Raw genomic sequence first — 68518 nt, 5'->3', positions numbered from 1 at the left:
TAGTTCCTGCAATTCATCAAAACCTGACCTCCATGAAGTGTTGCTCAGTCAATGCTGCTCTTTAGGTTTTTCTCCTGTAGCTCTAGCTCCAGTCCTTTGAAACTTGAGAAACACTGCTTTGTCTCCTGTTCACTGTGAATTAGAAGTGTGTTGCAGGAAGTCTAAGCAGCGTAGCATTTCATTTGAACTGCCAGCTGTCGTGCATTGACCATGCATTGTTCTCCCCTTCCAGAGTGTTTGTCAACCGTAGCTTGGCCATGGAGAAGATCAAGTGTTTTGGTTTTGATATGGATTACACTCTGGCAGGTAAGTGCACTTTAGCCTTGTGGCATCGGCCTTAAAAACACATGAAGGTCAAACTGTAGTGCTGGAGCCTGTACCATCTGCATGTAGACTTTGTACTTAATGAATCTTGCCTGTATTATATTCTGATTTGCTCAGCGCTTCTCTTCCTGTGTGCACTGACTGACAGCGAGCTGCTGTAACAGCGTTTCCCCTCGGGGATCAATGAAGTATTTCTGATTCTGAATGTCTCACTGATGCAGTTCAGTGAAGAAAGTGGCATCTGATGAAGAAATGGCTTCAGCTTTTCAGTCCCGCTTGATTCTGTTTTGTCGCTCACAAGTCCTCTCATACTCACCACGTGTTTGTTCCTCTTTTTTCATTTGCTCAGTCCCTCCTGGAATTTGTGAATTAAAGCAAATTCATTCAATCTGGCAAAATTGTTGTGTTAAAAAAAAAAAAGCTAAAAGGAATAGTGCTTGCCAATTTGACCAACATCCAATGTTTTCTGCATAAAAATAATCCAATTCAGAACCACTTTTATGAGGACCCGAGCCTCAGTCTCAGACCAGCTCCTCGTGAGCAGGACTTTGTTTCCCTGAAAGTTTCCGTCGCAGGCTCTGTGCTTCTCAGCTCTTGCCCCCCGGCCATGATTCGCTCCGACCCAGCTTCTCCAACGCTAAACGATTTACAGCACTGTAGGAAGCAGTAAGGTTTCCTTATAGCAGGGGTCTCAAACTGCCGGCCAGGGGGGGGCAGATCCAGCCCCCCCCATGTTAAGAATTTTTCATTACATGTTGCCTGTTTTTTGTTTTGTTTAAAGTAAAGTTAGCTAATGCTAATAATATAAGACAAGCCAATAAACATAAAAAATACAATAAAATATAATGTTAATCTAAGAAAAATGAGGCAAGACATTTTCCTGCTAAAAATAGCAGTTATATATATTTATATTTCTTCCTAGAAATTCCCTTGATTTGAAAATTGTTAGTCTTTGTGATCAGAGATTTTTTTCTCATTAATTCTGCAGGATTGAGTGTAAAAATTGTGGATTCTGGGGCGGTCAAGACAGTCACTCCACACCATGATGAGAGGGTTAGAGTACAGTAAATGGACTGGTTTAGTCTTTCACTGGTGGCAGGCGCCAACTGCTCCTCAGTTGAAAGAAACTAATCATCACAGCAGTTTCCTCGGGAGCAATGCGGGGTTCAGCGTCTTGCCCAAGGACACTTCGACATGTGGGGGAAGCCGGTATCGAACCGCCGGCCTTCCAATTGGTGGACGACCCGCTCAGCCACTAAGCCACAGTCCCATCCACGGCTGATGCTAATATGTGCCTGCTTTTTAATGCCTCGTAAACTGAGGACTAGTTTTCTGTGGTTCCGTGCTCGGGGACAGCTGTGACATGTGATGCATGAGTGTCAGCTGCATTTATGAGCAAGTCATTTTTCCAATCTCCACAATGTATTTGAATGCATCCCTGTCTGGAACTGCATTTCCAGGCAGACCTGAAGGTTTTGAATATTTAATATTGTTTTAGGACAAATGTGTTTGGGTAGCTGCCCGAGGAAATGTTGTGTATGAAGACATTGCTGCATGGTGCAGATAATATCATTTCAGGTAAACGCTCTGTGTTTTTTGGTGCACCGCCTTGATCGGGGTGATATGTGTGTTGTGCTCACGAGCCTGTCTGTCTGTCTGTCTGTCTGTCTAGTGTATAAGTCTCCTGAGTATGAGTCGCTGGGCTTCGACTTGACAGTGGAGCGCCTGGTGTCCATCGGATATCCACAAGAGCTGCTCAACTTTGTCTACGACCCGTCCTTCCCCACCAGGCTGGTTCACAAAACCCTGCGTTTTTGAAATCTGTTTGAATGCTGACTTGACATTTGAATACCAGTGCAACAAATTCTCACTCTCCAGTTGTATTTCCTGTCTTCGCTCACCTGTCTCCATTGTTCTCAGAGGTCTGGTGTTTGACACAATGTATGGCAACCTGCTCAAAGTGGATGCCTACGGGAACATCCTGGTGTGTGTGCACGGATTCAACTTCTTGAGGGGGTGAGGTCCACTGCTCCCACTGAGCTGTCAACATAATGCACCACATCTCTAAAACCAGTTATCCACAGTTAGATCCTTCCTCCATCCCACCTACAACAGTATTCTTTAAGAGGCTGTGAGGATGTACTTTGAGCTAAATGCTCACAATGACAATGCTAACATGCTGATGTTAAGCAAGTATAACATTTATACCATGTTCACCATAATGTTAGCATGCTAACATTAGCTAAATAGCAGCAAACACAAAGTAGAGATATTTGACAGAATGAGTGAAGCTCTCCGCCTGCTGGTGGTGCTGGAGGGTTCGTCCTCTGGGCACCACAGATGTCTGTACAAAGTTAATGGCCATCCATCTAGTAGCTGGTGAGAAATTCTAGTCTGAACCAAAGTTGTGGACCGACTGACAGACCAACATTGCCATCCCTAGAGCCGTGCCACTAGCATGGCTACAGTGCCGTGATAAACTGTAGGGAAAGTCTGGCTTAAAAGCAGCCATTAAAACATCTGGGCTACATACATTAGAATCAAGAGCATTTGGTAGACTGAATTTAAACTTAGCACCACCGTAGAGCAGTGTCTTCATGAGCAGGCCCCGTGTTGTTAGAATCTCAGGTTCTAATAGCACATGCATGTAGCAAGATGGACATTTCTGACCACTGCAGAGAGCTAATAGAAATGCAAATAATTAACTATGTATACTGTGGTATAACTGGTGTCTGCTGGTTCGACCTCCTTCATCACTTGTTAACCACCTGTGTGTGTGTGTGTGTGTGTGTGTGTGTGTGTGTGTGTGTGTCCCCTCCCTCCGCGTAGACCTGACATCAGAGAGCTGTACCCCAACAAATTTATTCAACGTGGAGACACAGACCGCTTCTACATCCTCAACACACTCTTCAACCTGCCAGGTAAGAAAACAAATAAAAACTAGTCTGCAGCTCTTACTCATCTTAGAATTACAAACTGAGGCTGAGTATTAAAGCATGATATAAACCTACATTTAAGATTTTAAGGTATTCAAGGTGAATCAGCCAAACATGATTAGCCAGTTTTAGCATCAGGCTTCAGGTATCATTTTTAATCAGGCTTGTGATCATATGTTTGAATTATCAGTGCATCATTTAGTCTAGAAAATAATAGTTTGAAAATAAAAAAAGATAATTTCCCATGTTACCAGAGAGAATGTTTAAAAGCTTTATTACAGTAACCGAGCAAAATCCTTGACAGAATTTGAATCTTTGTCTGTGGCGGTGACGGGTTGGTCGAACTTTCCACCCCGCAGTCAAACACTTACTTTGCTTCGCCCTTGCCTCTCAAACAGAGGCCTGTGCACCAGCGCACGTGCAGCGTCGTCCGGTTCCGGTTCCTGCAACAGCAACATTTAAATATCACCAATGCAACGAATATTAAAAATGTATTTATTCTTTATCGATTCCCTTATTGATTGCTGATTAATTTTCTGTGTGGGGGAAACAAGTAGGCCTGCACTGGTTTTCAGCATCATTGCTTAACAAATGACACATTACTCACTGTTGCTTTAAGTCACTGCATCTCCCGACAGAACACCACGGTTGAATTTCAGTGTTGCGTAACGTGACGAGTTGCCGTCAGCTGTTCCCCCGAAGAATTGGTGGCCAATTTCTCATGTTGATATTCAGGTCTATAGCCAGTCTCACTGATTCTAGTCTTATTTCTTCTTCCTCAGAAACTTACCTCTTTGCTTGCCTGGTTGATTTCTTCAGTAACTGCTCCAGATATTCAAGGTACTGCATACGCACTGTTACATACAGAACCCTGGCTGGTGGAACTGTATGTGACTTTCGGAATCAGAGCCTGTTTAGTGACAATAATCAGATGTTCAGAGTTTCAGTGGAATTTCAGTATCCCCTGATGCTCTAAATGCTTCTCTGTCTTGACAACATCGCGGTTCTGGGGGAGACACTGAGTCCTCAGAGTTCCATGTTATACACATGCCAATGTTAACGTGATTTTAACTGTCTGTAGTTGTGAGACTGGTTTCAAAGAAGGCGACCTTTTCATGTCCTACAAGAGCATGTTCCAGGACGTCCGAGACGGTGTGGACTGGGTTCATTTCAAGGTAGAATCCTTTCCTTTTCCACATTCAAGCTGTTTCCAGGCAGCTGTAGGCCATCTTCTCAGTCCACTGTTTTACGTATTTTCACAGGGGTCCTTAAAAGAAAAAACGGTTGAAAACCTGGAGAAGTATGTGGTAAAGGATGTAAGTAAACCAGCACAATAAGGTCTGCTTATACCTATACACCAACTATATACCAACCTGGGCTTTTACGTTATAGTTGGGGTTACCGACACTGTATTACCCTGTAGTGGTAAAACAACTCATTTTAGCTGCTGTTGAGTTTTTCTGCGTTGTTGATGTTTGTTCTGTCTTTCCTCCACCAAGCCCAAGCTTCCTCTCCTCCTCAGTCGCATGAATGAAGTAGCCAAAGTATTTCTGGCCACCAACAGTGATTACAAATACACAGAGGTGAGATGAACGTTTACAGACAAACCAGAATCTACTGTTTTATGTTTTTATTGTTTATGTAGAATTTCCTGATTAATTTTCACAGTTGCATGAATGGTGGTGCTTTAAGTTGCCTGATGAAGTAATAATGCCAGGCGACGTTAATGATGGAGGATAGTTTCCCCTTTTCTGTGTTGTTCTGGACCAGGATGTTAAATACTCTCCTGTCTTCTTACAGAAAATTATGACCTACCTGTTTGACTTTCCTCACGGCCCTAAGGTAACACTGTGGTTTAATAACGTTTGTCTTGTCAGGAATCTCAGTAGAAATTTCTGGAACAGATATGGTATGATGATAGTGTTCAAGTAACAACAGATCTCGTTTATCACGAGTGAGATGAGGTGTTAGCAGACATGGTACTGTACAAATTTACTTCAATCATAAATGGTGTTTGTGTGTGCGTGTTTATTGCAGCCGGGTACGCCCCACCGGCCCTGGCAGTCCTACTTTGACCTGATCCTGGTGGACGCCCGTAAGCCCATGTTCTTTGGAGAGGGCACGGTGCTGCGGCAGGTCGACACTGTGAGTGTGCTTTAGAAGCCTACATGGACAAAATACCATACTCTGCTTATATTTGAGTGCAGTTATTTAAAATACAATTTCTAGTTTAGAAAGAGCTGCGTCAACCACATTTTTGCTGTATACAGATAAATAAATATTGTATATGAGTGTGTGACTCCGTCTTGGTTTCTTTCAGACCACAGGTCGGCTGAAGATCGGCACGTACACTGGACCTCTCCAGCATGGTATTGTTTACTCTGGAGGTAAATAAGGAACCTTCTTAACACAGCTTGTCCAATTTTTTTCTGAATTAATTTGCTTTAAGAATTGAAATATTCACACAAACAACCACCTAAGTGTGTCTGGGAGTGATATTTGCTAATTTCTCACTTCACAGCAGAGTAGCAGACTGGGATTTAACTGATTCATTACATCACATGGTTTTAAGCCCAACTCAAGCGGCTGTACACAGACTATACTAGATCGAAATCAAAATGAACACTTTGTGATGCTGATAAAAAGAGAGAGAGTGTTCTATCGTAGAAAAGGTTTCAGTCGTAGTCATCTGGACACTGTTTTCAGAATCAAGACGTTTCGGCTCCCATCCAGAAGTCATTCTCAATTGTGAAAATGGTCTGAGAACTCAGAAATTTAAGCTACTCTGTGTTGCTTAAGCCCCGCCCTCAGGGAGGAGTCTTCCTGAGTATCTGCTGATTACCCTGCCTAGTTTCACCTGAAACTGACCTAATTGTTTCCATGATGGCCCAGTAATCAGTAATCAGACCTGTTGTTTTCTGGCTGCACCTCCCTCATCACTGTTAAGTGCCTGATTAGCATATGATTGGCTTGACCATGGTGTTAATACACTGTGGTAAACAGTTGGCAAGTTGAATCTCAGACCACCATTTCTGTTTAAAGAGGGGTTTTCTTTTTTCACAAAAATGGCTTCTTTGACTCCTCTTTCAAACCAACTCTTCTCTCTACTTAGAATCTTCACCTCGCTGTCTTCAAATGTGTGGTTTGTAGCTTTTAGATGCAAATGCGCGGCGCTCTGTAATCCTGAGTTAGCGTGTCGTCTGTGCTGATAAAGTCTTTTGTGAAGTGGCTGTTTAGTCTCACCTATGTACCGTTCTTTGCAGTTTTCCCTCACTGCATTGATAGTAATAGATTTGTGACTGAGCTTGAAGAAAAAAAGGAAACATTCCATTGTGCAACACAGGAATAAAAGACATGATGTGCTGACTCATAAAAACACTGAAGTCTGGATAGCATTAGAACCACCAGCCTGTAATGTAACACCCGGTGTACTCATGTGGTTAGGGTTCCAAAGAATTTCCTGCAGGCTGTACATAGAGAACACTACGGTCACATCTCGGCAGTTGTCACGCAGAGCTCCGAGGCCTTCTGCACGGAGCTCCTCCTTAGCTTTTTTTAGTCATAGCAGGTGGTGATGCCCATGTTTACTATCCAGGTCTTTGACCCAAACACATCCCTGCTGCTGGGAACGTCTCACTCGTCTCTCCCTTTTCACCAGACACCTGGTGTTTAGAATAGCCAGTGTAACAGAAACCTGGCAGAGGTTTAATCTCAGCTATAATTGCAACTTAGTATAAAACCATCATGGATTATGTATCATAGGTTTTGATAGTGTGGATAAAAGTCCCCAAAATGACATTATGATGTTGAAAATGCCATATTTGTACTCCCAGGTTCTTCAGACATGGTGTGTGACTTGCTGGGTGCTAAAGGAAAGGACATCATCTACATTGGAGACCACATTTTCGGTGACATTCTCAAATCCAAGAAGCGTCAGGGCTGGAGGACTTTCCTGGTGATACCTGAGCTGGCCCAGGAGTTGCATGTCTGGACTGACAAGAGCTGTGAGACTGGACGCATGCACACTCATACATCCATACAGCTTCATAACGCCACTGTTTGAATTCAGTAAAACAGTGTTATCCAGCAGTAACAGAAGTCAGCTGTAGTTCACTGTTACCTAATAAACAATCTATAAATACTCCTACAGTACCACGCATGACAGAACATGTGACTGGGCTTGAGTTTTATGTTGGTTTCCAGTGGTCTATATTTCACAAGGTGTAACCAAATGTGACCATCAAATAATTAACTGCAGCTCAGATCACTTGGAAAAGATGCAAGTGTTGTCATATTGTGGGACTGCCTGGTTAAAGATTTAAACCACTATAAATGTGACGTGATGTACTAATGCTAGCTGTTGTTTTTCAGCCATATTTGAGGAACTTCAGTCTCTGGACTGCTTCCTCGCAGAGCTTTACAAGTGAGTTCCTCTTTGTTAAGGTAGCTGTGTGTTGTGCCTTGCAATGTATTTATTCATTTTAAAGTTCTTACTGCACCTTTTAGAGATTCTGGTGGGGAAACATTAAATTAAATGTAAGTACAAATGTAAAAATCTTTCCAGTTGTATCTCCTCTATTTAATTAGCCTGAAAGGTGATGCTCTGCCAGTTTATTTGATTTTGTCAACAATCTGCTACGTCATCCAGGGCGGTGGGATGGCCTGTGCGCACTGTGTTTTCCAGTAGTTATTAATGACATGGGTAGAAATAATGTCTGAGTATTTAATTCACATACCTGTATGTACAGTACATGCATTTTCATATCCATGCTTTTCTAACATGGCTACAGAAAATCCGTGTTTTTAATTGGCTAGCAGGTGTCTGTTGAATATGTCAGGACACCTCAAATGTAGTTCTGCTCAACCTCAAACTTTATTGAACTGCACTGATTTCTGCTTTACCAGTGTTCCTGCTTTAATCACATTAAACTCTAATTTTTGTCATTCTGATTGAAATGCATATTCTGGTTAGAGAGTGTTTCACTGGTTTATTTAAAGGCGATGTGCTGCAGCTCATCCCTTCTTGGCCGATTCATAGTCTGGCCCCTCCTGCCTTGCAGGGCTTGTGTGGCCTCCGGCTGATGTGGAAACCTTATCTTAAATAGAGCCGGGCTCACAGATCACAGTACACTGTTTTGTCCTCAGGCATCTGGACAGCAGCAGCAATGAGAGGCCTGACATCAGCTCACTGCAGAGACGGATTAAGGTACAACGTCCTCCGACACATTTCTTCCTCCTGTCTTTCCCTTAAAAAGAGCTGCACTAAACATAGAAGTCAAGCAGTATAAGATTTTGAAAGAATAATTGTGTAAAATTTAAAGTTGCTGATGTTGCCAATATTTCGATTCCGACTACTCTTCAACATTTATGGTGAGCGTTGTGACAAATGCCTACTGAAGAACTCTCAATGTCCCCGCTGGTGTCTCACGTTGTTTACATGGACACATTCACAACCCAGTCAGTAAATATTACTGAGCCTGGTCTCAGCTCTGTTGAGTTCCATCAACTGATAGTTGTAGTGTCGTAGGTGCAGGAGCGGAGAGCACTATCAAGGGTGTGACATGAAGAAGACAACACTGGCTGTATGGTCATCATTCCAGCCATTCTCATAATCACAATGAGTCCAGGGAGTCTCTGAGCATTTGAGGCTGTAGCAGAGTTTTGTGTTCCTGTGTCAGCAACATCAGGGCAGGTTCCAGCTCTTTAATGAGCTCGGAGCCAGTGCTACTTGTCACGGTCTTCTGAAACAGCATATGGTCCACTGATGACACTAAAACTGTGACTCCAATTCAATACAATACAAGTTATCCCTGTAAGGGCGGTTGCACCACTTGAAAATAAAAGATGATCCTTGCATAGAAATATTAAATATTAAACATAAAAAGACAAATCAGGTCTGCTAAATTCTTCAGGGTTGAAGAATAATATCATTAAATGAAATGTTGCCATGCATGTCTGTGTCCTTTCCAGAAAGTGACCCATGACATGGACATGTGCTACGGCATGATGGGAAGTCTGTTTCGCAGCGGATCCCGACAGACACTGTTTGCCTCCCAAGTGATGCGCTACGCTGACCTGTACGCCGCCTCCTTCATCAACCTGCTCTACTACCCCTTCAGCTATCTGTTCAGAGCGGCACACGTCCTGGTAAGATTCACTCAGGCCAACGTTTGTACAGCCTGTCCTCTGCGCTTCATATGTTTTTGATTGATGGCATTACATTAAAAATTCTCCCTCCCAGATGCCCCATGAGTCGACGGTGGAGCACACCCACGTCAGCATCATCGACACGGAGTCGCCGCTGGCCACACGAAACCGCCACGACGTCGACCTCAAGGAGATGGAGTGCAAACGGCACCAGCTGACCCGATCCATCAGCGAGATCCAGCCCCCCCACTTCTTCCCTCAGGCTCCACAGGAGATCACCCACTGCCACGACGAGGATGATGACGAGGAGGAGGAGTAGATGGAGGAAGAAGAGCAGAGGGGTCTGCCGATGAGCCTTGCTCTCACATCCAGTACATCCTCTTTTCATGTTTTAGTTGATCTTTTCTTTGATTAATAACTTCAGGGCTGTAACAGCTGAGTCTCTTTTTACACTGAGAAGAACAGGTACACTCTACCACTCTTGGACCTGGTCTTGTATGTGATATTGACTGTACATCCAAGTGGTCTTGCTACATCCCTGGTAACTGTACCTGTCCACAGGTCAAAGAGAATTCTAAAGTGAGTTTAGATTCATGTCTGTGTGCAGTATAAGATTCACAGGGAAGTGAAGATGTGGCTACAAAGTGAAGAGAAGAACTGCCTTACTCTGGAGTGGCAGCTGTTCGTTGTTGGGTCCGTTTGGATGGGGATCATTCGGGTTATCAGGAGCCAGAGTCCAGTATGCATTTATTCATTTGTACTGTAAACAGTTCACTGCCATGCTTCTTACTCCTGCACCATACGTCTCAATTGAAGTCGTGCATAACACTGAGGTGAAGGTTAACCTAGCTTAAAGGAACAATCCACCCTAAAACTGTTGAGGCAGCCGCATTAGTCACATTCTTTGCAGTTTTGGGACCATATTGTTTTTGAGGTGTCATTTGTTTCCACTTCCAAAGAATACTGGCCAAATGTAGAGATGGGATATTTGGAGGTATTTCAGCACAGTTGGCATTCAAGCTAGTTATACATTTGAGCTACAGTAAATGGCTGGTGGTGTGAGATGCGTGTTTCTTCACCTACAGTAGCATCAACAGGGCAGAATGCAGTGCAGCATCAAGGCAAGGTGTTCGGATCACCTGTGTTGTCATCGACTTTACTCACTGTTGCAAAGCAACAAGCTTTCATCCCTTCTTTTGGGTGTGATTCTGGGAAATGTAGGAACTAAATAACAGCACATCTGAGGGTGGATTTCTACTGGAAGAAAATTGAACTGTAGTTGGTGTATTGAACACAGTCATAAGACATTTCAGTCCAGAAGCAGAGCGTTTGTAATGCCTGCTGTGGTCAACAGGAAATGGCTTACACCATATCACATGCTAACAGCTCATGATAGCAGCTTAGAGAAACTTCACCTGCTTGTTTACCCAGTAATTCCCCTCACTGTGTTGTAAAATAGGACCAGTTCCCATATCCCACAGCATCAAAATGACTCCGGGCCCAAGGTTTTCACCCTGAGATCCTCGCTGTTATATAGTCTGGCTGCATTATGTGTTTTTTAAATGATATTACACCCTGCACAATGTTCACAAAGGACTGTGAAACGGTTACTGCCTTGGTCATCGCACTTTGAGTTGATACAGTGAGTGTGAATGAGAATAACTGGTGAAAGTACATTTTGAACATGAATGGTGAATTGTTTTCGTCTGAAGAATGACGGGTTAGAGGTGTGGAAGCCCATTTCAGCCAGCAAAAAACCAAACAAAATAATTTTGACATTTTGGACTATCTCATAAGTTTTAATTTAAAAGTTTGACTAGTATCTCCTAATTTCTATTTATAATTGTGGTAACACTTTTTATGAAGACCTCATCTATAGTGCGTTATGGGGGCATTCATGGTGAATTCTAACGCATTCATAATACTTTATGGTGCACTACATCACCAGTCATAAAACATAGATATGACTTATAATGAATTATAAGTTGAAGTGTCTCATGGATGCTTTTGTTTTGCCTACTATCTAAAGTTGTCATACTGTCTTATCATTTTGATTTACCATGAGTGTTAGTATTTTTGTCATTTGGAAGGCTTGGTGTGTGTAATGGTCTTCTATAGTGAACGTGCTGTTACCTGCCTGTAGTTTAAACCTGACTGGACTGTCACCAGTTGTGTGTGCTGTAAACATGCAAGAAGTGGACAGTGCTGGGCCTGTTTCTGTATGCACTGCCACCACAGATACTGTCAACATGACGATGCAATAGTGTATTTTAGTATATTTTAGTGCTGATACGGTTATTTTTCTTAGATTATTATCATGTTTTTATGTTACTGCCTTGATTTTAAAGGACCTGTGATTTAACAGGAGGACCTGTTTGCCAAAAAAAGTCAGATCTGATGAAGTGATCACACAGTATTGATCCTTAGATTAGGATGAAAAGCTCTGATTCGCAGTAGGCCAATCCAGCCTTTTTTCACTGAATGTGTGATTCTGCCATTTTGTGTGTTATAGCCTCACACAAGACGTTACTGATTAAATTTGCTGACGCTGCCTCATCCTGTTTGGACTGAAGAGACATATTTTTACTTCCCTCGCTGTGGGTCAAAGCTTGTTTAAATGTCCTGCTGTGAGATCAGTGCTCAACTGGACAGTGTGACCTTTTTCAGCCCTGTTGCATCTTGGGATATTATCTTATTATTACTTAAGTATGGGAGCAATAGTAAAATGTGTTACTCTGCTGCAGTTGAAACACAACGGTTTCAGAGTGGGCCATGTTTCAGTCTGGATGCCCCCAAAGTAAACCGTACGAATGATTAAAATGTTTCACACATTCATATTCAAGTCATTTCAGAGCTGTCGAGCATGCCTGTTTTAATGACGATTGCCATCAGCTTTGAAAGCTATCTTAGACTTTGATAATCAGACATACTCAAGTGTACAGTGAACCAAATGAATGTTTATTTTTATCAGCAATAGTTAATGCATGTGTTGAAGTTGCCTTTTTTGCTGTTTTATTTGAAATGTTGCCTGTTTGGAAGAATGTTGAAAAGCAACAACACTGCATTTGACATGGTTTGAGTCATGACTGATGTTTGTAATAAATTTTCTGATCTGATATTGTACTTGTATTTTTGTCAACGTTAGTTACCCTTAAAATTCTAATATTCTGTCAACCATTTACATCTGTGGGTAATTACTATTGACGTGCTTCAATGCTAACTGGATTTTCTTCTAGCCCAAAGCTGCCACTAACTGTTGATAACGATAGGCCTGCTGTTAGTTCATGTGCTTTGTCACCCACTTACCCAGCTTCTCACCACCATTATTGTGCTCAGTCACATCAGACTGAAAAGCTGTATGCCATCAGATATCCTGTTTTTTCTCATCCATCAAACCAAACACTGCTCAGGTGTTCCCAGGACTTGAGTCTCTTCTCCAAAGACCTGACCAAAGGCTTTCTTGTCTGTTCATTTTTTGTGAATATTTTATTGAATGTATCCTCACTTACATAGCAGACACTGAGGCATTCACAGGCCACATGAGATCTATAATCCCTCCGGCGTGTTCTGGGTCTACCCCGGGGTCTCCTACCAGTTGGACATATCCAGAAAACCTCCAGAAGGCATCCTGATCAGATGCCGAATCACCTCGACTGGCTCCTTTTGACGCTAAGGAGCAGTGGTTCTATGCTGAGCTCCCTCCGGATGTCTGTGCTCCTTACCCTATCTCTAAGGGTGAGCCACCCTACGAAGGAAACTAATTCCAGCCACTTGTATCCTCAATCTCATTCTTTCGGTCACTATCCAAAGCTCATGACCACCATAGGTATGGGTTGGAACGTAGATTGACTGACTTTGAAAGCTTTGCCTTCCAGCTCAGCTCTCTTCGCCAACGGTCCAGTACAACACCCGCATTACTGCTGACACCGCCCCAATCTGCCTGTCGATCTCACACTCCCTTTTACCCTAACTCGTGAAAAGACCCCGAGATACTTGAATGCCCCTTCACTCGGGGCTGTAACTCACTCCCACCCCTGGGCTAACCAAGCCCGTAAGGCCTCCTTCTTCAGCTTGATGGCCTCCCTAACCACTGGTGTCCACCAGCGGGTTCTTAGGTTACCGCCACGACAGGCATCAACGACCTTCTGACCACAACTCCTAGCAGCCGGAGGAGGCTTTGAACATGGTCCACTCTAATTCCATGTCCCCAATCTTCCCCGGGATGCACAAGAAATTCTTCCAGGTGTTGGAGTTGTAGACCTTGCGGACAGGGGCCTCCACCAGATTTTCCCAGTTCACCCTAGCTGCACTTTTGGGTTTGCCAGGTCTGTCCAGCAGCTTCCCCCTACATCTGATCCAACACACCACCAGGTGGTGGTCAGTTGACAGCTCTGTTCCTCTCTTCATCCAAGTGTCCAAGACATACGACCTCAGATCTGATGATAACCTATGTGTTCTGGTACCAAGTGCACTTATGAACCACCCTATGCACGAACATGGTGTTTGTTATGGCCAGTCCATGATTAGCACAGAAGTACAACAACAAAGCACCACTCAGGTTCAGATCAGGCAGGCCGTTCCTCCCAGTCACCGCCTTCCAGGTTTCTTCACCGTTGCCCACATGAGTGTTGAAGTCCCCCAGCAGAACCCCAGGCGGTATCCCTTCCAGGACGCCACGCAGCGACTCCAAGAAGGCCACACAAATGCCTGGCGCCTCTCACCCTGGGCAACTCCAGAAAAGGAGAGAGTCCAGACCCTCTCCAGGAGTTTGGTTCCAGACACATAGCTATGCGGAGAGGTGAGCCCAACTTGGTACCGCTCCACCTCACGCACCAGGTCCGCTTCTTTCCCTGCCAGAGAGGTGACATTCAATGTCCCTAGAACCAGTCTGCGATGCCAGGGGTCAGTACACCTAGGTCCCCGCCTTTGCCTGCTGCCCAGCTTACACTGCACCCGACCCCAAGACCCGGCCACCATACACTCGCCAGCTCCGTTAAAGAAAAATCTATGCACATGCAAGCATATGTGGTATATACACATATTTAAAGCAAGTAAATATAATTAAAAACAAAATACATTTAAGAGGAGGAAAAAGAAGAGTGGAAAGTTAAGCAGCAAGTTGAAAAGCAGCAAAATGATCATCTGATATAAAGCAGCAACCACTTTCATATACACACATATGCTTGACATGAGTTTACAGCCTCTCCCTGTTAAATCAGTGGTGATAAGCAGCACAGAGTGCCTGTTTCAAAAGCAAACCAAGTAATTAGCATTTAATCAGCTTTCTTAGGGAATGTCACCATATCTCCTCCTGGATGTAGGAGAGCCGTCCTAACCTGGGAGGAGTTCACAGCACTTCGACAATGAGGCGAGAACCACGTGCACACACGCGATTACAATAGTGGTGTTTGACATATCATATCCATGCTGCCAAGCTGAGTGCTGATTTGAAATACGGACTATGTTGTTGATGTTACTCATTAACAACAAGCTCCCAGCAGAGGGAGCTGAATGCTTGTACAAACTAAACTGCTGTGATACATAGATTTTAAGGGCACGGTGCCTTCATGGAACCTTTGACCACAAGGGTGGTTGCACACTTTGTCTGTCTCCTTTGGTATAATGCACATTAATGTATAAAATTGTTTTGTTTCTGCTTCAGAAGTATTCATTTAGTGTCCTTCACTCCTTTCTCACTTCTTCTGTTGGTATCTCCATGCAGATACTTTTGGTTTTGTTTGTCCAGGATTTGAGATATGTCTGAAATTTCTGTTTACCCCCACTACAATGGAGGTGCATAGATTTTCCTTTGTGCTACCCAAAGCAGTGAAAAATGGCAACAGTAAACAAAACTCAACAGTAATGGGTCTCTCCTGAAACAGTGTCCTGGTAGCTCCGGATCATCCACAGAGGGTCACTGTGGACAGTTTTGATTGGGACTATTTGCTCAGTGGAAAAAGACAAATTAAAGGCAAAACCTGAATGTGTGTGGAAACATAATAATGCAGATGCTTTTATACAGGACCAGGGCTGGATTGAGGACTATGAAAATGATGTGAATCATGTTATGGAATTCAGTCACCAGATCTCAACCCACCTGAACTATGAGAAATTTTGGAGTGACATGTTTGACACACATCATCAGCAAAACACCAAATGAGGGAATTTCTTTTGAAAGAATGAGTTCCACACAGTTGGAGAATCTATGACAAGGAGCACTGAAGCTGTTCTGGAACAACACCTTACTAACACACTTTATGGTGGCTTTTCCCTTCATTTGTTTTCAGTTGGAGATTTAAGTGAAGGTCCCTCAGTGGATGCTGGGATAAGCATCAGTAAATGTATGAACTTACATAGGAAACGCTGTTTCAGAGTTTGCTCTTAGAAAAATGCTTGTGGTTTCTGTATAAATGACAACTTGCATGTTTTGGAAATAATTATTAGCCTGACCGGTCAGCACAAACAGTGTTTAGTCTTGAGGTGAAAAGATTTCTGAGGCAGACGTGTCCTCGATGAGCCGCTGTCCCCGGACCTGTACCCTCGCAGACCTCGAGGCTCTGATAAGACGACGCGCTGTCGCAGGGGAAAAACATTATTTAGACTCAAGGTTTAAGAAAGGAGCTGAAAATGGCCTGGCAGCACGTGGGACAAGGCCAGCTCTGTGCCTGAGGCGTTGGGGGGTTAGATATGGGCTGAAGGCAAATACTGAACAAAAACTCCTCCTGAGGCCTTCATTTGACAAGCAGACAGCTCAGTTATACAGGTCAGAGGTTCGCTGAAGTTTGACTGTGGAGTTTAAAGGCTTTAGAAGAGTTTTTGTTAGTTAATCCTTTATTTCAACAGGTAGTCTCACTGAGATCAAGATCTGCTTTTTAACATTCACATACCAAAATAATAAGAATAAATAATGTAATGTAGACCATCACACATTCTCACATAAGATATAATGCGTGAGGAATTTTTCAGCTGTGATGCACTGAGCCGAGGCAAAAGGTTTGAAGGTGGAGGGAGAGGCATGCAGTATCAGCACAGCAGTAACTTACAGCACATAGCACCTTTCAGACGACTTAAAGTCGTTCACAAAAGACATAAAACCAAGAGATGTACATGTAGTTCAGTATCACATCATCAAACATCATTAAGATTAAAAGAGCAATTTAACAGATGAAATTAAAAGAACCAATGCAGTGAAAAAAAGAAAATGTCTTTCTAAATTGTCAAGCACAGACATCATGCAGACCGTACTGGACGTCTGCCTAGCACAAGAGACATTTGCTTCTACACAAAGATCCAATTTAGATTTTAGAAGCTTAGAAGCCAACGTGGAGGAGAAGTCCTCACGTGGCGGGAGTCTTTTCTCAGCTGCTGTTCCCAAGGAAAGAAGCTTTCAACCTCATATTCCCAAATGTTTGTAACATTTGACCATTTGAAAACTCTGAAGGGTTCGATGTGGACAGCAGGCACGATATTCTTCAGAGACACTGAAAATAGAGTACAAATCATATAGTTTACGTAAGAACCATTTCCATATTGTTTGTGTTTTTGTACCTTCCAAGCCACAGTTAATAGTTTAACAGTAATACACTATGAAGTATATGGTACGCTGTCGGGTCAATTGGATCAACCACGGTTAAAAAAACGTCTCGAATCACAGAAATGTTTTACTGCTGCTTCCAGTGTTTCTCAGATCTGCAGTCACTCTCAAAAACACAGCAACCTTAGAGATGAATATCTACTACTTATGATTCTATAACTATCTACACACATGGATTCTGCTGACTAGCCTGGTTGTCACTGAAGGCCAGTATGTACAACTCGTGCAGCTGCATTAGGTAACGAGACTCAGCAGCGGGGCTTCAGGGCCGCCGTCAGGGCCGCCGTCAGGGCAGCTGCTGGGCCTTCAGGCTGCTGATAACTTTGTCCCTTTGCTCCTCATCATGAGTCGGAGCAGGTAATGGTTAGAATTTCTCAGTTTATGGAGAAATATTCTTTTAATGTAGACTTTCCATTTCCTGTTCACTGGCTCGTTTCATTTTTAGGTGGCACGCTGCTGACGCCTCTTTGTTTCATGTCACGACAGTTGTCTTCAAATTAAAGCTGTCACAAAATGGAAACTACATGTTAAAGCAGCAATCTTTTTTAATGCATCATTTAAATGCACATTAAACTAGACTCGAAGAAGCGTACGCGCTGTCCCCTGGGCCGACCCGCGAAGCCAAGAGCACCCGATGGGGCTTAAGCAGTTTGTTTGCTCTCCTGCAGTGCACGCTGCCAAGATCTGCTCCATCCTTGAACCACAAGGGATCTGGACTCTGTGTCCTTGCCAAAACTTTTCCCAATTCATAATTTTTCATCTTATTCAACCGTGTAAAATGTCTTCTTGTTTAATTACTGTCCTCTCAAACCCTGAATGGCAAAAATGACTACACACACAATGAAATCCCAAACCACACTTTTCAATGCATGAATCCACCTTAAAGGTCCAGTGTGGAGGATTTAGTGGTTTGTCAAACACACACACACACACAGGCACTGTGTGTGTGTGTGTGTTTGATACAGAGCAGCACATCACTTCCAAAACGGGAAATGATGACAGTCCCACCTGTACCGGCCAGCAGCGTGTTACAAAGTATAGTTATGGCAGATTATCCGTGTGAGCAAACGCTGGACCCCCGACTGAGACGGTGTTGGTCATCACAGGCAGGACCCCCCCTCCTGAGGTCCTCTTCTGCTCCGTCACTTCAGCAAGTGTCTCAGCTGGTCCTGCAGGTTTTTGGAGTGCTCCACACTGGATGGAAAGGAGCAAACACAGGAGAGTCAGTGCACGTCGTCACTGCTGTTCCTGCTGAAGCATCAACAGTGTAGTGCTTAGACTCACTTCTTCTGGATGGCCTCCTGCCTTAGTGACAGACAGACAGACAGACAGACATACTCTTTCAATATTCACTTCCAGTTTGAACAGAAATGAATGAGTTTCGCATATTTGTACTCAAACAGCTGAATGATACTCACTGGTACTGTAAATGTGTGGTGATAATGGACATTTTTCTCAGACTCTGGAAGACAGACGATAATGATGTTGAACTGAGCCATCTTATGGATCATAAAAGCAACAGCAGACACCTTGACCTGTTATTACTTCATTTAGTTGTCACAAGCACAACAGAGAACCCCCGGTGGAATGGAATCTGGGAAACGGACTCTCAGACGTGGTACTGTGTGTGGTACTGTTGTATAATCAGACTGCATATTTTCATACTTACATCCTCAGAGTGCAGGATGGCATCCTCCTGAATGACCATGTTTCTTGCTGCTTGGCCAAGAAGCTGGAAGAGACAACAACTGATTATTTCCTCTACCATTCCATCTGCAGCTCATTTCCTCAGTTAGTCAAGTAAAATGTCAAACATTTAAACGTCCTAAAGCCCAAGGAGCTGTCTTCAAATTGCTTGCTTTTGTCAGACAAATGGTTCCAAACTATATAAAAATGTTCAGTTTCGTTTCACGTAAGACAAAGAACAGCAGAGAGGGAACGGTGAACAACGACTCAACGTCAGTGCAACAGTTGAGGGACCGGGAAGCAGACACAATGGCGGCCCTCGGCAGCGGAAGTTGGTCTTCTTCGTGGCGTTTTGGCGTAAGCATCTACACTGCGCATGTGCAGAGGATGGAAAAGACGAAACAACTTTATTGACTGATTTTCCTCAAGCCGGGCCATGTGTCATGGAGAACATGTGTTCTGGTTTCCCTCTGAGGTCCCCCGGCTGCTCTGCCGCCACTCTGGTTTACGGAGTTTAATAAACAGGATCAAAATGACCCAGTCAAGTTGTGTGTTGGTACAGGGGGCGGTGAGGCCCGGGTCCGGGCCCCGCCCCGCCCCCCATGCTTGCCTCATTAACTCATCAGTCGGTGCCCCGTATCGCTACTTTAACGAAACCCGGGGAACAGAGTCCTAACGGCGTTTCACAGTAAGGCCGTGTCCCAGCAGCACGGCAGGCAGAGCTGGGCTCGTTAGCATGCTCATTAGCATGTTAGCATGCTCATTAGCATGTTAGCATGCTCATTAGCATGTTAGCATGCTCATTAGCATGTTAGCATGCTCACCATGGCAAATGGAAAAACGTTGTTCCAGAACTGAATTGAACTGAACTAGTTAGCTTGCATTAGCGGTATCAAGTTACTAAATAAACCATTTAGCGGAGTTTCCCAAATGAAAGCCCTTCTGGTGGAGGCACGGCAGGTGGCGCTGCGTGCTAGCCAGCGGAGGCTGTTGGTGTTAGCAGCAGCGACCCTTTCTGCATTAAATCACCGGTGCGGTTTTACCTCCTGACTGCGGGATCCCTTCAGCACTTGGCGGGTCAGTGCGATCACATCCCCGCTACAGGAGCCCACCTTATCGGATAATAACCCTTTGACGGACTGGCCAAACCGCGGCTGGGACTCTGAAGCCATTTCCTGAGTCTGCTAGCGACGGTGCCTGGGCAGGGCCAAACCAGACGGCACCGCGCTGATGATCGCATTCCGTCTCACATGATTCACAGGCTGCAAAGCTAAAAGCACTTACATCGACTTTGCTCTGTATTCCATTAGCACAAGCATTTGATCTATAACAAGGCCTCTCTGCACCGTCAGAGTTCGGATGAAGACTCTTCGGAGTCCATTAGTCTGTGTACTGGACCCCCTCTTCACCTGCCTCAGCAGAGCTTTAGACCAGGTCCTCCAAAAGGCGGCACTCTTCACTGGCTCCCCATCAAATTCAGAATCCGATTCCAGGTTACTGTGATCACTTCGACATGGTGACTGGAGCAGGTCTCTGAGGGCCTCTGATCAGGGTGTGCTGGTTGCTCCTCGGTCCAGGATTTGGAGTTTGGACTAGTTTTTCTGTTCATCTGTCTGTCTGTATGAAGGATGCGTGTCATTTCTTGTGTGAAGCGCTTTGTGACGTCTCCGCTATATAAATAAAGTTTATTGGCCTGTTGTTTGCTTGCAGACTTGGATCAAATGTTTTGAACATATGCTGCAATTTCAAGAGAATTTGAGAACAACAAAGAAAAGAACAGGGAGAACTTATACCAGCTGATTCTTTACTTAAGTAAAAGTAGAAATACCGCAGTGTAAAAGTCCTGAATTCTGCTTTTCACGTGACGCTGTGCTATTAGATATATTATTATATATAATTATTGTGCTGGATTTTAAGCAACTGCGGCTGGAGTTTTACAGTGTTGGGCAGTTCAATGCTCAGTATGGCAGTGTGTCCTCATTTACAGAGTGATCACATGTTTTCTGTGTAAAATGCTCATTTGCACAGTCAGCACTTCTCCAGCTGTCAGAAACAGTTGGAGTGGAAATATTAAGTACAAATGCCACAGGACGCCACTGCAGGACCGCGGTTCACTTCAGTGCCTCTGGAATGTGGCTCTGTTTCGTCATGGTTTTCTGTGTGTCATCTTATCTGGTTGAAATTGGCCCAGCCTTAAATATTCAGAGTCAAGGATTTGGCATTGAAGGAGCTGCATAAAAGCGCGGCCCGCAGCAGCTCCGGGCCTTCCTGCAGAGGCCTCCGCTGAACCTGACCCCCCTGTCAGGGCGCTCTGCTCCGGACATGGCTTGGTTTCTGTGCCTGTGTGTGCTTTTGGCCGTGGGGCTGGCTTTGTTGGCGCGGCAGCTGAAGCTCAGGATGTCTGCGCCTGATGCCCAGGAGCTGGCCCGCCTCCCGGCTCTCCCGGCTCTCCCCCTGATCGGCAGTCTGCTGAGCCTGCGGAGCCCACACCCTCCTCACGTGCTGTTTAAGGGGCTGCAGGAGAAATACGGACAGACGTACTCGCTGATGATGGGCTCCCACTGTGTCATCATCGTCAACCAGCACACACACGCCAAAGAAGTCCTGCTGAAGAAGGGAAAGATATTTGCAGGAAGACCCAGAACTGTGGGTATACCTCTTCTTCATTGTCTTCTTCTTCTCAGCAGCAGCGGGGCTCATTTGTGTTTCTTCCTTTTCCATCCCTGTCCCATGTGTGATGAAGGTAACCACAGATGTTCTGACCAGAGATGGGAAAGACATTGCATTTGGAGACTTCAGCGCCACCTGGAGGTTCCACAGGAAAATAGTGCATGGAGCTCTGTGCATGTTTGGAGAGGGCTCTGCCTCCATCGAGAAGATCAGTGAGTACAGTCCACTCTACACTCCTCCAGCATGGCTCCTCTCACCTAACGCAGCCCTATGAACTGTGTTCTCTTTAGGTCGCAGCCCTAAAGAGCTTATTAATGAAGAATATTGGAAGTTCTGTGTAAAACGTATGTAAAAGTGATCAGTTAAAGGGTCAGTTCACCAAATTACAAAAACCGGTGTTCTGTCTTCCCTCTCGAGGTATCTCTCCATGCAGACAGTTTTGGTTTGATTTCTGAGGTATCTGTTTCCGACATTTCTGCCTCCAAACCAATGCAAGGGAGGTGTTTGGAAGTTAAAGAAAGTCAGCAGAAACAGTGGCCAATCCACAGACTCGCTGCACACAGTTTACAGTTGAACTACTTTCTACCAAACGCCCATGAAGACCATCTCCAGTTGATTGTAATTTGGGTGTGCCGACCCTTTAACATCGTCTGCATTTTAAAATTGTACATAGACGTCGTAATATGTGCTAATATGTGCAGTATTCTACACATAGTCTGCCTTTCGGAGTAATCTAAACAAGAGCAAATCAGAAACAATAAAGCTTAAAGTGGAAATAAACCCAGTGAATTTGACTGCCCTTTAATTATCTTCATGTAACCAACCCTTAAACAATCTGAGATCAGTGTGTAACATGCTTTATAGCTCTCTGTCTTCTATCTGGTGAGAAACATCTAGTATGAAAGTGTAAAAGTAAAATGTGCCTGTGAAGCAGACTGAAATGTTTCATGCATTCGGGGCGCATCAGTGGAATATCTGAGCCTCCTCAGCCGACAGCGACTCAGTTTAGGGCTGCAGCAGAAGATTCAAACAGGGAAAATGCCCATCACAAAGCCGACATATTGAACTGGCTTCTTTTGGCCCAGTACCAATCCTAAACCCAAAGGGATTCGGCTTGATGTCACAGAGGTCTAATGAATAATCGATTATCTTGTCGTCATAACAGATTCATCGACGAATGGTCATTTTGTTATAGGGTGTTTGGGTTGGATGCAGGACAGGGGACAGGACAGGGACGTGGGAGGACAAAGATGACATGTATGAATGGAGGTGTAGTGTAGGATTACGGAGAGCTTCCTTTTGTTTATAGATCACATGCCAGTGTTATTACAATACGTGCACATGGAAGAGTGTTTCATCGTGTTAATGAAAGTCCCTGCAGCCTGCATTTACTCAAGTAAAGCTTGAGATACTTGGACTTTGGGCCCCGGGAGCTCACCTGGTGGACCTGAGTCCTCGCCACAGCGGCCCGGGTTCGAGTCCAGCCCGGGCTCCCGCTGCGTGTGGTCCCCTCTCTCTCCCCTGCCTCTCTCTACTGTACTGCCAAAATAGATACTGTATTTTCTATTACTTCATGCTTCTACTCCACGACATTTCAGAGACACACAGTGAACGTTTCGCTCTACTACAGCACATTTATTTGACAGCTATAGTTACTTTGAGGATCAAGGTTTTACATGCAAACTATATGATCAGTTAATAAAATATGATGCATTGTTATACTGTACATTAAACTGCCCAACAGTATATAAAGTAGTCAAAATTACTTCAGCCAGTTACAACATAAAATGCTGCATATGCAGTAATGCATCTGTAATCATTCAGTCATATGATATCACACTGACAGGTGTCACTCTGCATTATTACTACTTTTACTTGCTACTTGAAGTACATGTTGCTGCGAATACTTACTTTTATTAAGTAAGATTTCGAATGTAGGACTTTTACTTGCTACGTTTATTTAAGTTAAAGATCTGCACGAAAATTAGAACTGAAATGTACATTGCTCAGTTTTATGTGCTGCTCCCTGTGGATTTGCTCTTCAGGACTCTCACAGGTGAGGTTGGAGTGTTACAGCTTAAAACACAAGTCTGGCAATATATCTATATTTTTCTTATTTTCAGCAGTTCCCATGAAAAGACCCACACCAACAACGTGTTAGTCTGTCGCTCAAGACTTTGACTTCCCCATCCTGTCTGCGGCTCTCCGCTCCGAGCCCATTGGCTCCTACTGCAGACGTACACCTTTAAAAACACCTCACAGATATATAGTTTCATTTTTAAACATTTCCTAAAACTGCTGGGCTCTGTAGTTTTTAGAAAATGCTACTAAAACAGCAGTGCGTCTGTTGGGGACTATTTCCAGCGGCGGATGAATCCACATGTGGTGCAACAGAGCGGCTCACTGATGTGTTTTAACAGTTTCTGGACAACAGTGGAGGAAGGAGATCCAGCAGCTGTGACTCACACAACGTACAGTAGAAATAAGTGAACATTCTTTAGAGAGTAAGCCTTGTAAACATGCAGTAAGTGAAGATGGTCTGTCGCCTGTTTCCTGCTCAGTCTGTGCAGAGGCCCAGTCTCTATGCTCCGTCCTGTCTGAGACCGCAGCTGCTGGACTGGCCCTGGATCTGTCTCCTGAGCTGACTCGGGCCGTCACCAACGTCATCTGTTCGCTTTGCTTCAACTCCTCCTACCACCGAGGAGACCCAGAGTTTGAGGCCATGCTTCGCTACAGCCAGGGCATCGTGGACACTGTGGCCAAGGACAGCCTGGTGGACATCTTCCCCTGGTTACAGGTAGACCACACGAGTGCTCTGAAGAAAAACCTCAGAGCAGAATTTGAATGTGGGAAATGAGGCAATAAACAAGAAGACATAGGAACATACAGGAGACATACAGGAACACAATTAAAGGTGCATCTAGAGTATTTTTAAACATCAGCGTGTTTTATTAGTATAATTAATACTTAATTACTATTGATATTTGCTGTGTAGCCACTGTCTTAGTGATATAAGACCACATTTCCCATAAATCCCATAAGATATCTGTGTGGAAAAGCATCTGTCTTTCAACTTTTGTGCTGGAAGAACAGTCCTCTCCTGCTGCTTTGACCCTAAAATGTGGCTCAGTGTGAAACGCTGTGTCTTCTTTAGCTAAGAAGGATGGCAGAACAAAGAAGGTATATTATAGAGATTCTGTTAGTCATATTTATAATAAAATATGTAAAGAAAATATATATGCACTAATTATATACCACACTGTATATATAACACAAATCAGTGACGTCTGTCTCTCTGTCACAGATTTTTCCCAATGCAGACCTGCGTCTTCTAAAGCAGTGTGTTTCAATCAGAGACCGACTTCTACAGAAGCAATATGATGAACACAAGGTACAGTCGGCCTCTTACTAACAATATGCCCTGTGCTGTCACTAACGAGGTGTAGCTGACCAGGGGCCACACATGCCCACAATCTGTAACTTTGATCTCTTAGGAAGGACAAGTGGAAGGGAAAATACAGACGCTGTTCAACTGGCCCACTTTCACTTCATTCCAGTTCACTGTTAGTGCAAGCTTCTTTCGTTTGATAAGTTTTAGTCAGTGCATAACAGGTTAGCTGAACATAAGGAATGGAAAGCTCGTCTTTCTGTGTAGTGTAAATTACAGACAATTCAACAAATATCGTGAATGAGGCTGAAGCAATGTTTACTTGGGTGTAAATGGGACTCTGTCAGTTTGTCATTAAGGTTTTAGCAGTTTTTTCAAGGGAATTTCTCTGGAAATCGACAGCTGCTTATGACGTCTACCCAGCTGTGTAACTGCTATCGTATCATTACCTGGCTCCGTTCTTAAAAAGCCAAATAACTGAGTGGAGACTGTATCGGAGCATTGTTCTCTTTACAATTAGGACCAAATTACATAGTTGCTTTCCAGGAAACGTCCTAGAAACTGATTTCAAAGTTTTGAGACCTGTAAAATAAAGTCTTACCATTGGTTTTGTACAAATCAATTAAAAACAGTTCAGGCCATACGCTAACAAACAGTCAGACAGTCAGATGATCAACAAGCCAGTCAAGCGATCTGTCTCAGCATTCGAAATGATTATTATTGTGAAACACCAATACTGACATACTTCACTGTGCTAAAGGCAAACCCCATGAAATACAGTAAACTGTATACCATGAGTGTGTCTGTACTGTACATTGGCACGGCGCCCCCTCCCAGGCAGACTACAGTGACCATGTGCAGAGAGACCTGCTGGACGCTCTGCTGAGAGCCAAGCGCAGCGCTGAGAACAACAACACAGCAGAGATCAGTGCAGAGTCTGTGGGCCTCAGTGACGACCACCTCCTCATGACTGTGGGAGACATCTTTGGAGCCGGTGTGGAGACCACCACCACCGTGCTCAAATGGGCCGTCACCTACCTCATCCATCACCCGCAGGTAAGGGCAGCAGCAGCGCTGTGCGCGAGAGGTGGGGGCGTTGCCTTGGGGTGTAAAAGCTTTTTTCTCCATCATACCTCGTCTGTTTGGATGATGGAATGCATTTATTTAGCCATACAGCCATGTTGTACTCGACTGATACTCTGTCAGAATTCGGTTAGAGTTCGGCTTAGTGTTAAAGTTGGGTTTAGGTTTTTGGCCTTCAGCTGCAGTTCCTCTGGGTCCACTAGATGCTACCCTGACTCCATTCAAGTTAAGTTTATTTCCACAACTTAGGCTCTCAATAGTTAATGTCACTTCTCCTTATGTGAGTCTTGGTTCCGGTTTTTAAAGTCTTTGTTTCCTTTAAAGGTCCAGTGTGCAGGATTTAGTGACATTTAGTGGTGAAACTGCAGTTTGCAGCCATGTGAACCCCGCCCCTTATTGCCACACTTGGATTTTCAGGCCCCAGTGACTGATGAAACTCATAATGTCTGATAATCTAGACTTAGAAGCATCTCCTCAGAAACATGTGGATGATGACACAGATGCTACATCCTCAACAGTGTTACCACAAAATGTCTGTGGTGATATATCGCTACTGCTAAAGTCTACTAGTCAGCAACTACAGTGAGAAGTGCCATCAGTGCCTCATCGATAAAATCAAAAGAACCCACAATCTGCTATAAGACTGCTCTAAACTTTGAGAGCAACACATCTGCAGGGAACACTCACTTTGTGTATATGAAGTGGGAAATTCACACAGCGCGTCCTGATAGCTGAACTGTTAAGGCGCATACCACAATGCCAACGTGAACTTTTGTTGCATGTCATATCCCTGCGACTCCCCTCATTTACTGTCCGCTATGCAAAAAAGGTCGAAAATGCCAAAAAGTTATATTTCTAAAAAAGTGTGAAATTCGTACAAACTCAAGGACTGAGAAAATGTTATGAATCATGGGTTTGTGAAACCTTTTCAAAATCCTGAAGGATACGACAAAAACCCATCTGTGTGTGTGTGTTTAGGTGCAGAGGCGTATCCAGGAGGAGCTGGACAGTAAGGTGGGGGGGGGGCGGTCCCCCCAGCTCAGTGACAGAGGCAGTCTGCCCTTCCTGGAGGCCACCATCAGGGAGCTGTTACGGATCCGCCCTGTGGCCCCTCTGCTCATCCCCCATGTGGCCCTCAGTGACACCAGGTACCCCCAACACTGCCATCCGCCTCTGATGGGATGGAAACATGCAGCTGATCAATGACTGATCAGTACCGCACCAGTTATACTGACAAACTGGACTGATTCCAGGGGGTTTTGCTCATGATTTAATCCGTACTAAGATATTTGTTTCATGCACAGAAAATCATTTCAAACCTGTAAACATCCCATTTGAGAGAACACTGTTCCTATAGCCTCCCCTTTCCGTCTCTGGGCTTCTCTGCAGCATCGGGGATTTCACAGTGAGGAAAGGAACTCGAGTCATCATCAACCTGTGGTCTCTGCACCATGACGAGAAGGAATGGAAAGACCCTGAGCTCTTTGACCCTGGTGAGAGGAAACTTCTGTCCAATGTGCCGTACTTTATCCTGGAAAATGATGCACTGCAGTGTCTTTTATGGAGCCAGTAGGCCCTTTTCTCATGTCCGCTGGGAAAAAGGCCAGTTGTGGCCTTTGACAGATAATTGAAGTCATCTTTTTACTGAACCACATTAATGATGAAACAAAGGAATAAGCCATCTAAAACTAAGTGTAAAGTGTCTAGAGACTGATAGTCCACCCAAGACGAGCATGCAATGTCATTTGTGGTGCAAAATAGCATTTAGCAGCAACAGCAATGTGTGTTTGCAAAACAAAAACTCCTGATTGTGCAGGACGATCCAGACCTCACCTCATGGGGACATTGTTTCTGGAAAGAGCAGTTGTTGTTGCACTTCCATTCACCTCCATTGTGTTGAGGTGGAGACAGATATCTCAGACCCTGGACAAATAAAACTAAATGAATGGCTAGATCCCACTAAGTAGGAAAAGATGTATTTTTTAAAGTTTAAATGAACTGACCCTTTAAGATAACTGTTGCTTGATTCTTATGCAATGGAACTGAGAGGCCTTATAGTTTTTCTGGCATAACAAAATGTCAAATTGAAGTATTTTTCACATGTGGCCCAAATATGAGCTAGCAGCAGGGTTGGACCCTGATTGTGAGGCTCAGTGTTGCTTGTGTGTGTTCTTGCTCTGCAGGTCGGTTCTTGAACAGTGAAGGCACAGGTGTGATCATCCCGTCGCCCAGCTACCTGCCGTTCGGTGCCGGGGTCAGGGTGTGTCTGGGCGAGGCCTTGGCCAAGATGGAGCTCTTCCTCTTCCTGTCCTGGATCCTACAGCGCTTCACCCTCTCGGTCCCACCAGGCCGCTCTCTGCCCAGTCTGGAGGGCAAGTTCGGCGTGGTCCTTCAGCCGGCCAAGTACAAGGTGAATGCCGTGCCCAGACCAGGCTGGGAGAGAAACAAGTGCCAGGCCTGCTGAGGCTGGCCCCATGTTCTCCACAGCAGTGGCTCTCAGCTGTGACCTGAACATACTTCATGCAGCAGATGATCACGCGTGCAGGAGTGAACTGGACATATCTTAACATCTCTTTGTATGTTTGACTTTTATTACTATTTCTTGACAATGTAACGCAATCTCAACCAACAGTTCCCAACATCATCTATAAATAAAACTCTGGGTCTGATATACAGTATTTGAACAAGTTCTCTCTGCTGCCCTGAAATACTTCACATAATAATCTCAGGCTCCGACCAAGCAATCTGATTGGTCAACTAGACATTTAGGACGTGCTCGTCACCAAAACATGAGTCCTCCAGGTGCTGCCTCCTTGTTTGCGGAGAGCAGTGAAAATGTTGCTTTTGAAAGGTGAAACGCCAACAAACCAGCAGAATATTCCGTTCGATGAAAGCATGTTGGGAATTGTGGAAATGATTAATCTATGTGTTTTCAATAAATGTTGACTTTTGGACTTTACAACGCTCTGGAGTCGGTGGAAATGATTGGATCACGTGGAAACTGTTCGGCCCATCCTCCGTTCTAACATCAAATAACTAATTAGAAGCAAACTTAGCAGAAAAACGAACACTTGAACATTTTTGTTGTATCTTTAATTTTGTTGGTAACTGTTGAATAAATCGCAACATTACACTCGAGGGTGACTTTAACGTCATTATTGGCACCTCAGCGATGCGGTCAGTGCCAAGTTGTGCCAATAATGACGTCAAAGCTCACCCTGGAGTGTAATATTGCTTAAATGGGAAACATACTTCTCTAGCCAGGCTTCCAGTGAGCAGCAGTAGGAAACAGGGATTCTAAGCACTCACATATATAACATCCTGACATTTGTAACTCCACCTTCCACTACAGGAAGGCACAAAGTGCTTTACAATAAAAACCAATATATCCAAATAATCCAAAACAAAGATATAAAACAAGATTAAAGAGTTTAAATAATTGCAACAAATTCATCAGTTAAAGGTCCAGTGTGGAACATTTAGGAAGAGCTGTATGTAATATAATATTATAAAGTATGTTTTCATCAGTGTTTAATCACCTGAAAATAAGAATCATTGTGTTTTCGTTCCCTTAGAATCAGCCTTTATATCTGCAGAGGGAGCGGGTCCCCTTCCACGGAGGCCGCCATGTTGCACCGCCATGTTTCTACAGTAGCCCAGAAAGGACAAACCAAACACCGGCTCGAGATAGGGCCGTTCGCGTTTTTCATATCTTTCATGGCCACCGTAGTTTCTGCTACACGCTCCTACACAAGGGGAGGGCGAGGCGAGCGGGGTTCACATGGCTGCAAACTGCAGTTTCACCACTAGAGGCCACTAAATCCTGCACACTGGGCCTTTAAGAAAGAGCCATAAGATAAAGTGAGTCTGAAGAAGAGATTCAAAAGAGGACACTGAGTGTGTCTGCCTGAGAGCCCCAGGCAGGGACTTCCACAGCTATACAGGGACAAATCTTTCTTTCAAACATTTCTTTATCATTCTGAATACATTATTTCTTTATATTTCATGTTATCTTTGAATAACATATGATATGATGATACTATGAGCCAACAGTCAACAGCTTGACACAATATTTTCACATGATTTAACTGAAAATTTGACTGAATTAATTGGAAAAATCAAAGATTAATCATAAATTGAATCTAAATTAATAATACAATATATACAGTATAGATATAAACTGGGCTCATGTGTATTTGCATATGCTTTATATAGCCTAATGTTGTTTTTCTATTCAAATCAGTAACATAAAGATGGAATGTAGCCAATTTCCATTGTTGGGGAATGATTTAATGTGCACACACAGCTGGTGTCAGTGACAAAGTCATACCTTCTGATTTAGGAGTATCATCTGTGTAACGGGAACCCAGATCTGTTCAATTAAGCAATGTGCTGCCGCAGTCTGGAAGGTGGTAAGGTTCCCGTGGGTATTTTCGGAGCAATGTGCTTTTGTTTTGTGCTTTTTCTTTCTTACTTGTGGGATCTCTTTTCCCGGGACTGCTGCACCGAGGAGCCGCACGCCGACCACAGCGCACCGCAGGACGTTTAGGGTCATTTTGGAGGTTTGCATGTCAACCAGCACCGGCCGCTCTGGCCTCAGCAGCTCCCAGCACCGACAACGCACCGGCTGCCCTGCGAGACCGCCGGGCCTCGGCCACATGTCTGTCCGTCCACCAAAATCAGTGAATAAAGTTATAAAGTTGTGTTTTTGTACAGTAAGCCCCAGAAACACTCTGTCTCTCATTTTTCCAACCTGATTCTTGTCTCATTTGTGTTCTGATAAACTTCAAATTCAGGTTAAAAACAAGCATTTGGTCTTGGCAAACGGAAGTGATGTAGTGTTTATGTATGTAGCGGGGAAGTGGTCAGTGGAGACGCATGTTAAAGCCAGGTGTGAACGGGGCCTTTGGTCTTCCTTCCTCTGAGCATGGCAGTGATGTGATGCTGCTGTGTTTCACGCTGAGACTGTTAAGACTTTGGGTAACCTTCAGCAGCAGCTGCTGGTGTGAGCAGCCTGTGTTATAAAGCCCCAGCTCCAGCAGCGGGAAGTGTTTCCGTGCCTCTGTAGTGAGCCACTATCTCCATTCATACACCTGTTTTGTTGGGGTATGCTGATTGACACGCAGAGCCCGCCCCCTGCGCTTGTCCTTTCATTGTAATTGGTTCGACACTGGTGTGTTTGGAAATTCCCCCGCGCGGCTCACACCTGACCATCGCCAGCCAGCGGGAGAAGCGCGAGGCCACCGGGCAGACACTCAGCCCGCCGCTGTGAACCCAACACGACCAGCACCGACACCCGCGGCCGACCACCTCCCGCGAAGAGGGCGACAACATGCCGCGGTCTTTCCTGGTAAAGAAACAGCACAGCACAAAGAAACCAAACTATGGAGGACTGAAGTCAGAGACGGAGGGTAAGACTCTGCTGGCCGCTGTGACTAACCGAGGAGGCTAACAGCGGCGGTCAGAGCAGGAGCTGGCAGGACGCTGCTCCGGTCGAGTGCAGTTTGGAGGCAGAGACACTTGAGTATACTTCAGTAGGCCTGTTTCTTTTTTGACTATTGAAATACTGAAGGAGGGAAACGACTGCTTTGTAGGTGAAGACTGTATATTCATTACAGGAGATAGAGTTCCCTAAGCTATATCTGTACATTACACCTGCTACATAAAAAATACACTACATGTGAACAGGCCCGCATCAGTAATTAAACATGTCAAGCTTTAGACTGAGGCATTTAATTCTGATATTTGAGTACATTTTACTGCTCTAAACTGAATGCAGGCCTTTTCCTTAACATGTCAGTACTTTTACTGAGCTTCTGTAGTCCTAGATGTAAAGGGCTGACAGTCATCGGATTACTGTTTCGTAGAGACTAAAAACAAACAGTTTGAGCTTAGAACTTCAGGTTTTATTTTAAAGACTTTGAGTAGTTTTAAACCTGCACAACCGTTCAGAGTTTAAATCGTCTCTTTTTGTCTTTAGCTCTTTACAAAATGATTAAAGAAAACAATGCTGCATAAAGAGAAATGACAGATTTGTCTGGCCACAAATAAAAATGTAGTTTTGTATTTAGCAGGTGCAAAATCCGTACCCAAAGAGTTATAGCATTGTCCCCTGGTCCTTGAGAGACCAGAAGGGCCCCATTAAGCAGCCTCAAGAGCCTATGTAGAGGCCTTCCAGGCTCCTCCTGACAAATCCCTCCTTCAGCCTTTGTATTTGTTCCAATACAGCTCTTAAAGGGAGCGCAAGCCTTCAGCTCCCCATCCCACTGTATTGATGAGCTGCCATTACCATCAGAATAGGGCCAAGAAAGAAGGGCTGGTAATAAGACTGAAATCATATGCAATTTAAAGCAAACATACAGTGACACAAGCTGTACAAACTTGATGATTTCCTGCACATTTTTTAAGATTGGATCACAGTAATTGTATTACTGCGTGTGTGTGTTTTTAACTCCTATCGGTATCAAAAATAGTTTTGGATCTTTTGAGTGAAGATTAGGATTCGAGTTAATATTCTCTTTAACATTAAATATTCATGACTAAATAAGCAACAGTCACTGGTAAAGTTTGGAAAAGAACTAGGGGTGGGCAGATTCATACCTAAAGTACCGACACTACCAATACCAGGTCCTGTATAAGTCTTGTTTTGAGTATAGATACTAGCGTCAAAAGGATCGATACCCAAAAAATGGATGCATCTCACGTTAGATCCCATTCTGGGCACAGAAGTACCTCAATAATGATACATTCACTACATAAATGACACTTTGTGTACATGATAGTACATTAGCCGCATTTTGCCTTTATTTATAGTGCAGCTGAAGACAGATTGTGGGGGGGGGGGGGCATGCAGCAAAGGGCCGTGGGCTGGATTCCAACCCGGGCCGCTGTGGTAAGGACTCAGCCTTGGTACATGGGGCGCGCTCTACCAGGGCGCCCCCATGAGCCACTTTTAATTATTATTCAATATCGGTGATTCTAACCCTGGTATTACTTGTAAGCCGATCTGTATATATGTAATCCATTTTTATACATTCACTGATGAAGACTGTGAGGTGTGGTTGAAAGCTTCAAAAAGCTTGTGAATGGTCCCTTGAGTCACAAGGCATGTATATAGTCTACAAAACACTGAATCTACCTCAGTTAAGTCCACAGAATTTTTAGCTTATACAATTTACAGTTCACTTTTCTTAAACGATCATTCTGATCTTTTTCAAGTCTAACATAATACAAAAGTCACATATATGTATGTTCAAAGAGTTATGAGTTGCTGTAATCATTTCTGCTGTCCACACTGGCCAAGAAGAGATCTCTTCACAGAGTGACTCCAATGTAACAGGGCCAAGTCCACCAACGCTTAGTTTCTGTGCTCTGAGCTTCTTTTTTGTGTTCCCTCGCTGAGCTGTGTCTGAGGAGTCGCCTAGGTGTAGGTTTGCTGCCAGATCGAAACACTGCAAACCTTCTTGAGATACTCGTAGATATGTCTAACTCAGGTCAGGCAGCTGAAGCCTCATATTAGCTTCAAACTGTAGAATGCATTTTTGCACAGAATGAGGACTGTGGAGTTTGTAAGTGCAACACACACCGTGTGCATTGAGAAGCGTCACATCAGTTGACACATGTCATGTAGACGGAAGAAGTAGTCTTGGCACAGCACAGGGATGGGGAGGGAATGGAATAAAATTGCTGCTTTTGTGGAGAATTGGTGTGTGTGGAGGCTGGGACATGACTCGCATCAAGACGCCGCTGGTGTGTGATGCCCTTTAAAGTGGCTAGAATCGAAATATTTAGAATAAAAATGTATCAAATGACATTGTGAAAACAATATTTAATGTGACAGGGGTCGCTCGTACTAATGAACTGAGAGTGAATTATCAGCTGAATGTGCAGCTCCCCTGGTCCTCACGGAGCTTTATAGAGACTTTCAGCTCGCTGTTCGTCTGCTGCTGCTCTGGTTCCCTCTCAGCTCTCAGAGCGTCGTTTCCAGAGAAGAAGCTGTAAAAAGCCTCTGAACACGAGCCGCTCGGCAGCAAACAGCAGACAGGCTCAGTCAGAGAGCAGCCGGTGAACGTAGCGGAGCATCTAGCAGCTAAAGAGCCAGATGTTTCCCTCAGCAGCTGCTGGAGACCAAACACAGAGCTGACAGAGAGAAGACCGGACTGACGTCCATCAGGAGACACAGACTCGCCTCCTGATGAGGCGTCATGTCGCTCTGTAACTTGTAAGTTCACCATATCAACTTAAAAGGTGATATGTCAGTGTTGTGTTCACTGCTGTGGCCAAAGAAATCAGTGATCGCAGGTTTAAGTGTAGTTGCTCTACAAAGGGATCTGTTCATGGCCAGTATACAGGAGGAGTGATCACAGCAAGCCATAACCTGCTCCGCCTGCTCTCATGTAGTCGTTGGAGGGAAGCACCTCACAACTATAATAAGGCAAATGTGTGTGCATATTCCACAGAGGCCCCCTGCGGCACCCATGAAGACTCTCTGCTGTACAGTGACGTCCTCCCTCACCATCGTTGTCCAGCCCAGAGTCCACGTCTACAGCAGAGAGCCCAGCCGCTCTCCTCCTCCTCCTCCTCCTGTCCTCTTCCATCTTCTCCAAACACCTCCCCTCTCTCCTTTTTAGGCCACTCTTCAGAGGCTTACAGTAGAAGCCCTGTAGAAGACAACAAACCAGCTGAATCCTGTACCAAAGTGAACCTGGAAATCCAGTGTGTCACAGGAGACCTCAGGCAGAGAGAGAGCCTCCTCCCTCCGTCCCTTCCTCTCCTGGCCCTCTTTCCAGCCACCCCTCCGGGCAGCAGCAGCCAGGAGAGCTTTGAGTGTTTGGACTGTCGGAAAGAGCTGTTGAGCTTCTCGGGCCTGGCCAAACACAAGCAGCTCCGGTGCGAGTGGAGCAGTAAGAAGTACTTCAGCTGTAAGTACTGTGAGAAGGAGTACGTCAGCCTGGGAGCGCTGAAGATGCACATCAGGACACACACACTGCCCTGTGTGTGTAAACTCTGTGGCAAGGCATTCTCTAGACCCTGGCTGCTTCAGGGACATATACGAACACACACAGGTCAGTGAAACACACGCATTCACACATTTAAGGGTGTCTTCAGCACATTACTGTTACATTATTGTTTTTACACATGAAGGTCAGTTTACTAGTCATGGTGAGCGCTACTCAGTCTGTGAAAACCGTTGTTTACTATCTTCTCTGGCTCTGGAGGAGCTTATGCTGCGTTCCAGACAACTCGGAACATTTCCGACCTACTAGAAAAAGTACAGTGGAGCGCCACTTAAAGTCGGAGTTCCTACTTGTGAACCCGGGGCAAATCCATGTACCCGGACTTCATGAAGAAGCGGCTGTCGGACGTCGCACAACAATGGCAGCACCGTGGAAGCGTGCATTGTAAATGGTAAACCATCAACTAAAAGGCAACTTAAAGTATGTATTTAGTTAAAATAATACATACTATCCCATAGTAAAACCTGTTCTGCATGTTAATTGATGTCAAAGTATGTCGCTGGTTACGGTAAACAGTCTCTGAAAGTCATCTTCTCTTCACAAAAGTTATTTGGGAAAATATTAAAAATGTGAAAATATTATGAAATATACAATATTTACTGACTTTTGCAGATTACCTACCGATGTAGCTGGACGGGAACACAGTTAACCAGTAACGTGTATTTATGTCGCTCATTTTCATTCAAATCTTTTTAGTTAGCACCAAGGGCGCTGCTGACCGTTCGGGGGGGTCACGGTCAGCCGTGGTTTTGGTTTACATTTGACGCTGTGCACCTGCAACGCTTCTCACCTGGGAAATTCCGACCTCCGACTTTGACTGGAACGCAGCATTAGTCAAGTCTTGAGGAAATAACCCTGATGATGTCATAGTGATGTCATCAGGGTTATTTCAGGCTCAGAGACTACGAATTTATGAAAGGCGCATGCATTTAGGAGCAAGGGAGGGTCTAATGAGGAGATGCTATTGGTTGCATTATGGGAAATGTAGGATCCAGTGTTTTGTTTTTGATTTTGAATCATACTAGGGACTAAAAGTCAAGATATCTCTGCTGCTTTGATTCATGTCATATTAAATCCCCTAACTTTGTGGCAGTGCGATACTAAATCAGCATTGGAAAGCTTGGGAGGGAAGTTGGCTCGATTGTTTCGGGGAGTTAGAAAAATGCCAGATGCAGCCATAATTCAAGATACTGTATGTTCAACACACAGGTCTGACATCTGGCGTATCCTCGAGGATCTGGATCCAGTCTTATACCCCCTTCTGATAGGACCCGTGCATGTGACGCGGGTCTACCCGCTGAGTGTTCAGCCCACACTGGACCCGTTCGTCACCCTGCTTCAGACTGTTAGCAGAGACTTGAGTCTGCAGTGTAGTTCATGAACTTCACTGAGAAACCACAGAAGTTCACTGAACAATCACCAGCTAAAAGTGAACTTTCAGTCCAAATACACACTCCCTCTCTCTCGATCGCCCACTCACTTTCTATTTCTCTCCCTCCCTCCCTCCCTCTCTCTCTCTTTTTCGGGGAGAAGGTTAAATGGTGTTTAAACGCCAGTATCACTGAAGTCATTTCTCAGCCTCCAGTCTGCGTCCAGGGTTGTGAAGGAGGGCCGACTGACGCTCGTTGACCCATTCATGTAGACCCCTGACGCGGGTTTGACCCAGTCTGTGGGGGTACTCTTCTTTACTTGGAATGTGGTTGAGATTGGTCAGAGTGTTCATGGATTACAAGAAACAGGAAACTACAACCCCCCGTCATTATGACTGACATGAATCTCTGTGTTCCTTCTGCAGGAGAGAAACCGTTCTCGTGCCTCCACTGCAGTCGAGCGTTTGCCGACCGATCCAACTTGCGAGCTCACCTCCAAACCCACTCTGAAGTGAAAAAGTACCAGTGTGCAAGCTGCTTCAAGACCTTCTCCAGGATCTCTCTGTTAGCCAAGCACCAAGAGGCGGGCTGCCCGCTGTCCTGACAGCCTGTAAGCGTCAGCCTGCTCGCTGTTGGCTGAACAACAGTGTTTCTGGGGCAGTCTCAAAAGACCCGCTAGGATCTCTTGGTGTGTGGATCCCAAAACCCCATGCCGTGTCATGTGACGACACTTTGATTTGACCACAGCCTTTTTTTTGATCATCAGAAACCACTTGCTTAGTTCCCCAAGTGTAAATGTGTACAAACAAACTATTATTTATCAAGGGTTTACAGTGAGTCAGTACAAATGGGCGTTTTGCCCCTGTTGCCTGGTAACAGTGATGTTAGAAGTGACAGTTAGGCCAGGCGCCCACTACACTGTCTTGTCGCTCCCCGCTGCGATGGATGCTCCTGACCTCACCGGAGACGTGTTGACATAGTTAGTCAACATGCTTGATGTTGTGAGGTGGAATTACACTTCGTCGACATCTCCAGTATACAGCAGCTTTAGATTTATAGTTGGGTGTCGGATTTCAATAGTTGATATCACTACCACAATAATAATACTACAGATGTGCCGTACATTATCAGGCTCGCAGTAAATGTGCTTTCATTCACTGTGACGGAGCGGAGGGTTTGCAGTGAAGACGTGTTACTGAAAGAGATCACTGAGTCCTTCTTCAACTAGCGTGACGTCGTCCTCACTCTCAACAGTCTCCACTGTCACCAGAAACTTGTGGGAGAAAACACAAACAGTCCCCAAGTGGGATCTCTCTGTAGCTGCCTTAGAGGAGGTGCACAGGCTCAACATACGTCCCCTTTTAGTCAGCAGTCTTGTAAAGCGAGCAGTCAGATGAGCTAAATGGTCACTCTGGCCAACATCAAGATGAAATCTGCGGCAGAAACTGTGACGTGTCCTTCAACACCTAGCTCTGCCCAGACAGTAGCATTGGCAGTGTTCAGGGGCCGTTTCCTGTCTGCTGAAAGGCTCACCTGGCAGTTCAAAGGACTACACCTTACATTCACCCTAACCAACAGCTGAAGGAGTGTTTACATTGCCTTAATGGGCATTAGGCAAACGTAGTAAGACCTGCTGATCAAAGGAATAATATAACACCAAACTCAAGTGGTAGACATGATACATTTATCCAGAACGCCTCAGGCTTTTCTGTCTCATCAGCTGGAGTAGCAAGTCACAGACTGAGTATTCATTTAGTATTGAATCACATCAAGATTATGATATCGTGATGTTTTGTTTCTGTTTTGTTGGAAATGATCTTAAACTGTCTGAGTGAAGTACTGAAAAACTTCATGTTCTGTTAAAACACTGCATTGGTATGTATATTTTTGTATTGAAAATGCTTGTTAAATTGATCAAAATAAAATCCTGACCTTTTTATGTACTTGTTTCAGTGTGTGACAGTGTGACAACTTGAGGGAACAAACAAAACGCTGGTGTTAGTGCGGTCATTTTCCACTTGGAAGTGATCAATCCAAACCTAATTTCACTGTAAACAAATATAGTCTCCCCACAGTTCATGTTGTCTCTTTAATGACTAACAAACATTTAGAATGCATGTCATACAAAACATTTGCAAAACCTTTTTGCTTGCTCTTGGTGTGTGTGTGTGTGTGTGTGTGTGTGTGTGTGTGTGTGAGTGAGAGAGCCTGTAGAGCACAACCACAACTGGTCAAACAAAGACGCCTATCATGAATTCCATTGCAGCAAAAGTTGAGCCTAAGGTCAGTTTAGAACCTCATTAAAAGAGATTCTTATTCCCACACCGATCCGCTGCCTGGTTTCTGTGCGCAGTCTCTAGCATCGCTCGCGTTAATGCGGTGGCACAGCGGATTTTCACTGACAGCGAAAGCATTGATCACTAATCCAAAGATGATTATGACATCGACTTTGGTAGTAAAGTAAAGTCCACAAGAGAGCAGTGGAAAAGACTCGATAGATAAAAAAGAGAAAGAAACGGGGGCACCGTATCACATCCACAGGCCAAATCACATTTTGTTTATAAAAGCCAATAGCTGATGCAATGTACAGTAAGTTTTTCCACCAGCAGCAAAGAAACTTGACTTGATGTCACAATGCTGCAAACACTTGCTCTGCCCTACACCTGTAGTATAAGTCTGAGCACCTGTTGTTTGCCCACCAGAATGGCTCTGTTGTGATGTAATGGAATGCTATGAATAGTAACTGTCTGTGGAACACGGTCTAAATATTCCCAACCAGTCAGCCAGGTTCATTTTCAATACACACAGATGCTATTCTGACTCCCGGCAGGCCTATAAATACATGGAAAGTTGTTATATTCGGCATGAGGGCAGTTCTCCATCTCACAGTGTGTCAGTAATACAAGACAGCGCTGCCGGATTTAGCTGCTGTCAAGGCATAAGGCCTATTATTAGTCTACAATATTAGACCTACGGATACAGTAAAAAATGTGTGTGTGTGATAGGTGGGGGAAGCAATAGACACAATGGCAATCAGATTATGTTGGTATTTTCCACAGTGAGTGTGTGTGTGTGTTTCCATAAAGGCTCTGATGCCCTGCAAATGACACTGGGTTACACTTGTTACCAAGACATCTGCCAGTGTGTGGAAAAGGGTGTGTACGGGGGTTTGTGTGTGTGCTAATTAGGGTTGAAGGATGGAGAAGGTCAGATGCTGTGGTAAAGTCAGATGAGGCAACAGCAGGAACATTTAAGGTTGTGTTTAGGCTTAATTTGTCTTAAAGTGACATGAATGCTGACCATTAAAATTACATTTGAACATTTCCTTTCGATGTATAGGCGTGTGACTATGCAAGGCCTGTCTGGTGATGATGGCTATCTGCCCCACCCCCACGGCGCTCCCACGGCGTCAAATACCGACGTTCTGTCACGCCCCTCAGCGTTGTATGCACACGCACAAGGTACTACCCTGCTCAGGTAGTAGGAAGTCAGTGTAGTGATGTTTATATAGGTGAAGTTAATATTTATTTCTGGGGGGGGGGGGTTGAGCTGTGGAAAAGCAGCTCAGTGAGGTGCTAACATTTCCAATTATGCCAAAGCAAGCCCTTAGACCCCCGCCTCTTTTTCCACCACGACTGGAAGAGTGTGTACGTGTGTGTCTTTGCAGTCATGTCTGTGTATAATGTGAAACCCCCGTACTGTTTAACTCATCTATTAAAGGGCCGGTTCACCCAAATTACAAAAGACATCTTCTCACGTCCTCTCTCGTGGTATGTGTGCATGCAGATAGCTTTGGTTTTTTGCTTTTATATACCACCAGACGGGAGTGAAACCAACCCGGTAAAGCTGCAATATCTGACTCTGCTTTGGCCACTGGGGAGGGGGGGGTGAAGAAGCTTAAAACACAACTTCTGACATATTATGTTGACAATATGTCAACTTCTGACATATTATCGCCTTCTAAATCATTATGACAAGTCTTGTCCAGTATGTTAATACTAAAGTATTAATTAAAATATATATTAATATTATTAATAATGGCTAATATCTAATTAACTATAACCAATCATTATAAAAATGTATGATTGGTTCACTCAGCACTATTGAATTACTATTCACAAATCTTTCATCTTGCTTTTTAATCTCACTTTTGACATAACCTTTTCTTATCTGTCCAGCGCTTTCCTTTTGGCTTAATCTTCTCCTGGTGTGTGAGGCATTTACTCCACGACACAGTGACTCAGGCACACTGTTAAAGTATATATTCAGTGTTCTGCATTTTATTTAACGAGAAAAGGACAAAAAAATGCTACAAAACATCCCAGTAGTGTTTTTTTAAACCCCAAGCAGGAAACCCCAGACATCGTTACATCACCATCTCCAGCAGCAGTGTCACATCTCATCTCATTATCATTATGTGTAGAAAGAATGCATATTAAATCACACTGAAGAATGACTTTACACGTCTCCACTTTACACATTTGTCTCTTTCCACACAAACAATACCTCCGTCAAATTCACTTTAGAGTCAGAAGTTGAATCACTTTAGTCTCAAGTTAGTGTGCTGATTTGAATGTACTTTAAATCGCCCACTTCTGGCAAAGTGATGCCTGATTTTTTGTGGAATTAGTACGAAAATGTTACCCACCTATGTCCTTCAGTATTAGTCCAGTGTGTTTGAAGTTCCTTTTACAGCCCGGCATGTCTGCGCATGACATCACTATGACATCACCAGGGTTATATTCTCTAAGACTTGACTAAGCTTCTCCAGAGCCAGAGAAGACCGTAAAGAACTGTTTTCCCAGACAGAGCAGAGAGTAAAGTCATGACTGACCTTTATGTGTAAAATCTGTGGAGTGGCCCTTTAAAGCAGCTGGTAGTGCAAGCCATGGCTGTCAAAGACCAGCTGAGAGCGTTCAGGTTTCCACAGGCATCTAGATACCTAAGGCAAAAATATCCGACCGAAAATCACTTTAGCTGTTAAAAGTAGGCTTTATAGTGTCATCTTACAATAAATTCTGTTTAATTCGATCAGTCCCTGACATCCTGTTCGCCAGCTGGTGTCTTGGGTCAACACTGTGCTAGCAGAAAGCAGCATTAGCATGTTGGTGCTAAATGGCCTGCTGGCTAATTAGATAGCTAACAACAACTTGTATGTCACTATATTTCCAGGATACGTCTGGATTTGGCCTGTCTATCATAGTACACTACTCTACATGTCATATGTACAGTGAAAGAGTTCATGCTCACTGTAATCGCTCCTCCTCTGCAAACGCAGGCAGGCCTTCCAAAGTGTTCTTAGTCTGAAATTCCCTCTGTGTTTCCACAGTCAGGGGAATGTCTGCTGTCTAAAAACGCTCAGACCTCTCCCCTGTTGTTCGGCCTTTTCCAGACACCTCGCCTCGCGTGATACGTGCCCACGAATGTCTAGCTGTTTGTTAAAGGCTGCTAAAAACACAAATATTGAATACATGACTTGGATCGGGTTATTTTATTTTTTATTTCTGTCCTCTTCTAAAAGATTACGCCACACTGTTGACAAAGGCTCTGTTCCATGACTGGCTTTTTAGTTATTAGCGTAGTTACAAATGTCAGTGGGATTTGGAATGATGTTTTCTTACTTCTGGAGCAGAACCTGGACGTTCTGGTTTCACTTCGGCTCTTTGGACCCACTTGAACTCACACTGCTGGAGCCTCACATCAGCTTCAACTAGACTTGCATGTTTGCCGTGTAGTGGATTGCTACAGGGCCGGTATGGAGAGGAGGAATGATTACAGCGACGTACATGTGGCATGTGAGTATTGTTTTGAGATAGTCTTGAAAAAATCTGAACCAATCCTTTAAGCCTTCCAAGCCAGACAGTTTTCATGCATCTCCAGGTTTGCATCAGTGTGGTTCAGAACGTCTTTGTTATCCATGTACAAAGCCTACAGCATTCTACAGTCCAACACACAGCTGTTGTCCTGTCCTGTGACTGGTGAGCTACTGTAATCTGCACGGCTGCCTTGAAAGATCCCCAGTGATGAGCAGTAACAGGATTTAACACAGACTATTTACATTTGTTGGGGAAATGTGTTCAACTGAAGAGTTCAGAAAGAAGCAGATAAACAGAGTACACAAAGGGAAATCTGCTACAGAGATAACAAGGTAACAAACATTTAGAAAGACTGCTATTATAACATGAATAGCCTATAAGAAACAATTGTGTTTGTATGAGGCAAGAGGGTTGAAACCTACTCAAATATAAAAATAGCTTTCATTTATGTCCATTTTTATATTTTGAGCAAGATATGCAATTGGGAAACCTGGAGAAGATTTTTGCTCCACACATCTGGAACAAACTGCAGCTTCTTTTAAATCAAGGCTGCCGCTGCCTTTTATTAAATTGAAAAATGATTCATTTCTTACACTGCACTGTAACTTTTACTCTCCTGTCTTAGCTTTTTATTTTCTGTCTAACTCTTGGAGTGTTTTTAAATGTCTTTTTGCGTTTATGTTGTATGTAAAGCACTTTGAATTGCCGTGTTGTTGGAATGTGCTTTACTAGTAAACTTGCCTTGGTTGCGTCTGCTTTTTATGTCAATGCAAAGATGTGAGAATGCAGATTTGCCCAGGCAGCGCAAATTAAGGTGTCAAAACATTATGTCAATTGAAAATGGATCAACATGAGCGAAAGATTTGGGCTTATCCTGAGGTTTTATGACTAGAATTCATGAATGTCTGGTGGAAAATAACAGAAAGAATTGAATCCTGGTCACACAAACACAGCACAGGCACGCTGTGATGCATACTTTGCTAGCTAGCATCTGCACAGTTGGTTATCACCTGTTTGGGGCCACATAGAAGACTGCAAAACACTCCAGCAGCCAATTTGGGCCAATCACGCAAAGCCTCATGTCCAGTCCGCACACACCTTTAATTCTGCTTTCAGAATTCTGACACAGTTTTGAGAAACCGTAATAACCACTTTCAGATGTAGCGTTCACATCACCATGCTAGTTGTAATTACGGATGCAATTATACAGCTGCCTTAAAGCATCAGCTGATGGGAATGATCACGGGAATCGTTCCCACCTTTGCCATTCATCACACAGTGACATGAACGCAGGATAACGCATGGCCTTCATCCTCCTCTGTAGACGCTCGACCTGTTGTTACTGTGGCTGCATGTCAGCTCTGGTGCTGCATAAAGAGCTTCCAATTCACTTCAAATTATTCTGACCACCAAAACATTATTGGAAGAAAAACAATGTCACATGCTGCCCATTTAAATTAAGTACTCAACAAATGTCTGAATGCTTTGTCACACAAACAAAACTAATGGTACATTTTCTATTAAATAACTTCGAACCCCTGACGCCTTTTTACAATTGACAAGATCTTTGTCAGCCTGGTTTTAACAAACACTCATTCTGCAGTGCATTTAATTGCAAAATCATTAAACAAGAGTTAAGATTATACAAAGAGAATTTCAACTATTATTAAAAACTGAATGAATTAAAGTGCAAATGATGAATGCATTGTTCTGTGGAAACATTACCCAAGATACCTGTTCTGGTTTCTCCACAGAAAGCATGATCTCCATGTGTCTGCGTGTCGGTGTCGGTGAGGCTCTGCATGCTCTGCCTGTCTGGAGGAGGACTGCCATCTATGGGTTAAACAACAGAACATCTGTGTGACACCAGCCCCATCCTCTAGTCCTGACAAGTGTCTTGCATGTGTACGTGTGTTAACAGCAATTCTATTTTGTAAATCAACTTCTTTGGGTTTGATTCCCGGGGGCGGGCGGGCGGGCGGGCGGGCGGGCCTTTCTGTGTGGGTTTCCCCCATCATCAAAAACATGTGTGTTAGGTTCATTCTCCTAATACCTAGCATGAGTTAAATGCAGAGAACGAATTTCACTGTGCGTTGTACTGTAATTACAATAAAACTTGATATGAAATGTTGCAGACACATATCTGACCCATGTCTAATATTAGTCCATTGGTTTAAAAATATACATTTTTCTACACGTCTATCTTGGCAGATGGATCATAAAAATATTCCTTGTAGTAAGAGCTGAAGAAGCAGCTAACAGTAAAATGGAGGCTGAACCTCGATCCAGCACTTCCATCCTTGCTGATATTTTTCCAGCTAATATCTACAGATCAATCTGGTAGAAAAAAAATGTTGGTAAGTGCAAATATTCACATGAATGAAAATGATTTGGCATTCTGAGCTGTTATGGACATGACAAATGACCCTTCCTTCATTGGTGCAGTTTGATCTGTTCAAGCTGCACTTGAAGTGTGTCGTCTCTCGTCTCCAGGGAAGATGGGATGGACAGTAATGGATAAGCTACAGCTGAGCTTCCAGGATTTGTGTCAGATGTCGGCCTGTGAAGCTTCCTGTTGGTGTTGCCACGTCAGAATTGTGAGTAAAATACCAATTTATCATCTAAACATTTGAAACTAGTTCAACATCACAGATAAAGGTCACATTGTGGTCACAGTGTGGAACATTTAGGGGGCTCTACCGGCAGAAATGGAATATAATATTTATAAGTATGTTTTCATTAGTGTAGAATAACTGTAGTGTAGTGGCTTGACAGTTCATGCACTATTACTTTATACCGTATTATCATCATCAACCGGTAAACCCACTTTGTATTTCACACTTATTTTAATTTTATACTTATCCCCACTTGGTACTTCATCTATCTGACCTATATTATAGTGTATAATATCTTTTGCTTAGTACTTCTATTCCTGTGTGCACTGACGTGACAGTGAGCTGCTGTAACAAAAGAGTTTCCCCTCGGATCAATAAAGTATTTCTGATTCTGAATCATCTGAAAATAAGAATCATTGTGTTTTCGTTCCCTTAGAATCAGCCTTTATATCTGCAGAGGGAGCGGGTCCCCTTCCACGGAGGCCGCCATGTTGCACCACCATGTTTCTACAGTAGCCCAGAACGGACAAACCAAACACTGGCTCTAGAGAGGGCCTTTCGCGAGTTTCGCGGCCACCGTAGTTTCTCCTACACGCTTGGAAGGGGAGGGCGAGGCGAGCGGGGTTCACATGGCTGCAATTTCAACACTAGATGGCACTAAATCCTCCACACTGGACCTTTAAGAGGATAGACCTCTGATCAGTCCCACATTCCGCTTTTCCCACAGGTTTGGATGTCAGCTGGCTGTCTGTCTCACTTCCATATTTGGCTCTTGGAGTTACTCTACCAATGAGTCCAGCTGGTTTGGGACCCTGACGTATTTTCAGCTCCTGACGCCAACTGCTGCAGTCCACTGACAAAGAGACTGAAGTGCATTAAATGTTGAAATCTTTCACAACAGTAATGGATTAGTATAGAAAACCTGATTATTCTGACAATGCTGTTCCCTTTGGAGTGGATCTTATATTGCCAAGTCTGACAACCTGCCATTAGCATCTGACATGATTTCCCAGCGCCTGACCTGTCACACCTGTGGGAAGCTTCCACAACACTACACTGATATATCACACTTCCATATCTACAGTTTGTGAGTGAGCCTTCAGGCAAAGAACGAAGATGACAAGGAGCCAAGGAAACCAGGGCTGTAAGTGTGTGTGTGGGTTAGGGTTATGGTTAAAGACAGCGCTAGTAAGAGGCTAGGGTAGGCTAAAGGGCCAGATAGGTTCTACTTATACTACACTGGGTGTCTGTTTGTTGGTGCAGACCCTCATGGACATGGGCAGGAGATAAATTGGGCTTAAGTCTGACCTAAATGGTTGATGCTTTTTGTAATTTACTTGGTCTTCCGATGGTTATCTTTTATGCAGTGGCAAACATAAAATATAGCTTATAGCTTTTGGAGAGGGAGGGAACGAGCAAATGAGTAAGACAGCTGAGAGACAGAGGCCTTTAGTTCCAAAGTGGTGTGGTGCAGTAGTATGTGCAAAGCTGGCAGTATCGGGACTGAAAAGCGGAGCTCATTAGAAATACTGAGCTAGTTTATGTGTAACCTTTCAGTTCAGCCCTGAATCCATCAACCTCCAGACAGACTACTTTACCTCCAGCTGCTGAGAATCATTAAAAATGTGTTTCGTTTCTTAAGTGGTTTATTTACCAAATTCCATTTTTGTGTGTATAGAAAATAACAATAAAATAAGATAAAATCAATAAAAATATAAACTCTCTAGCTCATAGGAATTTCAAGTCCTGTATAATATTCTATCCTCTTCATACTCAACATTTATGGTAGGGGTTAGTAAATTAACAGTGAGCTTACTTTATATTAACATCACTGTTTTATTATAATATTTTAAAATACTCCTATGATCAGTCAGTATCGTATTTATACCTCAGGATTTATCATATAGTAACATCCGTTCTGTTGTAGCTACTCAACACTGTATTTATAATATTTTTCTCAATATAATATTACAGAGACAACTGTCAGTCTGCGCGTCTTGTCCAGAGTCTCTCTAAATAATGGAGAATATCTTGTCAAACTTGAACAGTGCAGGAGAATATTCATAACACACCCACATCAGGACTGACACACCCAGCGTGGCAGTGTGGACCAGAACAAGCGTTTTTAGCCCAGGTTACCACAGTGAAACTATAAGGCCAGACAATGGAGAGAGCATACAGCCTCATCTTGTTGCATGAAAAGCCATGGCAGTTTAGCCTCTCCATGCATGATGTTCTGGCGCCATCTATGGGGGGGATCCTTACTTGTAACCTGTTCACCATGACCGTTAGAAGTCGTCATGGGCAGTACCATTGTAGGTGACACAATGCAACCATACTACGAGCAGCTCAGTCAACAAGTCACCTGAAAGCCTTTCATTTCCTGCAGAGCTGAGCAACAGAATCAGGTCAACAATCCTGCCAGTGCTGCTTTTCTAACTAACAGGATTTTCTTTTGCCTGGTAAGTGCAAAATACCACAAACCAACTCTGGAGCACTTGCAACCATTTGTGGAGATGAATAGAGGAGCTATTAATTCATTGTGTTTTATACTTTAGTTAATTTTTTTCTGTTTAGCTTTGCACAATGCATCCTAATTAGCTCTTGCGGGCTAGCTACTGTATGTTAACCCATCAAAAAAGTGAATTTGCCTGTTCAAACTTGATCACTGCAGACCACTCGGTAGAAGAAACTGGAGCCTGTGCCCCCGCTCACTATTTCTCAGACTGACCACACTGACCAACGAAGTTACTCACAGCGAGTACAAGCAGTCAGGACTTCCTAGCAAGTGACTAGTGGTCCGAGACCACTGTCAGGTGAACTGAAACTGTGAGTGGATGGACTGTTTCCGAGCTGTAGGTTGGGGTTTTTAAAGTCATTGTGTGATGGGTTTTGTTTGGGTTGGCGCAAACAATTTAATGTAGCTTATCTTGATATGGTCACTGGATCCATTCCAAAACCACAGGATGGTTTGTCTTCAAACCACCAAATCCAAATGACAGCAGTGAAGACACATACAAACTGCTTTTGTTTTGTAGTGTAGCAAACTGGCTGTACTGCTACACCAGGAAAAACATCCTTGGCGTGAAAAGGAAGTGAGGTTATCGCCAAATCCGAAGTTGGCTGGACTTGTCTGTGATGTGGATCTCTGTGATGTCACTGTGAACCTGGCTGGGTCAGGTGTGCCTGTTGGCTGTTGTTGTTGAGCCATGGAGGAACAGCAGCAGTGCAGTAATGGTGGAGTCGGTGCTAACGGTGAGAGGATGGTGGTGGTGTGACTGTTGTCAGTTTTCAGCCAGTGACAGTGCCAGAGCTGCCTGCAGTGCTGCCTCTTCATCAATGCTGTAGTCCTGACAAAACGCAAAAAAACAAAATAAACAACTGCTAGTCACTGCAAACCACACAATGCAACCATAATCTAATAAAAACACTTGTACAGACCATCCATTATTTAAGGCTGATTCTTGGGAAACTTGTATTGATGTGTGCTAAATTAAAGTAATTTTATGTGACTACAGTAAACACTGTTGGATGATGGCATCCTTTTCCTTTCTTGCGCCTGTGGTAAACAACCCTCACTTCCCCCCAACCTGCACAGACTCTGGATTTAGGGTCTGGTGGGAAGTGGGGTTGACTCACATCAAAGATCTGTATGACGGTAACAAACAGTAACAAAATCATTCTCTCAGTTGACAACAGAGTATGGACTAGAACAAAAACAAATTTTCAGATATTTGCAAATATGCAGTTATATTAACTCGGTCCCTGACTATATAGCCAAGATGGAAATTGGTCTTTCAGAAGAAGTATTAGTTAAATCCATCTCAGTTCATAAAAAGTTACTGATTTATTTTTATAGTGAAATCGTCAACTGGGAGAAATCTACTAATACAAGCAGGTTCTCATGGGAATTAGACATTGGGAGTACAATAAGCCCACTCCAAGAATGGCTACCTTATCGCGGTGGAGGGGTTTGTGTGTTCCTGTGACCCTGGGAGTTGTGTTGTCGGGAGCAATGGCTCCTGGTTGGGTGTCCCTAGGCAAATTGGTCCCAAGTGAAGGACCCACAAATCGCCCAAGAAGGAGCTGCAGCACCTTGCTTGAAACAGGGAAACCGGGGCCCCTTGTGGACCCAGACCTGGAGGGGAAGCGCGCTGGTGAGTGTCCGGTAGCACAGCCCGAAAGACCTACATGGAGCTGCAGCCCTGTGGGCCAACCACCCACAGGGAAAGTCATGAAGGTCAGGTGCATTGCCAGCCAGGCGGCAGGCAAAGGCAGGGACCTAGGCATGATGACCCCTGGCGTCGCAGACCAGTACTAGGGACGTGGAACATCACCTCTCTGGCGGAGAAGGAACTAGAGCTAGTGCGGGAGGTGGAGCGGTACCAACTAGATATAGTGGGGCTCACCTCTACGCATAGCACATAGCACTTCCGGAAGAATTTCTCATGCATCCTGGGAGAGGTTTGATGTGAAATCTAAGTGGGCCGTGTTCAAAGCCTCCATTGTGGAGGAGGTTGCTAGGACTTGTGGTAAGAAGGTCGTCAGTGCCTCATGTGGCGGAAACCTAAGAACCTAAGGTGAAGGAGGCCGTGAAGCTGAAGAAGGAGGCCTTTCAGGATTGCTCCCTCCGGATTAGGAGTGAGTTGCTGCCCCAAGTGAAGGAGTTCAAGTATCTCAAGGTCTTGTTCACAAGTGAGGGTAAAATGGAGATCGACAGGCGGATTGGTGTGGCGTCAACTGTAATGCAGGCATTGTACCAGACCATTGAAGAGGGAGCTAAGCCGGAAGGCAAAGCTTTCAATTTACCAGTCAGTCTAAGTTCCAACCATCAACTATAGTCATGAGCTTTTGGTAGTGACCAAAAGAATGAGATCGCGGATACAAGTGGTCGAATCTGACTTCTGAACGCCTTGGGATCCCCCAGGAGGAGCTGGAAAACATTGCTGGGTAGAGAGGGACATCTGGACTACCTTGCTTAGCCTACTGCCACCACGACCCGGTCCCGGATAAGCGGCAGAAAATGGATGGAGTACAATAAGCACTGATGACTGCAACTGAATATTACTGAAAGTTGTTCAAATAAGTACTATATAAGATGATTCATAAACTAAATGTGAGTAGCTTTCAGATCCATGTATGACAGTGAGTGCACTACAGTATGAAAAGCAATGCATTTTCATGCCTTTTGGGCTTGTCCTGGGATTATAAAAATTTGGCATAATGTCAAAGCCAAGATTGATGACTTGCTTGGTTTCACTGTAGCACTGAATCCACTAGTCTGTATCTTAGATTAAGATGATACTGCAAAACACATTGTTAAATATCATCTTATTTTGAGAATACCATATGTTGGCACAGTATGCGTCAAGATGATCTATTCTTCAGATGTGGATCAGTGACAAATGTCCTGATGTGTTGATGGGGTTTGAAAATTCCTGAATAATATTCCATATAAAAGGTTATCGTATATTATCATTATCATAGGCCTAATTCTTATACATCTGGAAACCAGTTTTTACTAGGATTGGGAATAATTCACAAATTCGGCCTTTAAAGTACATGAATTTATCAGTGGTGAACTTGACTGGACAAGTAAAACCTGACTGGAGAGATACCACTCAAGAGGAAGTGAGAGAATATGTTTTTCTTTTTTTAGCATTGTTAAAATTTGATTTCCTTTCAGTACAAGTTCCAAAGACAAAAAAATCATGACAGCACTGGACTTACAACAAAGGTGTCATAAGAGAACTTGTGTCTGTGGAGGAGATGCTGGAGGAAGTTGGAGCTCTTATAGCTGGGGTCTCCCCACGGCATGGCTGAACACACCGGGCACACCTGGAGATGCAAACACACAGCTCATTTGGTCCAGCTCCTCATGGATACATACGAAGCTGGGTCTTCAAAGTACAAGTAGTATCTGTAAAGTATGCTGCTGGTTTAGTTCAAATGCACTTTCTTTCACAGTCCCTGGCTTGAGGGAACTGAACGGCAGCCGCTGGCAGAATGAGGGTGTTAAGGTGCACAGTGAGATGAGTAAGAAGATCGGGGTAGTTCTCTAATTTTTCCACTTTCCCTCTTTTTTCTCATCACCCTTTAAAGTACATTTTTGGTCATGTATGCCTATGTTAGAAAGCCCACAGTAGAAAGCAGTGAGGAGGGGGGGGGGCATGACATGTAACAAAGGTCCTTGGCCGGACTCAAAACGGGGCTGTTGGGATTGTGTCGTCAGCACAATGTCAATAACCTTAGAATACACTGTTAAAGTTCCCGAGAACCAGAGTGCCTTGGTAGCCGAATGGTTACAGGGCATCCCAACCGCAATGTCGCTAGTTCGACTGAAGCCGGGGACCTTCGTTGCATGTCATACCCCCTCTCTCTCCCCCTGTTTCTTGTCTGCCTCTTCATTGTCAACTGTCCAATAAAGGCGAATATGCCAAAGAAAACATCTTGAAAAAAAGAATGTTCAAATGGTTCTGTGTATTACAGAGTAGTCTCTTACCACTTTATTAGGGTCATTATGGTGGTTGTCCATACAGTGCTTCACCAGTTCCTGCTGGTCCAGGTTTCTGGCCCCACAGAATGGACACACAAACGTTGACCTGTTTGGAATATTGCTACATATGGGAGGACACATAAAGACACACATACACAAACAGAAGACATCAATTACCACAAGCTTATAGAAGCTAATTCAATCCTTCTAACTGTTCTCGGCATTGTATAGGTGCTGGCCTCTAATGATTCACAATGTACACTTTGTGTGCATTTTATCACATATTTTATGATTTGCATATGAGTTTATTTCAGTGTGACTCGGTAGGTGCCTGTACTAAGTGGAGTCAGAATGTATATGGAATGGAACGTAGACGTCTGTTCTAGCTATAGACAGCTCATAGAGTTATAGAGTGACAGCCCCGCCTTCAAACTAGCTTCTGTATTTTCCCATAGAGGGTTTCTTTAAACTGAAACATGACACTGGGGTTTATGTCCATATAAGATAAATGAGTATCTACTGCACTGGGCATTAAAATGTGAGCACCATGTCATTTTTAACAAGAACAAACAATGTTCGCAACCCTGTGGCTGGGAATCATGGGAGCTGAGAGATTTTGGCTGTTCTCGATTGTTAGGCATTTCAGCGTAGCTAGAGATTTTAGGGAAATGATCTGAAAACGCTAATGTGAACATACACTGTTTTTGGACGAGGTCAGAGTGTGTGTACCTTGGTATGGGCTGGGAGGTGGGTACCACAGGGGCAAACTTGGGACAGTTGGCTATCTGCTCCTGTACTTTAGAACAGGAAGCAATGTGGGACCTCATCTTCACCAGAGCCACCTGAGAACAGACACACACACGCACACACACTGATATGAATCTATATCAATAACAATTATACAATAACAACAGCTCCACTTGCAAGGTGTGAGTTCATTTAGTCACAACAGCCTCATTAGTGTTACTTGCTGCCATCTTCACAGAGGATCTAACTGGGGCGTGTTCGCCTTTATTTGACAGTGTAGCGAGCGAGCCACCGGGCGAGCCACCGGGCGAGCCACCGGGCACCACATGTACATTTTGATTTATGTTCGTTTATGTCAATCAATGATCTATGTTTTTGTTTTGTCAATAATTTGTTCTCGAAATGTTATGTTATTATTATTAGTTATTATAAGTTTATTTTAAAACATGTATTATTACATTTATTGTATTTAAGTGCTTGTGTTGTTAATTTGTTGTCTAAAATGTCTTGCACCGAAAATGTTTTTTACTGTATATGCTGCAAAAATCAAATGCAAACTGTATCTCCATATGAGAGTATATCAGTTAAACAGGCAAAATGATGATTTACTTATGTACCAAATAATGAACATACACCCATAATGGAGAGTTTTTAACACGGTAAAGCGTGGTCAGTATCTACCTTCTTGCTACAGCCCCTGCACGGTGCTTTGTATGAAGCCAGCTGCTTCTCCACACTGGAGGAGCGCTCCACTTTCTTGGGGTCAAAGGGCACACGACACAGAGGGCAGAGGGGCGAGGTCACCTGAAGACATGGCTGCAGACACTCCCCACAGAACCTGGAACAGCAGCCAACAGCAAAGGTTAGGTTCTTGCTCAAGGGAACCGCAGTGATGGTCCCAGATTTATCCTGCTGGTCCCGGGAGCACCTCTCTGACCTTTAGGCCACCTCTGCTCTACAGTTACTCTGATGCTCAGCAGAAGTATGTGCTAACAGAACCTCACAGAGAGCTTGGTCAATGTGTTCTCTCAGCACTGCTCACAGAGCAGAAGTGGAAATTTGCATTTGTATAATAAGGTCGTTGTTCCACAAGGCAGAAACACGAGACTCCTGGACGACCTAATAATAATAGAGCAGCAACTAACAAACAATCACTTCATCTATCGATTATTATTCCACATGAGTCAGTCAGTCTATGGACTGTCAGCAGTAGCCAGAACCTAAACTGATGTCTTCAAATTGCTTTTCCAGTCAGACCAAGAAACAAAAAAAGACATTCAATTTACATCCTCACATTTGAGAAGCTTTTTGTTAGGTATTTAACAATTAAGCAATTATCAAAATTCTCAGTGATTTTCAGTGACCCACAGGACAAGTTTGACTGCCAGGAACGCTCGGGTTGGGACTGAAAGGGATCTGTTCTAGGCAGATACATTCATTCAACAAGTATCTGGCAGATGAAAGCTTTCACTGGAGACACTGGGAGTCCGATATATATAATTTAACACACAGTAGAGAGACGGGTCTGTCAGTGGCCAACTGTTTCCCTGTACAGTTGTGTGTGTGTGTGTGTGTGTGTATGGCCAGTGAAAAGCAAGCGTTAGTGTCAGTGTTTCCTGAAGTTTCATCCGTCCTCATCAGCAGCAGAGGAGTAAAAATAGCTTTTTTCCCCTTTAACTAGAAATAGAAGTGAGGCTACCTGAGGTCTGCTCTGCTCTTTGTGGTTCTTTTCAGCACCAGACTGAGAAAGACTAGAAATGCACCTCTCTGGCTAACTCCTCTCTAATTAGATATAAAGTAAGAAGCCTGTGATGTAAGAGCGGGGGCAACTTAACTCCTGCACCTTAGCAAACCTGTGTTTGACTGAAGGTGTCAAAAAGCACACACACACACACACTTGAGCTGTCTCTTTCATACCTAGTACATGTCTATTTTGAGTTGGTTGTAATAAAAGAATTAGATATTACACTGTAACGTAGAGGTGTAGCTGTGTTTTCTGTTGATTCGTTAAATAACTTGATAATAAATGCCATACAAGTATATGCTCCTGCTGCATACAGGAGTACGGCGTTATTTTTGTTTCATTAAAACAATACATATGGACTTAACATACATATAAGACTTACATATGTGGGCTTGTATTCTTACTATTAAAACACTGCTTTCTGAACAAACCAAACATGAGAGAGGACTGGCATTTCTTTTCCAGCCCTCTCAACTAACTAGGCACCGAATGTTTCAAACCTAGCTGAACTTGGACCTGTGAAATAGTGAGACGCACCAGCGCAGTGTTCCCCCTACACAGGGGCGTCTGTGGCACACACCTTTAAACCAGTTCAGAGCCGCTGCAGGGACTGAAAGCTCATGTCCAAAGGAATGAGGATGATGAAGGTCTAACACAGCCACAAGTGACTGCGCTCAACCCGTCTGTGGAAACGTGTAGCCGACCAGTACTGGGCTTTAGAGGTTTCAAACATCTGATAAGGATATATCAGCCAATATTCATTTCAATATTCATTCAAACGCATAACGGAAATACACACTGTTGATGTGAATCCATTTAATCTGCAAATCAAAGAATTGTGACCAAGTTATGTTTCACAGAAAAAACCTACTTGGCAGTGCTGTCAGTCTCTAAACCACCTCAAAGCTATCGTTGGCATTCCTGCAGTGTAAATCTGCGCCGGCGCTGATAACAGTACAATCTGTTTGTAGACCAGCTCTTTTGTTTGAAAGATCCAAAAATATTGATGCATCTGATTTAAACTTGGATACATTTATCGTTGAAAAGCAATTCGGCCAACCATTCTTTTCATCTGTGATACAAAGAAGCCCTGTGCGGTTCGACCTGATCATCACAAGAGTTCTGGCCAGACCACAGGGTCCTGGTGTCTGTGAAACTTCCCTCGCCTCCCCGGTCAGCTGACAGCACCAGCCTGCGGACATGAACTCAGCCGGCTCGGACACGGAAAACACACTACATATGGAAAACGACATGTCACCTTAGAGTTCCGTATGTCCACACACAATAACACATATCCAAACAAGAAGTAGCTACTTTACGTGTGAGCACAGCTGGCGATGCTGACGGGTTTATGGTAGACCTCCAGGCAGATGGGACAAGAGAACTGGCTCTCGATACCTTCAGCCGGGGCTGCCAGCGAGCCTGAGCCGCCGTTGGGCTGCTGCTGCTGCTGCTGCTGGCGGAGCTGAGTACTCGCCGAGACAAAGCTCCGAAACATCGCCATCATGGAGCCGGAGAGGATCTGCAACTGTCGACACCAGCTCGCTGCCCCAGAGAGGAAGCTGTCCAGCTGTTCCTACTGCTGTTAGCTAGTGCATTATCCGTACAGCAATTTGAATATATGCCGTACAAACATGGTGGCTTTTCAATGTAGCTACTTTATCATACAATAATGTACAATAAAGCAAAGCATTACTTTTCGCTGGCTGGAGAAGACACGCCGGAGAAGTAAACATTGGGAGCAGAGCGCGTTGGCGAGTGTCAGCGCGGTGCTACGGCGGTGACCCTAACCCAAACAGAACGCTCTGACCGCGGGCGGCGCAGCTACTGAGCCGCGTCCACCTGGTTGTCAGATTAGCGCTTTTGGAAAAACGCCAGTGACTGAACGCTCGCGAACAGCACGAGAGGCTACAACAAAAGCCCTCCACGCGCCTTGCTTCATGGAGCTTGAAGTCCCACTGTTGGTTTACCTTCAGCACTCGACCTGCTTTAGAACTGCAATCCCAGAGGCCACCTCGGCGGTGTACGGTAAGCGGACCGGGCCAAAAGTCCTGAATTAAAAAAGAACCTCGCGTTAAGTTGTCACGATACGTTTATAAGGTCTTGTCAAGGAAATTGATGCCATATTGACAGTAGCCTACGAATTCACACAGAAAAGTATCGCAAACCAATTGGGACAAATTTGTGTTTTCATATTGGTTTGTTATAAATATAATACCAGTACAGTACTAGAGGGAAAAAGCTTGACATTATATATATATTATTAAAAATAGAACCATAGAATCATTATTTCATGACCCCTTTCGCCTCTATCTGTCTTCCTTGGTTTCTTTTTTTTGTGTATGATAAACTTCATATGCATATCTAAGTTCCCTTTTCTCTTGAAGTGGTATTCCAGTAATTTAGTGTTGCGCTTACATAAAATTGGAGGACTTGCAAAACAGATTTTTTTCCCTAAATGGTGAAAATCGGTGCAGCAGAAGCCAACATATCCTGGCTGTCAGTCCCAGTATGGGTCACGCTCCATAATGCAGGCAACTTAACATCTCTGGACAGGCCTTCCCTGCCCGGTAAGTGCTCACATCTTTGAAACTCTTCGCCCCGGCTTGTAACGCAGGCTTACTGACGTCACTGTGACATCACCAGGGTTATTTTTCAGACTTTGGAACATGAGTATAAAGTCCGGCAGGGCTGCAGGTGAAGTGTCAGCTATGGCCTGGCCTTTATGGTGCCACAGCTTCTGCTGACCTGTGGATTTTGTCCACCATCTCTTGTAGTAGGGCTACGACGGGATCCCTTAGTATGGACAGGAAGCATGATTACAGCAACCAGTTACTGTTTGCTGATGTGTACTGTATTAAGAGAGACACACCATCACTCCTTTTAAAGACAGAAACGAGGACTCAGCGCAGACTGAATGAGGAAAGCAGTGGGGATGAAGAGACCAGGATGACGGTTTTATCGAATCAGAGAAGAGTAGGAGTGAGGAAAAGAAGCAGAGGAGGGGAAACAGCCATATCTAATGTCAGGTTTGGCCACACATCGTCCTTGTATCTTGTTGTCTGTAGTCTGAATGTTTGCTTCGCTCCCTCTGAATGCTGCCTCATTCATTCTCTCTGTTTGGCACCGGGGACCAGGAGAGACTGGTCTGGGTCCTCTGTGTACTCCTGCACTGCGTACAGATGGATGCCACCAAGGCTCTCAGTTAACTATCAGTTAATACAAGGCACACAGAGAGATGCATTTCAATGATGACTGAAGAGATAATCTGCAGAGGTTCAGGAGATGAATGTTATCTGTTTTTATTTCAGATCCTTTGATTGACAGGATATTAGCGTTATTACTATTATTACATAATAATCTTTGTAATCATCATTATTATTTTATCTTGCTATCATTTTTTTTACTACTTCTTATTTAACACTAGAGGCTTAGACACCCCACACCAGTTGGTGGCGGTCACGCGCCTTTCTGTTTCGCCATAAAACATCAAGAAGAAGGTTCTCTACGTCATCAAAAAGAGCCACGCTTTAGACCCGTGCTCGGAGTGAAAAGAACCTCAGGAGTCCAGATTTGACGGTTCTTTCAGACTCAGCTCCCGATGTGTCAGGTGGACGAAGACTACCATGGTCAGCTGGAGCGCCCGGGGGGGCCCAGGTGCGTTCACACCAGTGTGGCCCTCGTCACGAGACCACCGACCCGGGTTTAGGTGCTAGCTCTGTTGTAAAGTGCTGTCGAGTTGCATCTCAGGCACTTCCCGTTTGAGAGCGATCAAAGGCGGCGAGAACAGCGGCTCTGTGCCAGTTCCGCTTCCGCTTCCGGTCTGTTAGTCTGTCACTAGACTAAGAACGGCCATGTCCGGTCGGTTCATACAGCAGATATGACTTTGGATATGTGTGTGAGCTGCCTGGAGTCCAGCACACCAGCTGGCATTACGGCTGGATTACCACCCAGGCAAAGTGGGCAATTTCCCCAGGAACCAAGGCCCCCAGGGGCCCCAAAAGTTCTGTTCCAGCTCTGCGGTGCTGGTTTGTCTCTGGGCAAATACTGAAGCTGGCACGTGTAGGATGCTGTGTACACTGAACACAGGGGCCCGCTGCAGGTTAATCTGCTACGGCTGAACTTGGGAGTCACTTCCTGTTTAAAGACAGTTTGAACAAATAATGGAAAAAAAGACAAAATGCTCATCACTAAAAAGAAAGATCAATAAAATAATGCATCAAAAGCACGAACGATGAAAAGTTCACCTTAGACCCTCTCCGTTAGCGTTGTGGCATTCTAGTTCACACCTGACCTCTGCAGTATATTTCGACATTTTTTGACAGCACATGTCATTATGTGTCAGAAAATATTAAGTCATGCACATGATTAAGATGTCTTTTGTTCCTCCATTTATTAGCGTTTCCAGGAAATGTGTCAAATGCAAAGAGGCTCCTGCAGCTGTGGTCATCAGAGCAGGAGATGCATACTGCAGGTAGGACAAGCAGCACTCTGCACTGTTTTACTCTAACTGCAGCTAATGCGATGCCACACATTGAGAATGTATTGGTGGTGATTTGGAGACTGCGAGGTAACCAACTGCAAGCAGCCCAAAGCCCCGAGCGTCAGGCTCTGTGATGACTGTTGTGATGATAGTGCCGTTCAGTAATAACGGGCTGATGCAGGAGTGCCAGAGTTCACAATAGGAAAGGGGGTGGGGGGGCATTTCTCTCGCTGTGCTGTTGGAGCTGGAGGCGTTGCAGGGAGAGATGGTCTTACAATGTCTACATGGTTTGAGAAGACGTTTTCTGACTCTGTCTCTGTTAGGGTGTGTTTCAAGGAATACTTCATTCATAAGTTCAGAGCCATGCTGGGCAAAAACAGGATCATTTTCCCTGGAGAGAAGGTAAGCTGTGTGCGTTATTTGTACACTCAGATACTTAATTCTCTGAATAATAACTCATGTTCTCTCTTAACTGCACTTTGTTCTACACACAGAATAATTTGCTTAAAGTAAAAAGATTTGACTCATATTTGCACCAGCTCCGTATCTGTGGGTGTCTCTCTGCTTGTAGGTGCTGCTGGCTGTATCTGGAGGCGCTTCTTCCTGCTCGATGCTCAGTCAAGTCCAAGAGGTGAAAAGCTTCTCAGAGCATAGAAGATCACACAAACCACAATAATCCGTGTGTCCGTGCTCCATTTCTGGCTCTGGTGCTGCACGTGCTTCTTGTTGAATCAAAGCTGTGTCCATGCTAACGCTCCTGCACATGACATGCTGACTGAGAGCTGCCCGCTAGTATTATTCACATGTAAAGCTGTGAGTAGCTCTTCCCTGCTGTCTTTAGGTCTCAAGGACGGCGAGCTCAGTCAGTCAGTCAGTCAGTCACAGTACCATACCTTCATGTTTTGGAGTGATTTGATGTTTGTAGTGACTTTGGTGAACTTTCATGTAGGGCTACAATCCGGGCCGCCGCTCTCCTTGGCCAACTCTTTGGTCATCTCAAAAAGACATGACTGCTTTCCCATGACATTTGCTGTGGATACTGTTGGTCCCGGCAGGACGACTCCTGACTGTAACGACCCCGTGACCTTTCCTCTAGCAGCAAAATCACCACTCTGTGTTCTGTCTAACATTTCCTTTTGGGCTGTAATGAACCTTTCCGCCTCTAGGGTCCACTAGGCAGGGACTCAAAATGAAAGGTTTTTTTTTTTTAAATTTCCACTGTATTTTACTGTAGGTGGCTAAATGGAGGATTTTCACTATTGGGCCAAACTACCAAGCACCTGGCCTGTTCCCCTAACATTAAGTGATCTAATAGAAGATGAAATGCTACTTAACTTTCCAGTTTATATTCCTAATCTATCGCGATTCTGTACACGCCTGTAGATACAACATATCCTTTTTCCTTGTTTTTGTTTTAATATTATTAATGCAACTGAAAACCTTTTTCTGCTCCCAGGGCTTGAGTCAGAATGCTCACAAGAAGTTGAGGTTCTTACCTGGGATTGTCTACATTGATGGTAAATGAAATCCCTCTCTAACTGAGTGTAATCATTTTCATGTATGTCTGGAGGAATTTTGTCATTTCTGAAATGATTCTGGCCAAAACGTTTGCCACTGACGGTGTGTCTTTGTTCCCAGAGGGTGGTGCTGTAGGTCAGTCTGTGGAGGAGAGACAGAGGACGGTGGCTGAGCTGCAGGCTGTGCTCAGAGCGACCGGTTTCCCCTTCCACATCGTGCCTCTGGAACAGGTCAGTGCGGACGCAGGAGGGGCTGCTTCACCGACGTAAAACCTGTAACACAGTGCAAGTCTGAACTGAATGCTGTCACGTTAACAAAAGACTACAACAGAACCGTTTTTCATTGAACGCGTCCCCCGACCTCCTCTCAGGTTCTGGACCTTCCCAGTTCAGTTGTGGTGGCGGCCCCATCCCCGTCAGAGCGACCGGCCAGCGCCTACAAAGCGGCTGTGGATCGCTTCCTTCAGGTGGACAGCAGCAGCTGTTTGACAGCACAGGAACAGGAGGAAACATCACTGCCCGATGTTCAGGAGGCGCACACACGGTCACTGCAGCAGCTGATTGGCTCTGCTAAGACGCTGACGGCCAGAGAAGACCTGCTAAACACTTTAAGGTGAGACAGAGGGGCGCGTGCTCTCAGTCTCATTGCTTCGACAGAACCTGACTCCCATCTGTCTCGCTGGTGCTTCTGTATTTAGTTTCAGGTTTAATCAGACATGTTCATCGGGGACGGCACCACTCTCTCCTCCATTCTTTTGACATGTATGATGAAACAGGTGAAGATGAAACATCAAGATGACTCTGAATCACTCTGTACTTACTGCTTACTGTACGTACTAAGTGTTGGAGGAGGCCAAGAGAGAACAGAGTAGTACCGCAGTGGCCTTACCAATGAGGATTATGTTGATTTAAAACACAAAATCATGTTGAGAAAGTCTTTTTCGATTTGCTCAGTCTGACCTCCCTGTGTGTTCTCCTCAAAGGCAGCATCTGCTGGTGCACACGGCTCGCACTGAAGGCTACAGTAAGCTGATGCTGGGAGACAACTGCACCAGACTGGCTGTTAAACTGCTCACCAGTATATCACTGGGCAGAGGAGCACAGCTGGCTCAGGACACGGTGTGTATGTGTGGGGAGAGATGATGGCTAGTGAGAGGGCCAACACAAGAGCAAGTCACATTCAGCCTTCAGATCCAGCATGTTGTGCTTCCCTTTGCTTTTTCTTTATAGTGTATCAGATGATATTAGATGTGTGATGGAAGGCTGTTTGTCTGTGGAGCAAATCTGACTTCCAAATAATGTTGATATTGTGTTTATGTGTGTGTTTGTGTTGCCAGGGTTTCTCAGACTCCAGGTATGGGGACATCATATTAGTGAGGCCAATGAGGGACTACGCAGCTAAAGAAATAGCTTACTACAACCGTATGTTCAACGTGCGGTCTGTTTTCATACCCAGCCTGGACACTAAGGTAGGGGGACGGGAGACCAATCTCCAGCAACTAAAAATTGGTTCATTCAGTGTTTTGTGCTTCATTAAACTGATTGTGTTTTCTCTGTGATAATACATTTATTACAGTCATCTTAGAAGTTAGTCTCTCTCTCTCATATACAGATAAGATAATAAATCAAATGATAATAAAAATGAAGACTTGCAGTTAAGAGATACAAATACAAAGAAGTGAAAACTGTGTGTGTGTGTGTGTGTGTGTGTGTAGGTCATTCACTGTCCCTCAGGTTGTGGCATGTTGATACATATTGGGCAGCGAGATATGGCCTGCCTCCTTCTCCTCTGAGTATTTTTAATTTTGAGAGCTCATTTAACTCTTTGAAATCTGAGAGTACAGAGTTGAACTTGTTAAAGTAAATTTTCCTTATTTTACTGAATGTTTTACATTGTAGGAGGAAGTGCATCTCTGTCTCAACCTCACCTGTCGAACAGTGACCACATGTTCTGTCTTCTTTTTTGGCTGCCATGATTTTTGGTGTCTTCCTTTTTCGACTGCCAGTTTGTGGTCACTGAGCCTGTACTTGGTCAGGATTGGACAGTTAGTCTCAGCACCAACTGACATAGGGGACTCTTTTCTGGGCTCAGCTCTTGGGTTTGGAGGGCTTTGGAATGGAGGATGTTTAAGGGGCTGGATTTAAGGTGATTAAAAAATGTGAGCGCTCTCTTTTGAATGTTATTTATCAGTAGGTATCTGCCTAATTCTGCTTTACATGCATCTGTTGGTGTTTTTCTGTGTACGTGTAAAATGTATCTGCAGAATTCTGATTGTCAAGATTCTGTTGGATGTATAGTTATGATGACTGAGTGGACCCCATGCTTCACTACCATATAACAAAATGGGCTGGATGACACTATCAAATATATTAAGCCAAATTTGAATTGGAATTTGAAAATTATAAAAGTTTCTCTTAATTGCATTTAGTGCTCTTCGAGCTTTTTCTTTTAGTGCATTCACTGCCATGTTGAAACTCCCTGATGCTGCTATGGTTATACCAAGGTAGGTATAACTCATACTGTGTTAAATTATATCATTATTAATGGTAAACTGGTATTTTTGTCCTGGCATCTGGGGCATTTTTGAAACATCATGACATTAGTTTTCTTCATATTTACTGCCAGGGCCCTGGTCTGACAGTACTTTTCTACTATGTCCAGCTGTTGCTGTCGTCCTTGTTCAGTAGGAGACAGTAGAACAAGGTCATCAGCGTAAAACAGAGACTTCACCTCTCTATCTGGGAGGGAGAGGCCAGGAGCAGCTCACTGATCCAGCTGTACAGCAAGTTCATTTATATACACAATGAATAAAGTCAGGCTTAAATTTCAGCCCTGACGAACACCTCTTCTCTGGGTGGATAATTTATTTTGTTTGTCTCCAATTTTAACAGCACACCTATTTTCCAAATACACTGATTTAACCAGTTCATACATTTTGCCCCCTATACCACAATGTAGATGTCCGTAATCAAGCCCTTCATGCCAAATAGAGTTGAAAGCTTTCTTGAACTCAATAAAACAAGTGAATATCTTACCATTTTTTGTTTGGTGTACATGTTTGTTAATTAAAGTGTGAAGGGTGTGTACATGGTCGGTGGTGCAGTGTTTTGGGAGGAAGCCAATTTGATTTTTACTCGAGATGGAGTCTTCAAGGAAATCTAGTATTCTTTTATTTACAATACTACAGAATAGTTTACCCAGACAACTGCTGACACAGATGCCACTGTAGTTACCAGGGTCTGATGGTAAATGGACTGTACTTGTATAGTGCCTTTCTAGTGTTCCGACCACTCAAAGTGCTTCAGATTGGTCCCCACTCTTATGAATGGGGGAAATGAATCTTTGTACATTTTTTCAAAATGTGCTCTTCAGATGTCAGCATGTTGGATGGTAGTGCTTGTTGCTTTGTGTTGAAGTTGTTCCACGTGGTTGTACATTTATATTTGTTTAAAATGTCGTCGTACCCGGTGCGTAAGGCTGGGTAGTTGGCGATGTTTTTCTTTTTTAATGGTCTTCCATTCCTGATCAAACCATTTGTCGGCGTTTTGCTTTTTAACAGGCTTCTGTTTTTGTTTTATAAGGTTAGCTTTAATAGCTGCTTTATGAAATATATTGATATCATCAATGGCCTTTTTTACACCATCTCTGGTAGGGACATATTGATTTTGGTTATATGCTGATATGCCATTCACCAGATCAGGTGAGTTCAAGGCCATGATGAATTTGTCTCCACTGTCTGGGGCCCATCTGTAAGTAGGGTTTAATTTATACAGCTTCCTGGGTTCCCTGTTTGTGTCACTTATTTGACCTGAGAGTTTAAAGAACAGATTGAATTAGTTGTGGTCTGAAAGGGGGGATTGCTGTCTGACAGTGAGTGCACTGATAGTGGAGGGGTCCACGTCAGTGACTGCATAGTCTACTATCTCCTTAAAGAGTCCCCTCTGAACCTACCATTAACTATGTAAGGCCTAAGGCCCGACAGAGATGCACTACCTCCCTGCCACTTTGGTTTATTTCAGAGTCAAGGTTGTTGTGATGGGTGATGGTTGGCATGGTAAACAGGAGAGACTGACCAAACACATGGTTGTTGCCCTGTGGGTCGACATCAGGTTCAACTGCTACTACAGCTGTTGTAGTTATTGGCTTTGTTACTATTATTGTCATTATCATTCCTATGACTATCATTCCTCTTATTATTATTATTATTTTTTTTTTATTATTATTATTATTTCCCCCCCCCCCTCCAGATTAAATCCAGTTCATTGGGGCTTTATTGGCATGGGAAACAGACTTTAACATTGCCAAAGCAAGTGTGAAATAAAAACATACATAAACAGAAGCGTTGCGCTATTAAAATACACACACACACATATATATATATATATATATATATATATATATATATATATATACACACACACACACACAGAGATTGATGAGATGATAATACTAAAATAATAATGGAGACTTGCAGAAGCCAGTTCTTTCATATATTTAATATTTTGATCTATGATCCTGAACAAACCCATCCTTGCAGGATTGGCCTACAGCTTTAACTCCCATGGCAACAGTATGACTTTGAGCGATGCGAGGCCTAAGAGCCAGGGTTAATCCCAGAGTTAACTCTTCCTGCTCTGTGAGACAGGCTGGCTATATATTCACATTTCCTCCCAGCTTGGTATTTTGCCACTCGGCTCTGAACAGTTGTTTTAGAAAGTATCGGGGTGAGCTGGAAGGAGATGCACCGGTGGGCAGCACCCCGCAGACATAAACATGTCAACACGTGTGCATCCCCAGACTGTTGCATTCGCTGTGTGTTTGTGACTGTCCCACAGACAACAGACAAGGCCAGTATCCAGCGTCTGACAGAGAGCTTTGTCACTAAACTGCAGGCGGACTTCCCCTCGACCGTCAGCACCATCTACAGGTCAGTAGGACACGAGATCAAATCCATCTGCTATTTTGTACACACACCAAACTGCTTTAAAAACCTACGGTGTGTCCTGCAGGACCAGCGAGAAGCTGCAGACAGCATGTAAGAGCTCCACCACCGCTGACCACTGTGACCGCTGTCTGCTCTGTATGTGCGCCCTGGATACTGCTGTTGGTGAGTTGTATGGAACAACAGCTTGGAGAAGAAGCATGTATACATGCAGGGCCTTTTGAACAAGGAGATGAGTTGAGTTAACTTTACTGCCACTTCACTGGGTGAGCTCATAGTGCGGGACACACAGGACACCATTCATCACAGCAATAATAAAACCTCATGTAATTAAATACACAAAATCCCATTAATATAAAAGATGAGCTAGAAACGACATGTACCTGTACGTGCCACGGTTTTACCAGAGCCTCAGGAAGTGTACTTCTTCTGAAGCACTTCAACACGGGCCCGGCCGGCCTGCTGGAGCCTGCTGACGGGTTTCTCCTGCAGCCTCGCAGGGGGGTAGCCGGGCCACGCTGACGTGGTCCCGCTTGATAGCACCCAACCCGTGGCTTCTTAGCTTCTACCTGAAGCTCACTTCGTTTCATCTGGATAGCCTCTGAGGCAGATACAATAATTCAAGGGATGAATGCTTAGCATTCACAGCGACGTATAGTAAAGATAATGTCCATGTATCACAGCAAAGAATGAACTTATCAAACCTCTAGAGAGTGACTCGAGCTCACAGCACAATTTTCACCTCACTAATCCTCCCACAAGGCCATTACATTGGTCACTGAACAGCATCCAAAACGTGCAAACATCAAACATCCCTGAGCAATGGTACTGAAGAGCGAAAGCTACAGGGATCACTAATGCACAGACTGTCCCAGGTTTCAGTACAGAAAAGTAAAGGAATACGGACAAACTAACCCTGCACGGATCTTCCTTGAAGCAGTACTGTACACAGCAGGCTGTTTGAAATGGGCCTTTGCAGCGAAGCCCTTCCGGTTGGCCGGAGCAGATACAAGCATTCTTTACAGTCTTTACTGAGTTCATCTTTCTCCCTTCTTCTTTCAGAGAGTGCTTCAGCCTTTAAGGCCACTCTGATCTCAGAGCAGCTTTCCCAGACTAAGTCTCCAGGAGCTACCAGTGCTGACCCAGGTACAGTGTACTCAGTCAGTGAATACATTTCGCCTCCACTCATGCCTTCTCTGTTTCTTGTGGCCATCGTCTCTGTGGTGTGGTCATTTGAACTTGAACTAAATGTGTTTCTTGTGTTTCATCACAGCTCCAGTGGAGTCAGAGTCAACGGCCGCCCCTGGACAGTGCTGTTCCTCTGGTGGAGAAGAGGATTGTGGGATGGCAGCACATGCTGGAGGCTGCTGTTCTTCTGCCAAGCAAGAGTTCAGTGATTTGTTTCTCTTCATTTGGGCGGTGACTAATCTCATGTTGCCATCTAAGCAGGGACTCACACTGACACTTAACATGCAAAGTGATCAGCGAGCAAATTCCACACACATCATTCTAAATGGCACTCAGGATCTTGGCCACCTTTTGAGCGTGCAACAAATAATTGTGGGGAAAGTTACCGTCCTCATCTCTGCATGTTGTATGATAAGTTGTTGGTACTTATTTATTTTTAAAGCCCGTGTCAGAGAATGCATCTTAGCTGTAGCCGCTCTGTGAGGCTGTCCTTAGGCGCAGCAGTGCTTTGAGCAACATGCTAACATCAGCATGCTAATATGCTATCTCTGACAATGCTAACATGCTGAGGTTTAGCAGCATAATGTTAGCATGTTCACCATCTTAGTTTAGCGTGTTAGCATGCTAACATTTGCTAACCAGCGGTAAACACAAAGCACAGCTGAGGCTTTGGGGTTCGTTCCTGCTGATGATGATCACTCTTCATTAGTGCCACTGCTGCCGGATGCTTTGTGTCGCGGCAGAAAGCCGTCCCCATCTTCAGTCTGCCTTTGTGGCCGTGGCTGAGCTTTCTGGTACATTACAGGGCACCAGAGACACCTGACGTGAAGAGCCTGCTGTGTTACAGCTGTCAGCTGACCATCAAAGACATGGTGAGTGAAAACCCCTTCGCAGGGACATGCTGTCATCATTTCCAAATACAATCTAAACTGTGTTTGTTGATAACTACTAAATCCAAAATTTAAATAAATCATGACCTTAAAATTGAGATTTTGTAAAGAAAATAGGAAAAAATAGCTCTGTCTCATACAGTGTGTTGCATGTGTTGTAAAGAAACAGTATGAACACACACGTAGGCAGTGCGTCCTGCTGCTGATTGTCCTCCTCTGTCCTGTCCTCGTGGCCCTTTTTCCTTCCAGTCGTCGGTGGAGCGTCTGCCGCAGTACATCCTGTCGGAGGCTCAGCGGAGGCGAAGGAGGTGAGGGGAACATCAGAGCTGCTGGTCATTTTGAGTGCCCAGCATGAAAACCTAGACTCTGTGCCGAACAACCGAATCAGCACTCTAACATCAGTTTTTTCTGATCGTCCTCTGCTTTGGCAAATATAATTGAGCTGAAACACACAGTTCCACCATTACAGCCCTTTAGTAATGGGAAGAGTCCATGTCAAAAATCAATAGCTGCATGTGCAGTATATACACAGGAGCAGGGGGACAGGAGTACCGCAGCACTGCCACATTTTGACCTCGGCTGTGTTGTCTTCTGTAGGTCTCTGATGAGAGAGGAGATCAGTGAGTTCCTGCTGGATGATGGTGACGAAGGCGATTAGAGGGACGAGGCAGAGTTTGATGAAACCGAAGTGAAGCTGAATGTGAAAAAGCGTCCATCACAGTTTTGCTCGTTTCAACCTGAAGGGAGGGGGGGAATTTCAAACGCGAATGCTTAACAGATATATTGACATGTATAGACTTTTTACAAAACCAGCCATCCATTATCTACATCCTGTTATCCTGTGCGGCGCCCCGGGGCCGGGGCCGGGGCCGGGGCCGGGGCCGGGGCCTACCCTACCCCAGCATGCAGGAAGTGAGATGTGGCACGCAATACTCGCACAGGATTGTACAACTCTGGAAATGATCACAGTGGCAAGGTCAACAGTAGAAACGCAGCGCTCACATTAAGTAACCCAGCGACCTGCACTCGCATGTCTCCGAGGGTTGGATGACATCGCGTTGCATTGCAACAAACGTTGAGCCTAGTTCAACTTTTGTTGCTGCAGCTTCTGATAAGAGATCAGTTTGATTCTGTATTTGTTATTGCTGTTCTAATAAACTTTTAAGTGTGTATTTAAAGCTGCTTCAAGCCAGTGAAGTGCATTCTCTCCGTCACAGCTGTGAGCTGATCTGCTGACACCGCACCTGTTTCAGGCCTCAAAGACCCAGAACGTCCGGGTTATGCATTGAGAGCGATTTTTAGAGCTCACCTTCGTTAACACAAAATATTAAAGTGCCAATCCAATATGTTTTGGATGCACTGTGGATGTATTGAACAGTAGTTATCCAACTCCACCACCCGTTCATTGTAATTAGAGCTGCTTTTAGTTGTATGGTAAATAGTCTTTGTGGGACGGAGGGCGTCATGTGTCCTGCAGCCACGGCTGCTGACACGTGGCCAGCGCACACAGCCCAGCACTGCTCCTGTATTAACAGCAACACAAACTAATACGTAGTCCATGAGGACATCAGGGGCCCACCTAAAGAACCCGTATATTCAGCACACAGTTGATAAGTGATGCGCCTAAAACGGGACCAAGCTCAAGGTGCCCGACTGTTAAGAATTTTATCAGGTGGTTGTTTGAAGAAACCAAATGGTCGGCTTGGTAAGCTAAAACGTCCCGCGGAGGGACGCCCAGTTCTGTAGGAAGGGTGGAAGACGAATGGAGGTTAGAATCCTCGACTCTGAGACACACCATGAGCTTGTTGTCCAAGTCAGTTGCTGCTGCTAGACCGATAATCCGTTTTCCAGGTTGTGTCGGGCA

At 44.3% G+C, this 68518-nt stretch overlaps 6 protein-coding genes across 20 annotated transcripts in view; 4 read left to right on the top strand and 2 right to left on the bottom strand.

Annotated features, from left to right (window-relative positions):
* nt5c2a (5'-nucleotidase, cytosolic IIa) overlaps positions 1-12523 on the top strand; it is a 17471-nt gene extending 4948 nt beyond the window's left edge. For 2 of the 3 annotated variants that reach the window (XM_044213072.1, XM_044213071.1), the window contains 16 exons: positions 233-306; positions 1997-2114; positions 2245-2340; positions 3154-3245; positions 4043-4100; positions 4342-4435; positions 4523-4576; positions 4760-4843; positions 5061-5102; positions 5298-5405; positions 5581-5647; positions 7094-7264; positions 7632-7683; positions 8406-8466; positions 9231-9407; positions 9502-12523. In XM_044213072.1, the coding sequence (XP_044069007.1) occupies positions 233-306; positions 1997-2114; positions 2245-2340; positions 3154-3245; positions 4043-4100; positions 4342-4435; positions 4523-4576; positions 4760-4843; positions 5061-5102; positions 5298-5405; positions 5581-5647; positions 7094-7264; positions 7632-7683; positions 8406-8466; positions 9231-9407; positions 9502-9726 (1573 nt within the window). In that variant the 3' untranslated portion in view covers positions 9727-12523. The remainder of the gene's footprint in view (positions 1-232; positions 307-1996; positions 2115-2244; positions 2341-3153; positions 3246-4042; positions 4101-4341; positions 4436-4522; positions 4577-4759; positions 4844-5060; positions 5103-5297; positions 5406-5580; positions 5648-7093; positions 7265-7631; positions 7684-8405; positions 8467-9230; positions 9408-9501) is intronic. The other variant, XM_044213073.1, reaches the window with a different exon arrangement.
* Positions 12524-16220: 3697 nt separating this feature from the next.
* borcs7 (BLOC-1 related complex subunit 7) lies at positions 16221-19962 on the bottom strand. 5 transcript variants are annotated; one of them, XM_044213083.1, is made up of 5 exons: positions 19731-19955; positions 18671-18733; positions 18420-18424; positions 18286-18306; positions 16221-18195 (listed from the first exon to the last, which is right to left on the bottom strand). In XM_044213083.1, the coding sequence occupies exons 1-5, from the start codon at positions 19857-19859 to the stop codon at positions 18144-18146; spliced, it is 270 nt and encodes an 89-aa protein (XP_044069018.1). In that variant the 5' UTR covers positions 19860-19955; the 3' UTR covers positions 16221-18143. The 5 variants fall into 5 exon arrangements, with proteins under 5 accessions (XP_044069018.1, XP_044069016.1, XP_044069014.1 ...); XM_044213081.1 differs by having other exon boundaries at positions 18420-18463; positions 19731-19950; XM_044213079.1 differs by lacking the exons at positions 18286-18306; positions 18420-18424 and having other exon boundaries at positions 16221-16888; positions 18010-18195; positions 19731-19962.
* Positions 19963-19971: 9 nt separating this feature from the next.
* On the top strand, positions 19972-28786 carry LOC122883929 (steroid 17-alpha-hydroxylase/17,20 lyase). The gene is made up of 8 exons (XM_044213074.1): positions 19972-21333; positions 21431-21569; positions 23919-24154; positions 24662-24748; positions 25583-25801; positions 26807-26976; positions 27218-27321; positions 28012-28786. The coding sequence occupies exons 1-8, from the start codon at positions 21010-21012 to the stop codon at positions 28290-28292; spliced, it is 1560 nt and encodes a 519-aa protein (XP_044069009.1). The 5' UTR covers positions 19972-21009; the 3' UTR covers positions 28293-28786.
* Positions 28787-30617: 1831 nt separating this feature from the next.
* LOC122883932 (zinc finger protein SNAI2-like) lies at positions 30618-41849 on the top strand. 3 transcript variants are annotated; one of them, XR_006379763.1, is made up of 4 exons: positions 30618-31239; positions 34288-34893; positions 36055-36520; positions 36641-36759. XR_006379763.1 is itself a non-coding variant. In XM_044213078.1 (3 exons), exons 1-3 carry the CDS (start codon positions 31161-31163, stop codon positions 36817-36819), a joined length of 693 nt encoding a protein of 230 aa, XP_044069013.1. In that variant the 5' UTR covers positions 30627-31160; the 3' UTR covers positions 36820-41849. The 3 variants fall into 3 exon arrangements, 2 of the variants coding, with proteins under 2 accessions (XP_044069013.1, XP_044069012.1); XM_044213078.1 differs by lacking the exon at positions 36055-36520 and having other exon boundaries at positions 30627-31239; positions 34459-34893; positions 36641-41849; XM_044213077.1 differs by lacking the exon at positions 36055-36520 and having other exon boundaries at positions 30633-31239; positions 36641-41849.
* Positions 41850-46274: 4425 nt separating this feature from the next.
* On the bottom strand, positions 46275-55659 carry LOC122883927 (E3 ubiquitin-protein ligase RNF166). 5 transcript variants are annotated; one of them, XM_044213070.1, is made up of 6 exons: positions 55604-55659; positions 52571-52727; positions 51872-51984; positions 51149-51263; positions 50377-50484; positions 46275-47996 (listed from the first exon to the last, which is right to left on the bottom strand). In XM_044213070.1, the coding sequence occupies exons 3-6, from the start codon at positions 51967-51969 to the stop codon at positions 47931-47933; spliced, it is 387 nt and encodes a 128-aa protein (XP_044069005.1). In that variant the 5' UTR covers positions 51970-51984; positions 52571-52727; positions 55604-55659; the 3' UTR covers positions 46275-47930. The 5 variants fall into 5 exon arrangements, with proteins under 5 accessions (XP_044069005.1, XP_044069001.1, XP_044069000.1 ...); XM_044213066.1 differs by lacking the exon at positions 55604-55659 and adding an exon at positions 54953-55597 and having other exon boundaries at positions 46275-47988; XM_044213065.1 differs by lacking the exon at positions 55604-55659 and adding an exon at positions 54953-55596.
* A 1448-nt stretch (positions 55660-57107) lies between these two features.
* On the top strand, positions 57108-67836 carry ctu2 (cytosolic thiouridylase subunit 2 homolog (S. pombe)). 3 transcript variants are annotated; one of them, XM_044213062.1, is made up of 16 exons: positions 57108-57290; positions 58033-58107; positions 58440-58518; positions 58688-58747; positions 59573-59633; positions 59755-59864; positions 60005-60246; positions 60617-60752; positions 60971-61102; positions 64470-64561; positions 64644-64741; positions 65639-65722; positions 65850-65964; positions 66570-66636; positions 66818-66962; positions 67252-67836. In XM_044213062.1, the coding sequence occupies exons 1-16, from the start codon at positions 57235-57237 to the stop codon at positions 67257-67259; spliced, it is 1560 nt and encodes a 519-aa protein (XP_044068997.1). In that variant the 5' UTR covers positions 57108-57234; the 3' UTR covers positions 67260-67836. The 3 variants fall into 3 exon arrangements, with proteins under 3 accessions (XP_044068997.1, XP_044068999.1, XP_044068998.1); XM_044213063.1 differs by having other exon boundaries at positions 57117-57290; positions 66904-66962; XM_044213064.1 differs by lacking the exon at positions 58033-58107.
* The last annotated feature ends 682 nt before the right edge of the window (positions 67837-68518 follow it).

The sequence above is a fragment of the Siniperca chuatsi genome, linkage group LG11, assembly GCF_020085105.1.
Source record: "Siniperca chuatsi isolate FFG_IHB_CAS linkage group LG11, ASM2008510v1, whole genome shotgun sequence".
NCBI classification, from domain to species: domain Eukaryota; kingdom Metazoa; phylum Chordata; class Actinopteri; order Centrarchiformes; family Sinipercidae; genus Siniperca; species Siniperca chuatsi.
The sequence above is the reverse complement of the archived record's forward strand: the minus strand, read 5'-3'. Positions and strand labels throughout refer to the sequence as shown.

Bases quoted from the DNA above. Each gene is read 5' to 3' on its own strand.
- borcs7 (XM_044213079.1), bottom strand. From the start codon at position 19,859: ATGGCTTCAGAGTCCCAGCCGCGGTTTGGCCAGTCCGTCAAAGGGTTA. The intron at 18,734-19,730 runs GTAAAACCGCAC...TGTCTCTTCCAG, and splicing joins AGGGATCCCGCAGTCAGGAG to CTTCTTGGCCAAGCAGCAAG. The intron at 18,196-18,670 runs GTAAGTATGAAA...CTTTCCATCCAG, and splicing joins CCATCCTGCACTCTGAGGAT to TGTGGAGCACTCCAAAAACC.
- LOC122883929 (XM_044213074.1), top strand. From the start codon at position 21,010: ATGGCTTGGTTTCTGTGCCTGTGTGTGCTTTTGGCCGTGGGGCTGGCT. The intron at 25,802-26,806 runs GTAAGGGCAGCA...GTGTGTGTTTAG, and splicing joins ACCTCATCCATCACCCGCAG to GTGCAGAGGCGTATCCAGGA. The intron at 27,322-28,011 runs GTGAGAGGAAAC...CTTGCTCTGCAG, and splicing joins CCCTGAGCTCTTTGACCCTG to GTCGGTTCTTGAACAGTGAA.
- LOC122883932 (XM_044213077.1), top strand. From the start codon at position 31,161: ATGCCGCGGTCTTTCCTGGTAAAGAAACAGCACAGCACAAAGAAACCA. The intron at 31,240-34,287 runs GTAAGACTCTGC...CATATTCCACAG, and splicing joins ACTGAAGTCAGAGACGGAGG to AGGCCCCCTGCGGCACCCAT. The intron at 34,894-36,640 runs GTCAGTGAAACA...TTCCTTCTGCAG, and splicing joins ACATATACGAACACACACAG to GAGAGAAACCGTTCTCGTGC.
- LOC122883927 (XM_044213065.1), bottom strand. From the start codon at position 55,140: ATGATGGCGATGTTTCGGAGCTTTGTCTCGGCGAGTACTCAGCTCCGC. The intron at 51,985-52,570 runs GTAGATACTGAC...GTCTGTTCTCAG, and splicing joins GCAGGGGCTGTAGCAAGAAG to GTGGCTCTGGTGAAGATGAG. The intron at 51,264-51,871 runs GTACACACACTC...TCCCATATGTAG, and splicing joins ACCTCCCAGCCCATACCAAG to CAATATTCCAAACAGGTCAA.
- ctu2 (XM_044213062.1), top strand. From the start codon at position 57,235: ATGTGTCAGGTGGACGAAGACTACCATGGTCAGCTGGAGCGCCCGGGG. The intron at 61,103-64,469 runs GTAGGGGGACGG...ACTGTCCCACAG, and splicing joins TACCCAGCCTGGACACTAAG to ACAACAGACAAGGCCAGTAT. The intron at 65,723-65,849 runs GTACAGTGTACT...GTTTCATCACAG, and splicing joins AGCTACCAGTGCTGACCCAG to CTCCAGTGGAGTCAGAGTCA.